Source organism: Lissotriton helveticus (assembly GCF_964261635.1).
Source record: "Lissotriton helveticus chromosome 1_1 unlocalized genomic scaffold, aLisHel1.1 SUPER_1_unloc_47, whole genome shotgun sequence".
NCBI classification, from domain to species: domain Eukaryota; kingdom Metazoa; phylum Chordata; class Amphibia; order Caudata; family Salamandridae; genus Lissotriton; species Lissotriton helveticus.
The window spans coordinates 1,529,269-1,601,357 of NW_027611689.1; the positions used below are offsets into that span (position 1 = coordinate 1,529,269).

At 45.2% G+C, this 72,089-nt stretch overlaps 1 protein-coding gene across 1 annotated transcript; it reads left to right on the forward strand.

The window, feature by feature from the left end:
* Positions 1-5,998: 5,998 nt before the first annotated feature.
* LOC144806124 (uncharacterized) lies at positions 5,999-52,423 on the forward strand. Its single transcript, XM_078672555.1, has 2 exons — positions 5,999-6,113; positions 50,165-52,423. Exon 2 carries the CDS (start codon positions 50,404-50,406, stop codon positions 51,370-51,372), a length of 969 nt encoding a protein of 322 aa, XP_078528681.1. The 5' UTR covers positions 5,999-6,113; positions 50,165-50,403; the 3' UTR covers positions 51,373-52,423.
* The last annotated feature ends 19,666 nt before the right edge of the window (positions 52,424-72,089 follow it).

Genomic DNA, 72,089 nt, shown 5'->3' on the forward strand with positions numbered 1-72,089 from the left:
AGTAATCATGATAAAAGCTATAACGAAGACGATTTGCTTCAGAAAATAGCAGACATTATTGATTCCAAAATTCAAACCATCATTAAGCCTTTAATCGCCAAGATTGATAAATTGAATGCGGAGGTAAAAAAGATGAGTACTCTTCAAGTCAAAACTGTGGAAGGGGTTGAGACGGTCAATACCTTAGTGACACAAATGGCGAAACCAATTGAATCTAAGGCAAAGAGCTCTATAGAAAAAGAGAGCAGTCCTACGCTCCCAGAAAGTACAGTCGGGAATGAAACTCATTCTATTATTCGTCCTCTGAACATCGCCAGGGAATCAGGACCCAAAGGTAATTTGCCAATAAACTGCCAGGAAATAGATCCCCTTCAATTTATTGAGGAAGCCTCTCCGGTTGTCCTGGTTCTAGCAAATGTCCCCTCGCCAGCAGATGCACAACCTGAAACACCAGCATCTTTGTTTAGCAAAGCCCTCCATTGGCTAACAAACAATACACAAATGGCACCAGGAGGAAAATATCAACTTGCATCTGAGATTAAATCCACTAAGAGGGTGGCTTGGATTGGTAATCGACCGAAAGTATTTAAGGGAGATTGTGTTATAGTGACTTTCTCCCATCCAGGTGTTCTGCCAAACCTCCTAAACCATATCAATCCCCCCCAAAGAAGAGCAGGATCTGTTGTTCCTCTCACGTTAAAATTCTTTTATGGAGAGCAAGAGAATGTGACTTTTCCAAGGACCCCCGGACCTATGTGGAACACTGTGAGAAACAACAGAGGCCAAGGGGTTCCCTTAAACGACTGGGGTATGGTTTTAGGCAATAGATATGAAGCCTTATCAGGGCTAAATGATTGTGATTGACTGGGTAGTAGACTTGAAAATTTTCTAATTTCTGTTGTCACCCATGAGGTCAGGGAAATGGGTACCCGGTTAAATACTGGATTAACTGATGCTTTGACCAATGTAAGTAGCACTCAGGTTGAGTCTGGTAATATGACTAATGCTGAACAGCGTATTGAACGTTCCAAACTTACTACTAATAATGATATACTTGAGTCATATGAGATTTTATCCCCTGAATTGCTTGTTTTAGATGGTAATGCATGTGAATATAATTTTACTCAGCAACAGTGTAAAGGTCAAACCAATAGTACAAAATCTACCAGTGACAATGTTAATATACAATGTACCTTGTTGTCCTGGAATGTTGCAGGGTTAAAAAACAAGATTTTATCACAGGATCTGCTAACTTTCCTGGACTCTAAGGATATAGTCCTTTTTCAGGAGACTTGGCAGTTAGAACCGGATCCAATTCAGGGATATCTACATTATTTTATTCCAGCCACCCCGAGCTCAAGGGGAAGGGCAAAAGGTGGCCTGGTAACATGGATTAAGCAGAATAATGACTACTCAGTGTTACAAATAGATACCAATAGTCCTGATATATTACTGGTCAAATTACAGCGACCGCCAAGTAGGGACATCTTTATTTTCAACATCTATTCAAGGGGCCTACCGGGTGGTAAACCCACTAAGGCGGTTGAACTATTGGATATTCTATTAAATCAACACTGTTTGAATGCTGATATTATTATTGGTGGTGATTTTAATTGTTGTTTTGAACCACTTGATAACCAGGATGTTGACCTCACTACTGAAGAGGACTTCATTTGGGAAATCCCACAGCTTTCCTTGATTCCTATCAAAAGATGGACTGAGGCTGCACTACAGTTAAAAGTATTGTGTGTTGAGTCTGGCCTGAGGGCCATTAACGGAAGAACATTATCAGACAAGCAGGGCGCCCCTACTTTCTCTAACGGAACTACTCAAAGTCGTATTGATTATATATTGACTAATAAAGAGAACTGGGGGAATGTTCTTGATATGAGGGTTGAGACAAGGGTAGAAAGTGACCACGACCCACTGATTTTAACCTTTAAATTGTTTGATCTGATGACAAATGAGGAAGAGAGGGAAACTGTCCAGATAAATCTTTCCAACGATCAAAGACACATTAGATGGGCAAATTGTGCAGCAAATGAGGAAAGCATGATAGCCATAAGGGACCTAACATCTCTGGCCATTCATGAAGTCCAGGACATATTTGATAAAAATACCCCGATAGCTGAAATTAGCAGGATCCACGACAAATTTTTTAACAATTTAAAATTATTTTTTGTAAAGAAAGCTAAGAAAAAGCCACGTAGACCGATTAGGAAGGAGGATCAGTGGTATGACAAGTCCTGCAGGACTGCCTATAGATTCTTGTCAGATGCGGTAAAAACTCGAGACAAAACTAAAATAAGGGAGGCCCGAGTTATGTACAAAAAAGTGCAATTTAGTGCAAAAAGGGAGTGGGAGGAAGGCTACTGGAGGGATCTACTCGATGCCAGTAGGGAAAGATCCATGACACCCTTCTGGAACATCGTTAAATGGGGAAGGGGGTCCAATAGAGGAGAACCCACAAACCATGTGCTACCAGAAGCCTGGGTATCCCATTTTTCAGCCCATTTTGCTGCTGAGGATGAAGGCGAAGAGGAATGTCTAGCTTCAGCAGATATTCTCGCGAGCCCCTTAGTCTTCTCAAAAGATGATATCCTAAAAACTCTGAGCTGTATACCTAAAGCCAGAGCCCCGGGCCTAGACTTTATCCCTGCAGATTTGTTTATGCACGACAAGGACCTATGGGCCACCTATATTCAGCTGTTAGCCAATGCTATTGCTAAGGGCTCGCCTATTCCTGAGACCTGGAAAGGAGCCGAGATTATCCCCATCTTTAAAAAGGGGGCATGCTCGGATCCAGGCAATTACAGGCCTATTAGCCTGATTGCATGTATACAAAAAGTTGTGGCAAGGTTATTATTACAGCGAATTCATGGGTGGATAGATGATTATGATATATTATCTCCCCTGCAGGCTGGTTTCCGTAGTCATATCAGCACTATTGATCAAATTTTTAGATTTGTTTTATTATATTGGCGCACAGTTTTGCTAGAGGGCGGGATGCTTTTTGCAGCTTTTGTTGATTTAAAATCAGCTTTTGATTTAGTTCCCCGCCATAAACTGTGGAATATCCTACATGATCAGGGTATTCCAAAAGAAATACTGTCTTTATTGATCAGGATGCATGAAAACAGTTTTGCACAAGTACGATGGAATCAGCAGGGTAGTACTACTGAGAAGTTCCCCATTGCGAGGGGTGTACGCCAAGGATGCGTGCTCGCACCAACACTCTTCTCGCTATACATCAACAGGGTGATCGGTTATTTTGAACATCAGCCCACGGATGCCCCAAGGTTGGCAGGAAGGCCGATCCCCCTGTTGATGTTCGCGGACGATACCTTGCTGATATCAAAAACCCAGCAGGGACTTCAAAAGGCCATTAGGGTGTTTGAAGGATTTTGCATTGATCATGGTCTTGTAATCAACACCAGCAAAACTAAATTTATGGTTATGCATAAACGGAAACACATTAGAGGTAGAGTCATTATGGATGGGGTCCAGCTTGAGCAGACCCAGGTCTTTAAGTACCTTGGTATCAATCTGTCATATAATCTAGATTGGAAACATCATATAAATGAATTAGACACAAAACATGCTCAACTTGCAGGAGTACTCACAAAGGAGCTTTTTTCATCTCATACCAAACCAATTAGACCTGTCTTAAAAATCTACAATGCTAAGGTCGGAGCAGCTGTTCTTTACGGAGCAGAACTCTGGGGGTCCAGTAATCTTAACAAGTTGACGGTAGCACAGAACAAATTTCTCCGCAACATTACTGGGTTACCAATGTCAACCCCATTGATACCTTTAAAGTATGATTTGGGAATCTATAGCTTTAGGGACATAGCCAGGTATAGAATTGTCGCCTACTGGAGAAGGTTATGGATAACTCCTGAACTCTTCCAGTATGCCCAAGGCTTCCTGGAGGTGAGAACCCTAGATACTGCTAATAAGATAGTTTGGTTGAAAGAGGCTAAACTTCTATATAGGGCACTGGGTTTATCCCAAATGTGGGATGATCCCTTAAATAGTGTTTTTCCACCGAAAAAGACACTCCGTGAACTCTACTGGAGTATGGTGGAGATTAAGTGCTTTAGGAATCATATTGACCGTTCCTTTACATATGATTATCTGGAGCTCAAGAACTCACCGGCCCTCGAATCCTACTGGGACTGGATTACGGTCCCAGGGGACCGGAAGAGGTACCACCAGTTGAGGGTGGGGACACTTCCGTTAAATGCCCTAATAGTGAAATGGAACAAGGCACAAACTCCAAGGTGCCCCTTCTGTCCGGACCATAATGAAAACATCGGACATGTGTTATTTGCTTGCCCTGAATATAGAATACCTAGACAATCATGGCTTAAACCAATTTGCATCCAGTTAGGTTTAAAGACGTCAAATGAGGCTGTTAGGATTTTAAGAACAGATTCCTCCCAGCCTGTTGTTATAGCTATGGCAAAGTTCCTCCACTGGATGTGGATAATTCGGGCACGCAAAACCTCTTTGGAATAAGTTAGGATTGTTATTTCATGCCGTACAGTTTGTATTTATTTAAATTTCCTTTAAGTATATATTTTTATGTGCTAAACTATGTAAGTCACAACAAGTAGTTGTTACTTTTTATTCTTATTCGATTGGAATCTAATGAACTTAGCTGGATATTTTAAGATTATATAAAGATGTAAATAGGATATTGTAAGATTGTGTAAAGATGTAAGTAGGATATTTTTAGAATGTATAATAGTGTAAATAGTATGAGATAGGAAGACCTTTATTATTTTTTTGTTTATTTATTGTATTAACTTATGTGGATCCTGTATTTCTGTGGGTTGGGGGGGAGGGGTGGGACAAAGAACAACACTTTTTTTATTTTTATTTTGTAAAATGTCTTTGATGATTGAAATATATCGAATAAAGACTAATTAAAGTGAAGTGAATCGCAAATTTTGCGATTCCTTATTTTGCGAGTGAGTTTTTGTGTTCTATATTGCACACTGCCTAAATTGCGATCACAAATGGTGAAATTCTGTGAATTTCAGCATTTGAGATTGCAATTTGGTTTCCTACATATGGCCCCTGGCTCTTTCCAAAGAGGTCCAGTTCAACTCTAGTAACCACGACAGCGCTGGGATGCTCCTGGGTCGCCACGCACTATATAAAAAACCTTTTCATTTCAGTACATTTCATGTTACCCTCCCACTGGACTGGATTACAGGAGGTATGTTTTCTTTCCTGGGTATTATTGTTGGGATATTACCAACTCTACTTTTGATTAGGGGTTCCTCTGTGTTCTTGTATGGATTCTGTAACCTTTTGATGTGCACTCAGATACTATTGATTGCAGTTATTACTAGCTCTGATCAATAATTGCTTGTTTAGATAGCTCTTTCATGCATGATTACGAGTCTGGTATTTGTATATTGTTCCACTGAATAAATAAAGGGTTTGTTTATTCCTTGGCTCTGGTTCCAGGATGGAGGGATGCAGTGAGTCAAGGCCTGCAGGCACCAGGAGATACGCATGCATTGAGGACTGCGCTGCTATTGGTTGATGGTTGTCATGGACACTTCCCACGGACTCATGGGAGTTGTAGTTTGGCAGTGTCATTTAAACTTCTGTTTAACTTTGAAACTGCTGTTAATAAAAGTGAATAACGTTGTGCATAATCCTCGCCTCCGCGTTCATAACAGAAGTGCAAGTTTCCTTCTCTACAGCGAGGACATTTCTTATTTCCGTAGCAGCAAGAGAGCTGCGAGTCTAGGCAGAGCGGAAGGATGTGTCTCAAACGGCACGCGGACCTTTGCTTGCGGAGTTCCTCTTCCAGGAATGCCCCAATGGCAGGGCTCCTCTCGGTGGTCCGTGTCTGCAGCTCCGCCCATGCGCATTTCACAGCGACCATTTCTCGCGGAGTTCCTCTTCCGGGAATCGTCTAATGGCCGGGCTCTTCCTGGTGGTCAGTATCCGCGCTCCGCGCATGCGCACTGCGCCCCTCTCTGACATCCAGGCGTCTTCCCCGTGTCCGGTGTCAGCTGCAGCCGGAGCCGGAGCCCCGAGACCGCGGCTGGAGGCCGGGCCGGGCCGCCGGGCGAGGAGCGCCGCAGACGGTGAGGAGGGGGGGAGGTTTCCATGTGCGAGCCTCGCCGCCGGTGCGGACGGCTGCGGGCCCGGGGAGGGTGCTGGGACTGGAGGGGGCCGGGGAGAGCAGAGCCCGGAGCTTGGCTCGAGCCGGTGCCCGGTGCCTGGCTCGGCTCTGGCTCGAGCCAAAATAACCCTCTCTTTGTCTCTCCCGCCTTAAACTGCCTCTGTTCAATACAAGTTAATGAGGGAAAATACATTCTCCTAATCCATGTTATTATTATTATTCTTTTTATAGAATCTCCCTCTTGCCTCTTAAAATGTTTCCATGCATGCATTAGTGAACTAAGAGGCCAGACATTTCCCACGTCAGCCCTGCGTATGGACCCGGCTGTTATCGGGCAATATTCAGGTCCATGAAATCAAAGGCAGGTTGTTATCCAGTGGAATCCTGAACTCACGTCTTTGAAGACACTTTAATCCATAATTATGCAGTAAAGGGAGTTTTGGTGACGTTAAATATGTGCCTAAGATCACACAATTTTAGCTGGGAAGCTGCGATTTATCCAGTATTTCTGGGTTCTCTGTGTAAAAATCAGCCACTAAGTGGGTATTTATATGTTTTTCCTTTTTAATCAATCAATCAATCAATCAGGACATTTATAGAGCGCACTACTCACCCGTAGGGTCTCAAGGCGCTGGGTGGGGGGGGGGGGGGGGTGCCGTTACTGCTCGAACAGCCAGGTCTTGAGCTTCTTCCTGAAGGAGAGGTGATCTTGGGTCAGGCGCAGGTCGGTCGGGAGTGAGTTCCAGGTCTTGGCGGCCAGGTAGGAGAAGGACCTTCCTCCTGTTGTCGCTCTTCGGATGCGGGGGACGGCGGCGAGGGCGTGGTTGGTTGATCTGAGGAGGCGCTTGGGAGTGTAGAAGTTGATCCGGTTGTTGAGGTAGCTCGGGCCTTGGTCGTGTAGGGCTTTGTGCGCGTGGGTGAGGAGACGGAAGGTGATTCTCTTGTTGTGTTTAGTGTTAATGATTTGATTTTACCATTTTCTACAGTTCTTATGTTACATGCTCAACCCAAAGATATTTACATGACCACTAGCTACATTACACAAGGTCACATTAATTTATTTAAGATTAAGATATTTGCCCGGAATTGCCGGATGTCGAGCTGCCGCCAAGAGTCGCACCTGGTTCCAAGTTTAAAAATCCCATTCAGAGTAGAGCAAGGATGGCAACAGAAGCCACATGAAAGCTCGGCTAGTTGTGGGCCTGAGGTTCCAGCAGAACCTCGAGCCGAGCCGGGCTCGGGCTCACAGTGGACGCCCAGCTCAGTCTTTAACTTGAAACAGTGACAGGTGCTGAAGAGTACAGCAGAACCCCGACTCGCTGTGGGCCTGAGGTTCCAACAGAACCTCGAGCCGAGCCAGAGCCGGGCTCGGGCTCACAGTGGACGCCCACCTCTGTCTTTAACTTGAAACAGCGACAGGTGCTGAAGCTTACAGCAGATGTATAGCACGTACTTGTGAATCTAAACCTCTGCTAAATCCTTATTTTATGTGTGGGTCAAGTGGCGTTTGCATGTTCAAGACGACTATAACTTATTTGTGTGAACTGTTAAGTTTCTGACAAAACCTCTAGAATTTGTTTAAAAATGATAACGCTTGCGACAGGTAGAGCAGTATCCATTTCAGTTTTTCTCCTGGAACATTAATTTATATGTACTTTCAGTACATCTCCGTCACGATCATAAAGTGCTTATTCTATTGTTTTTGCCAAAATAATGCAGTACGGGAAGAACATCAAGCCAAGATGTGTAATTCTAGGCAAAATCCACACTCTCTCTGATTCTCAGCGGGTGCCTAGAAATGACAGAGTTCATTTGAGCAGAGAGCATGTGCAAGAAGGAAACTCCATTAGGACACTTTAGAAAACTGTTAGTATTTGTCTTACACGTTAATTTACCCAACTGAATTATTTCCTATTTTGTGAGAGAGATAGACACTGCTTTCTGCACACTAGTCCTATATAACCCTTTTTGGCATTGTTTCGGCGTGTCAAATGCCAGTACAGAGTTTTAAGTGGTTCATATCTGAGGGTGGGAAATAATTTGACATGTGTTAATTCTATATTGAAATTAAATATATTATTTTATCATAGCTCCTTTAACGTTATTATAGATCTATTATCCCGTCAACAATGCTCCTTGTACTTTTCTAAATTTGCAAAGAAGCAATTATTCCCCATGAGTCTCATGGGTTACTGACAGATATTAGATATGGGGAATAACTGCCCAGTAGTAATACACTTCAGCGATCTTTACCATCCAGATGTTAATTTCAGGCCACATGCTGCCAGTGAAGTGCAGATTAGCTACATAGAGATCTGGGGTTCAGATGTCAGATGATGAATTCTCCCAAAATCTTCCACATGTTTCCACAATTCAACCATTTTGTGACCGATGTCAGTTGGGGACACAGCAGTGCAGTGGCGGCTGGTGGAATTTGAAAGTGGTGAGGCATAAAACCAGTGAATGTCTTGTAGTGCAAGTGAAGCTGATGTTTATGAGGGTATGTTTTGGGGGGCCGCAGGCTCTGCACACCAATAGTCCACGACGCTGCCTTTCAAAGAGGCCCAGCTGTAGCTCTTTCTCTACATTAATGCTGTAAACAGAATACATGAGGCTCAGAAGGATGTGCGGTGTATTCTGTTTAGAGCACAAGGACCATCTTGCAAATGCTGCAACCCCATCCTTTCCAAGTCGTCACAGTGTGATGACTTGGAAAGGGAGGAATGGTAGAAGGCAGCTGATATTGGACAAGCAGCTTCGGGAGTACAGGGTTGATGCTGTAGACACTCAGAGCTGCATTGGAATGTGACTCATTTGTAACTTGTGGGCAGGCCCAGAGCAGGGGTTTAGAAAGGAATAGAATACTTGTCAGGCCCAGAGCAGGGGTTTAGAAAGGAATAGAATACTTGTCAGGCGCAGAGCAGGGGTATAGAAAGTAATAGAATGCTTGTCCATGGGACAAGTTGCCTTATAAATCCACTTGTCATGTAACAAAGTCCACTTTATATAATCTATCCCTCCGCGCTATAGGAATTCCACATCCCTGTCAGAGGACCCCAATTTTGCAGAATCAGCTGCCAGCAGCTCAGCCCATACTGCTTAACTTTCAGTTCCATCAATGCTGCCAGCAGGCTCTTGGGCATGTGTCTACTTAAGAAGTCTGAAGTCTGTTTTGGAGAGCAGAGCAGGCTGGCCATGACAGTCTGTACTTTTCACCAACACAATAATCATTTAGGTACAGTTGACCATTAATACATCCACCCAAACACCTCACGCAGTTTTTACGATAAAAATTCGAAGGAGTTGGTTGGGAGTTTTCAAACAAAAAGCTTTGACCACTTAAGGGTGATGTGGCATGTCTGAGGCAAGAAGTTGGCCGGGAAGGTATTAAACCAAAGGAGAAGTTGATGGAGTCAATTAACACTGCCCCTCTGCCCAAAAGTAAAGAAGATACAGGGGCGCTTTTATACCTCGTGGAATTTTACACAAAGTTTGTGAATATCTTTCTAGAAAATGCTTACACTGTCACGCAATTGCTAAATAATACGTATACATTTGAATTGCCAGTAGTGTTGGGAAGGGTTTAGTGAACTAAATAAAGACTTTTGTAGTGCACCGCCTGAATGTGGTTTCAGTCTTGAAAGGTTAGTAACTATTGCTGCAATTGATAATGGGTTAGGAACAGTACTGACCCAAGTGGTAAGAAAGGATGTGAAATAGTTATAACCTTTGTGTTTGACCTGCAGAAACAAAATATTCCTTGCCAGAGAGAGGGCTTCAAACCTTTTTACCAGTTTCAATCAATCAACAGGTTGGTGAAGGGTAACTACTCAACTGAAAGGGTCTCAAGGTGCTGGGGGTGCTCCTGGAAGTTCTCGGTGATTCGTCGAAGAGCCAGGTCTTGCGGTCCTTCTTGAACGTGTAGAGTGTTTGTGTCTGCCAGAGGTGGAGAGGGAGGGTGTTCCATTCCTTGGCTGCGAGGAAGGGGAAGGAGCGACCTGCTGTTCTGGTCTTCTTAATGCAAGGGAGAGCTGGGCTGAGCGGAAGGATCTTTGGGGTGCGTGGAACGAGAGGCGGTGGTTCAGGTAGGCGGGTTCGGTGTTGAGGAGGGCTTTGTGGGCGTTGGTGAGAAGCTTGAAGGTGATTCTCTTCTCCACAGGGAGCCAGAGAAGTGTCCGCAGGTGTTGGGTGATGTGGCAATGACATGGTAGGTTGAGGACTTGTCTGGTGGAGGCGATATGGAGTTTGCTGGTAAGGTTCTTGTTGATCCCGATGTTGGGTGCATTACTGTAGTCCAGTCTGCTGCTAACGTAGGCGTGGGTGACGGTCTTTCTGTGCTCTAGAGGAATCCAGTTGAAGGTCTTTCGTAGGAGGCAGAAGGTATGGAAACAGGAGGAGACAGCATTGATTTGACGGTCCATTTTGAGTTCGGAGTCCAGGATGATTCAGAGATTGCATGCTTGGGTGGTGTGGGAGGGTGGATTCCCAAGGACGGGGGTGCCACCAGGTGTCTGTCGTACCAGGCATCAGGTATGGGTCCTTCATGAGTATTTCGGTTTTGTCCGTGTTCAGTTGTAACCAGCTGTTCTTCATTCACCTGGCGACAGATTCCATCCCTTCTTGAAAGTTTTGTATGGAGATGTTTGGTTCGTTGGATAGGGAGAGGATGAGTTGGGTGTCGTCTGTGTAGGATACAATGTTGAGACCATAGGATCTGACGATGGGTGCGAGCAGAGCCATGTAGTCGCGGTGTGGGGCTGATGGAGGATCCTTGGGGAACTCTGTAGCTGTTCAGTGTGGGATCTGAGTGGAAGGGCGGGAGTCTGACCCGCTGTGTCCTGCTGGACAGGAATGAGCGGATCCAGCTGAGGGCCATGCCCTATATTCCTGCGTCATGTAGTCTGTGGGCTATGTTGCTTTGAGAGACTGTTGAAGGCTGCGTATACGTCCAGGAGGCTAAGTGCCACAGTCTCTATTCTGTCAGGGATGGAGCGGATGTCTGTGGCGGCGAGTAGGGTGGTTTCGGTGCTGTGGGTTTTCCAAAAGCCAGATTGGGACGAGTCATGGATGTTTTCTTCTATGAAGGATGCGAGCTAGCTGTTGATGACTTTTTCGATGACCTTCGCTGGGTACGGGAGTTATGAGATCCGTCTGTAGTTTTTGAGGTCGGTGGGATCCGCCGTGGGTTTTTTCAGGAGAGGGTTGATCTCTGCATGTTTCCAGTCGTCGGGGAAGGAGGCTGTCTCAAAAGAGCTGTTGATGATTTGACGAAGCTCGGACGAGGATGTCAGCTGGTCTGTGGTAGATCTGGTGGGGGCCCCGGAGTGGGTTGACTTCATAGTCTTCAGGGTGCCTTCAATGGTGACAGCTGTCCAGCTGTCTAGCATAAGCTGCGTTGTGTATGGGGGTGGTGGGTGTAGGTTCCTTGTGTAGGTTGTTGTTGTTGAAGTTGTCATAGATGGTCCTGATTATGTGGTGGAAGAAGGTGCAGAGTCTGTCGCAGAGGTCCGGGCAGGATGTCGGTTGTCTCACTGTTGGCTGGGCGAACTCTTTGATGCCAAAGAGTTTCTTGCTGTTGTGTGTGTGGGTGGAGATTCTGTCCTGGAATGCTTTCTTCTAGTGTATCTGATGAGGTTGTGGTGGGCGGCGGTGGCTGCATTGGCTCACATGGCCATTAAGTTTTTCGTCTGAATTACACTGTACAATATGTGCCAAGTGTGGAAAAAAGTTTCTGATTTATGTCTGAAGCCATTACCTATCAACAAAGTACCAAAGAATGATGGGGATTTTTTTTAATGCATGATTGTAAAAGGAAAAAGATCCATGGCCTCAGCCATGAGAAAATGGGGGAAAAAACTTATGGAAGACAAAATATTGATAGGCATGAATGAATATATTAGATGTTATTGGCTTATGAATGATGGACTGAATGGGAGGTAAGTAAGAATTGGCTGAAGAGGATGAATTATTGTTGCAGGCGGACTTGTGATTTCTCTGGAAAGTTTGAGAGAGAACTCTTGACACTTATCACAGGGGGCATTTAGATATATGAAAAACAAAGGGCTAACTAAAGAATATTGTATTGGGGGACTAGGATAGACAAGGAAGATGAAGGATTCTGTGGAAGCATGAATTCTGATAAAATCACGGCTCACGTTCAGTCCAACTTTATTCCCAGTAAACAAACCCCCTATGTCGTGGTAAAGAGTTAGTGTTGAGGTGATGGGACCCATATGGGAGAATGGTCGGTAAATCAAATGCATATTAGGGATCTATGGACATTTCTGAAAATGGCCTGAAGTAGAAGTTGTGATGTTTGTGGGCTCTTGGCTCCTGCATACGGGTTTTCCCAGGGAATATGTGCCGAAGTATCTCATGAGTGGTAATGGCTAACAGTTCTGATCGGAAAAATTCCAAAGCTTTTTGAGCAGGAATGTTGCTATGCACAGGACCACATCTATTTATCAACCAGAAGGAAATGGAAGTGTTGAGCACTTCAGTAATGTGATTCAGGGTATAAAGCTGGCACAGAGTAATAGAAAGTGGGGGGTATGGCCGGTGCATACCACGTCACACCATGTGAGGTCTTGGGCTACAGTCCTTTTGTCTTGATGAATGGGGGGGCTGCCAGTCACCGTGGACAACTGTGGGTGGAGGCCAAAGGCTAGATAGGTGGAATAGTCACCAGAAGAGGAGTCATTTCCATATAAATTATGGTATGATGCAAAGCACGGAGGTAAAGCCGGTGAAATTCAGTGCTGGATTTTGGATCAGGGATGGAACTGGATGAGGCAGTGAGAGTAAGTGGTCTGTAACACAGTGGTCTAGGGTAGAGCTGTCTTCATCCAGGGCTGAAGGTATCCACTGGGGAAGATTTGGTAGTCCGACCAACAAGCCTAAGAAATTGTAAGATTATGTGTGTTAACTTCTGGCTTCATGTGATACCTGTATATAGGGTGTACCTTTTTGTTTCTTTTGTTTCTTTTTTTCAATTTCTTTTGTTGTTTTCTGAAAGAAAGGAGATGTGTGGAATCTCTGTGTAGTTGAGTGGTATCTCCTTTGATCCACCATAGTTCTTTTTGGCGCATATTAAAAGCTCTTCCTCCAGATCTAACTCTTCTAAACCTGGATACTCTCACCAGTTTAGCTGAGGAGGGGCGAAGGTTACGTGGGGGGACATACCATTCAAACCTGCTCTGTAATGGCTTGGGCCCAATGCCATACAGAGCCTTAGAGACTATGCACATTGACTTAAACTGTACCCTCTGCATAATTGAGAGCCACTGGAGCTCGGCCAAGGCCTGAGATGATGAAGACTGGTGTGGTCTCTTTAGTGCGAACTTGGCGGCCATCAACTGTATTCTCTGGAGTCTCCCTATCAGATATTTAGGAGACTCCAACAACAATGTTCTGAGATTGACACTGGATTCTCTAAATGAGTTGGAGGAAATAGTCTGGATCTTGGATGGTGGGAGAGAAGGTTTATTATGGGCGGTATTGTAATGAAGTAGAAACGAGTGAATGTCAGCATCAGACATAGGGTCAGTGATCCTATGTGGCATGGCGTGATGGTTAACGACTTTTATCAAGAACACAGGTCCTAAGCTTAACAAATAATTATCTTAAATGGCAAATATAGACTTAAATAAGAACTATGGCTTGTTTTTCTCCAATGTCCAGCCGGACAGGGAATTATTTATTTTCAAAAGTTTTCAGGGATTTACAGAATACGTGAGACACGACATGAATCAAAAAACTGGGTACAAGCCTGTACCAAGTGAGGGGAAAAAAACAATAAAGGGAAAAGGATAAGGAAAGTCAAACAGGCAAAAGAGTTGGAGCAAATGGCGGCTTACAATACAATGCAATCTTGTGTAAGCACGCACAAACAGTTACTGCAAAAAAATGTACAATTATAACATGCAGTTCTGTTAAAGCAGTCGACGTGACGTTTTGATCCCTAGCTCCAAATATGAACTGGGATCATCTTCAGGACTAGTGTTAATGCTATTGCCTGAAATGTTAAAAGCCTGATAGCGATTAACGCAGGAGGGGCATGAGGCCTCTGGATGTGAAGCCTTTGCGGTGAGTAGAGTCACCTGAGCGTGTCCATGCGAAGCCTATTGAGGCTTCTGTGCATAGTTGGGCGGGACGGCAGCAAATCTCGTCAGTGGTCCTCTTCCTGATATGGAACCTGTAATTTAGGTCTGTAGCCAATTGAATTTCAGAGCCTTGATGATGTATAACGGGCGGCTGCACGAATATGCAATCTGCTTTCCGCTGATCCGCAATGGGATGGCGTGTTCCGCTTGGTCCCGTCCGTCCTGCTCGATGGCAGCTGACTACAGACACGGCGCGAGTGGGAGAGAAGGTTTATTATGGACGGTATTGTAATGAAGTAGAAAGGAGTGAATGTCAGCATCAGACATAGGGTCAGTGATCCTATGTGGCCTGGCGTGATGGTTAACAAGGCCTAGATTTCCAGGTAGAATTTGTCTCGTTTTCCAAGATGAGTCTTGACTTAGGCAGAGTTTAGCTGTGGTGGCCGTAGGAAACGGTAGGCAGTAGTTTGGCACGCACAAATCAAATTATTGCCTTGGCCGATGGACTGTGCAGAGATCAAATATGACTGCAGACGCTCTTCTCTTAAGATACTGTAGTTGTGTGCTTGCTCTGCTCGCATTTATTAGGGAACCATACTCCCAGATAGTTATAATTTGATGAATTATTAATCTTCAATTCTAACCTCCAGTGCTTATTGGACATATGTTTTTAGTTGCCGAACATCTCGACCATAGTGTTTTCAGCTTTAGCAGTAAGCATATTATAAAAGTTAAATGAATTCAGCTGGTCCAGTGCTCCGTGCGTTTATTTCTAGTGTGGTCGAGGAAGATTAGGTTTTCAGCATATTGAAGTACAGGGAGTCTGTAAGACCCGATCCTTGGTGGTATTGTTTTATCTTTTGACATGACTTGGCACAGGTCTGCTGTATATAAATTAAACATAATCTGTGCTAACACACACTCCTGTTTTAGGCCTCGATTTATCTGTATTTTAAATGTTACTCTGTTTTACGTTGTTGAGCTTAATGTGGACCCGTGTTAGAATAGAGATAAATAATAACCTTCTGTAGGGAAGAATGCCTAAAATCAATTTGGAATTACAGAATTATATTCTCCTCTACAGACCCTCAAATTCTTGCAGTAAAATTTTTGCCTACGATTTTGCTTCTAGATCTCACAGTGCAATTAATCGATAGTTCGATGGATGAATGGTGGATCCCTTTTTAGGTCTCGCCTACGCAACGCGCATGCGCTGCATAGAAGGACCTTTAGCCATCGCTCTGCTGTTTTTGGAAGATTATACTTGTGGCAGCATCCCCCTTGCGGGAGTGAGCAGCGGCGCGCATGCTAATTGGCTGTTGCTCGCTCCTGCAAGGCGGATGGTGCCACAAGCATGAGTGTGCTTGAAAACAGCTGCTGCTTCTTAGCGCGATCACTTTCACTTTCGCGGCCGTGCCGCTTTCACAGCTGCGCGGCCAATGCTTGTTTATATTTTTATTTAGTCATTTGAAAAGTGTCCACGCGATATGCATTCTTAGTTTCTTGAAGAGTATCAACATTCTAGTAGGCAAAGAATCGCAGGATACAAGATTAAAAGCGAAAACATAAGTATGATTTTTAGGCCAGGAGCTGTGACTGTGTTATCTTGCTGACGGGACTGTCAAACATGCAGTCTCTTGCGTCACTACTTAGCCTCCATATGTCCAGATCTTCTCGAGGCATCTCGTCCTTCAGCCACACCAACTCCGTAACATGCTAAACATTAGGTTCGACAGTCCCACTTGTGAACTAGTGCTTCGAAAACAGTCAGAGGCGCTGCGCATCCCCACCAGTGCAAAACCTGGTAGCCTGCGCAGATCCACCCCAGTGAACACACTAAAGCCAGTCAGGGCTCCGAGAGGCCGTACCCTCTACAAATTACCATGAAAGCCAAGCTGTTGCAAACGAATGCATACAGAAGCAGTATTTTCTTTCCGCCGCTCACCAGTCAGACTTCAGGAGTACAGACCAGCCCCTCCAACAAAGGCCCACCCAAGAGGTACACAACCGCCTTGGGTGGCATGGAGATGCGGAGGTGCTCCTGAGCAAACCTAGCACTGTCAACGGACACCAAATATTGGTTGAGATCAGTTATACAGAACAACGCATTCCGAGAATTTGAGACCCATGCGCTGGAAGGTGAAAAGGCACTATGCGCTCTACAGTCAGCTGAAATCCCCTACTGGCTGAAGGGCAAATGAAAATATTCGCTGATCAAACATCATCTTGTTCGGAAGTTTAACTTTGTTATGAATTCCGGGATTCTCCCCGTGAACACCTTAGAGTCCAGTTTTCCTGCTGCAAACCTCTGCAATCTAGCAATTTAGTCCAATTGAGGTTAACAAAACTACAACCCACAGAATGCATTTGGTTGTTTAAGCAAAAAAATCCGGGACTGGATATGACTTTCCTGAAAACAATAACCCCATCTATTAATTTTGATTTAAACGCTTTTCTCCCATCATACAAAACCAAAGTAACACATGTCTTCAGCAACTAGATGCTTAAAATGCACAAGTATATTATACGCAAGTAAACTTCTGGGTTCCTCTCAAGGAGAATGGGTGCATACTGTTCTATCGATCAGTCAGTCGTCCCTCTTTTACAGAGCTTCGCTGTAGCACGTGCAGAAAACACGCGCTCACTTTCTGCACCGGCCTTATATACGCACACTAAGGCAGAGCTCGGCGGGTGTCCAGATAATGCGTTTTTCCGCGGCGGCAGAAGATAGATATCTGTACTTTGAAACACTGGTTGCATAATATGTAAACAGCCACAAGTGCCGGACCCGCCCACCGCCTCGTGAGACTGGAGAAGTGAAGAGAGACACCGCGCATGACAAAAGGCACATACCCCCCTGCAAACCGGTGACGGATTGTAGGCCAGAATCGCACAGAGTCGTAGTTGTGAACGTGCATGTTCTCACTGAATAGGCAGACTTTTGACCTAAGAGAACAACAATCACAAATACTCAGAATATTTTGCTCTCATGGCAGCGTCTGCATTTGACGTCTCAACCAAAAATTAACCTCTCTTTAGTGTTTATTTAATCTGTGCTGGCGGCTGCAGGTAGCAGAAACTGGCACACTTTATTAGGTCATAGCCTACCAGACAGCACAGCTGTCTTGTTTGTTAACGACATCTAGGGAACATGCTGAAAGGTTCCCTGTGAATGCATTCCGTCCATTGCTTACTATTTGCTTTGTGGTTTAAAACTCGCATGTGCCTGCTTTTTTATTATTTGTTGACTGTGTGTTTTTGGCTGTTCAGCACAAATTCATCCCTTCCCTTGCCCAAGCCTTACTTGTTGAATTAGTCCCCCACGCCACTTCCCTAACTCTGCACCACCACTCCACATGATGCCACTCACACCATACTGCATTGTACTTTGTACCACTTCACACCAGTGCACTCTGCCTATCCACCCTGCTCCACTTTAATCTATTCCGCGCCACTCTACGCCACTGTACTCTGCCGTGCACCACTCCACTCTAAAATACTCCACTCCACGCCACCTCACTCTGTACCACTGCACTCCGTGCCACTATACTCTACTCAGCAACACTTTATGCCACTGCACTATATGCCATTGTACTCTAAGCCACTCTATTCTACTCTGCGTCGCTGTACTCTATGCCACTCTAGTCTGTACCACTCTACGCCACTCTACTACACACCACTGGACTCTACAACAGTCTACTCTGCAACACAGCACTCTGCCACTCTACACCACTGCACTCTGTGGACCACTCTAGGCCCCTACAGTCTATGCTACTGCACTCTACCCTGCGTCACTTCTCACTATGTCACTCAGTCTACGCCACTCTCCTCTGCAACACTGCGCTCTCCGCCACTGCACTCCACTTTTCACCATTCTACAGCGATGCACTGTACGCCAAACATCACTTAAGTACTCTAGACAACTGCTCTCTACAACACTGCACTGTACTCTGAAACAATCTATTCTACGCCACTGCACTCTGTGCCATTTTATTCCACTCAACGCCTCTGAATCAACCTTGTGCCACTCCATTATAATCTATGTCGCCGCATTCTATGCGACTGCACTCCCTGCCAATTTGGTCTACACCACTTTACTCAAAGCCAATACACTCTATGCCAGTCATTCTTAACCTTTTGACTTGTGTGGATCCTCATCTAATCATTACTGGAATCTGGGGACCCCCACCAAGTCATTATTGAAAGCAGGTGACTGACTGAAGCATTTTCGATAATATGAACTACAAAACAATACACAAATACAGAAACAAGCACATAAGTTATGAAATATTTTATTTATTTCACCAACAAATCTTAACATTTTAATGGGAAGGCTGCAGCCTTTCTAAATTCAATTGAGGCCACAGCCATACATACTCCATCCTGTTGATGCACGTGCACTGCTCTAACAAATTAATCTGGAGGACACTAACTTAATTTTTAGCCTTAAATTTGAAATCCCTTCACATTTGTAGAACGTTTTCTAATGTTAAATTTTGCCTCTTTATTTGTATGCTCTTTATTAATCTATTTATATTATTTCACTATCTGTGCAGTCACAGACTGCCTAAGTAGGCTTTGCGGACTCCAAGGCTCCTTCTTAGCCAATAGGTCTCGCCTTTGGGACCTTATAAGTGTTTAGCTATGCAACAGTTGATGTTGTTGCACCAAGGATATTGTGCTGGATAACTAAACACTTACAAAGTCCCAAAGGCGAGACCTATTGGCTATGCCAATGCTTTTTGTTGATTGGGTGTAATATGGATCCTCTCCATGAGTGTGGAATTTGAGCTGACATAGAGTAGTAATAATATTGGTGACTGAGGTAGTTGGTCTCCTTGTCAGTATCGGTTTTAAACACGGACCCAGACAGTCCAATCGGGCCGGGTGCCCCATAACTTCAGAATGTTTTTGAGACTTTACTAACAACTTTCTCCTTAAACATGATTGCTTGTCTATCTTTACCAATGTTTTCTGTGATCTTCATCCCTTCTGCCACATTTAAAGACTTAAAAGGAAATTTGATTGGTTTACAGTACGGCTGGTGGACAGAATTTTATGGAGTGTGGGGGTGCTGGTTTTTGTTCATTATATAAGACTTCAGCGGTTTTAACGCACGATTCCATGGCAACCCCGTTTCCCCTTAGGCAGGGTTTACTATCTAATTTGTAAATGTATACATTTACTATGGTCGCTGGTAGCAGCTGCCTACCTGGTATATCATTCATAGTCCAGTTCTGGGTCAAGGCATTGATCTGTGTCATTTGTGGTGGCCTCTGTATATCTGTTCTTATCTGTGACTTTGCTGTGGGGTTGTGTTGCGAGTTCATTCCAGAGGTGCGCTGTAGAGTGCTTATAGAGCCCTCAGCGTTCTTCGGTTGGGAGGGCCGTGCCCTGCGCTCTTTCCCTTCTATGAACTTCCTCCAGTGGCAGTGGGGATGCCCCTCAAGTGATCTCCAGCACATCGCTATTGCTTGGCGGGCCGTGATCTAACCTAAATCCACAAATCTAGACTGCACTTTCTGGGTCTGCAAGTCGGGATACAGGCCCAGTAGACATGTCTCCATGGTTAACACTTGTGCTTTCTCCCGGTTGCCCACTCCCCAAGTCTGCTGTGACCTCTCGCCAATGGATGGGCAAGCCCATATCACATGTATAAAGTCTGCATCTGTTCTGTGGAAACTGGGGCATTTTTTGTCTGTTGTCAACAAAATAATGTTCAGTCTTTGGGTATAAGTACATGGTGTGCAGATAATTAAATCGCGTGTAGTGGAATCTAGTGTGTCTAAAGACCTCACATGGATTTGTCCCTATATGACCCCACTCGTTGTCTTAGTTGTTGTCCTATTGCTTCCTCCCAGTATGGCCTTAGTTTCGTCAGTGGGGTTGCGGTCAATGCCAACAGGTTAGGATAGCCGAGAAATGAGCTTGCTCCCACTACCAAAGGTAAGTACAACCTGTAAGACGTCATGTTTGGGATTCAATGTGGCTGCCCTTCCATAGTGTCTGTAGGGAGTGTATTAGTGTACCATAGGTCAAAAATTGTGATTCTGGGAGTGTGCCCTCATCATTTGCGGAGGATAACTCTTATAGTTGTCCCTCTGGGTAGAGGTCTCCACAGTGGCAACCATCAGAAAGAGCTGTGCTGGACCCAGAGCCAAGGCACCAGTTTTCTGGGCCCGCTCACCCTGACTGGGCCACATTAAAAGGTTGCCAACACTAACATTGACTTTACACATGCTGCACTGAGATCAAAGCACAACTCTGCCAAGTGCCACAAGCAATCAAGAAGAGCTAAATATGCATAACATTTGCATTTTAGTGGGGTGATGAGGGGCATGCACTTACATGTATTTTATTAACTCTAGATGCGTGGCACTTCGCAGTGCTGAAGAGACCTTTGCAAAGCTCAATGGCACTATCTGCTACTGAGGATGGCTTTTCTCACGGGGAGTGGAAGTTGCCAGATCCAAGTCTGCGCTTCAGTTTTACCCCAATCTTATTGAATGCATCTAGCGCATTCCCACTCAGCACGGAGGCAGCTTACATTAAAAGAACATCTTAAGAGGAAATATGTGCTAGTGTCTCAGCTGACAATTGTGGAACCTGGGGATCTGGGTGCTGGTTCCAGCTTCAGCGCTTTCCTGAAAATCTTAAGATCTCTTAATCTTCCTTTGCCAAAATGGTAATTCAAGAAATGTAAAACAGCTGTGGATTTCAAATATGTAAATCCTCATTTGATGGGCACAATATGTTATGTTAAGGTATTTGTAGAGCGCAAGGCTGCCCCAGGAACAGGGCATCCCAGCGCTAAGATGAGCACCAAGAGAGACTACAGAACATAAGAAAGATTAGATTTGGGTGAATAGCCAGGTCTTCATGAGTGTTCTGTCTGGAAACACTTGCATTAATAACAAATACTTTTATTTGGTCTGTTAAAATCGTAAAAAGAGTGGAACATACCACCATGATGAAAACGTCATAATTCAGATACAGAATAAAAATTGCATTAAAACATTTTGAGTTGCCGTAACCCCCATGTGATATGGAACAGCGGATTATTATAACAGCAATGTAAACATATCCATGCTTTCTGTTGTAATTAAAGTGCGAATGCCAACGGAAAATGGGAGGGAGCAAAGTTCAGAACTGCTATGCATAATTTTCTATCCAGTTTCTTAAGTCACTATAGTTTCCTATCCCGGAACATTTACTGGTATGATCGTGTTTGTGCCTAGGGCTTGTCATAGAAAGGAGCATTGATAGAAAGGGAGTACAGAAAAAGGTCTGAAAAAGATTTAGGCCGGCTACTTTATACCATTCTGCCAAATTCTTATTTTGTTGTTTCATTCTTTCCAAGGTTTTGTGCTGTTTCTTTCTTTTCTAGTTCTTGTGCTACTAGTGACAAAAATTTGACAGTGTTGCTTAACAATTGAACTGAAGAACCGTTGAGGCATTTTATGACGGCCGCTCTGCAAGTTCGGATTTGAGTTTCTCTTAGGATTGGCCTTAAAAGTGACGTCCTTCGGTTATGTAATGCCGGGCAGATGCATAATAGATGTAATAGTGACTCTGCTCCGTTACCACAGAGGCGGCAGTCCAGGGATGGCCAGGTCTGTAGCCATTTTGGAGTGAGATATTTGAAAAAAAAACAATCTCAGTAAGGTCAATTTCCACTTGTAATGGTCTCTGAAGCCGCCTTGCAGATAGGGTTGTGGTTTCATATGCTTATAGAATGGCATCACCGACCATGCAAGAAACACTTGCATTAATTTATAGTGCTCTTTCTCTTTAGCTAGGATAGCAACATAAAAATACCAGTACCCACACCTACACACAGCAAGGTGGACATCTCAACATGCAAAGTGAGGAATATACACTCCTCCGAAACCTTTTTGTGTTTCTTGACTGCTGTCATTTCTTCCTAAATTGTAACATTCACCCCCACCCCCCCCCCCCCAATTGACCGCTTCTGGTCAACGTCTGGTTAAAGGTCACTCATCTATGTTCAGCTCGCCTTATGGATGCAAGCCTTCTTCTCCCTTCATCTGTCCATGTTTGCTGACACTGCTCTGAAGCTCGGCACTTTACACATTTTTACAATTCATCATAATAATGTGGGATCTGCAGCATTACACCCCCTGCCTGCAAGTCTTTATTCTTGTGGTAAATAGTAATAATATCTTTAGCACAAGAAGTGTCTTCAGATCTTGTGCAGGAAGCCTTTGGAATGAGCTGAAGGAGCAGGGTACATACATGAAATGGCAGTGAGGCTGTCACAACATCCTTGTTAGTAGAATGTTTTCTGGGTAGGAGACATTCCTAGCACCGTAAGCTTCCCTGGGTCTCCAGTGTTTGCCGTTGCATGGCAAGGGGACGGGCAGATGGATGGGAAATTAATTTGTTTTGCGTTTGCTTTGATCCAAATACAGTCATAAACTTTCCTTCAGAAAGTGGCGACTCACAAAACGTAGCCATTTAATATTATAAACTTCAAGATCAAGTTTGTAAAAGAAAGAAGCATCTTAATGCTATGAATAAAGACCATTTGAAATAATGTTATAATTCTGAAATTCTAAACTGTCTTCCTTTTCTTCCGTGATTATACTGTCACATCTTTCTTAAACTCTTAGGGCCAGGTGTAGGTAATTCCTATTTACCGATTCATAAATACCGAATTTTACCGATTCTGTATTTATGAATCGGTAAATAGGAAGGTGGTTAAATTTGAATTACCGAATTGGTAACATTCGGTATTTACCGATTCGGTAAATACCGAATCGGTATTGCCCATTGATTCCTATGGGCCTTGAAGCCCATAGGAATCAATGGGCAATACCGATTCGGTATTTACCGAATCGGTAAATACCGAATCCTGCAAGGGTGCAGGGGGTGTCACTTTGACACCCTCTAGCACCCCAAATACAGGCATGTGTGCCATGTGGCACACATACATGCCCTAAGGGCATGTCTGTGTGTCACATGGCACAGGTGTGCATGCACAGATGTGCATGCACACCTGAATTCGGTATTTTACCACCCAATAGGATTGGGTGGTAAAATACCGACTCTTAAGGGCCTGTGGCACTCTCAGGAGTGTCACCTACATGTGGAATTACCGAATCGGTAAAATTACCGATTCGGTATTTTACAGAATCGGTAAATTTACCGAATCGGTAAATTTACCGATTCTGTAAAATGCTGGCCCCTACATGCCGAATCCTAAATACCGGTCGGTAACAGCCGCAATCGGCCGTTACCAACCGGTATTTCCTCTCCTACATCTGGCCCTAACTGTGGTAATTTTGTTGCATCAACTTACTCTCTGCTTTATAGCTAAATGAGACTCGCATATCCGCATAAAAGGGCTTATTACAAGGAGATGTGACCCACTGATTTCCATTAAGCTGCAAGTTTGAACTTCGGTAATGCTACATACACAGTGAAGAAGGCAGTGGAGAAATCGTCAGATGGAAAAGGGGTATTGTTTTCTTCTGCGCTGCCTTTATTGCAGTCCTTGATTGATTTACACTGTTCATAGTGGGACATTTCATCTTTTAATTTTATTCATTATAATGTCCACCCAAAGGCCTCTTGGTGCTAAAGGACCAGGGAAACAATAAAATGCATGTAGTGATCAGCAAATAAAAGGCCCACTTGTTCTAAGAATCAAAGCGACCCACCCCTTCCAAGGCTGCAGCACTCTAGTGCAAATGGGATACACCTGCCCCCTCAAAGCATCTCAAGAAGCTAGTGTATTTTCCTTCCAGACCTGTTACTTTTAGAATGAAGTCATTTATCTGTCTTAAGATGGAAGGTCCCATTACTTGCCTCTATTGAAAATGAGTGTTTATAAACAAATAAGGAAATGCTACGTGTTCTCATCAGACAGTGCTCTGGCTCCTGAGATATTTGTTTTAATAAAACAGGCACTCATTCAACCTGGTATGGCATGTCCTGAAGGAGAAAAATAACCAACAGCTTAAAATAATGGTAAGGTGTTAAAAAAATTGGTCTTTTTATTTAGAAAAGTTAATAAAAAATCCTCAAGTCTGTCGAGTTTGTCAGAGACTTACAAGTTATAGGAGGCAAAGCAACCTGCTGGAAACTATTCAGCCGGACCCTATTTTGCACAAACACATGAGGTCTTCTTCCTTTGGGCTCCATTTCTTCCTAAATCCCCCAGCACAGTTATAGATGCTGCCCCGTTCAACCCCAACACTTCTGTGGACTTGTAAAGCTCAAGCCCTTTCTACTGTAATCCAGTGGAAAGCAGAGACCTTGTTGGGGGTGATCAGTCCCATTCTATTCTAGCCTTCTGTTTGGACGGCAGTCCTCATGACGTGTGCCCGAGTCGGTTCAGTGCTCCAGTAGTTACATTTACATTTGGTTTCTGTGTAATGAACTATCTAGATGCATCAAATCTAATCACTTTGCTGTTCGGTAACTGGAGTGTTTGTTTTTTAATGTTCATTTAAAGTACTAGAATGGTGATCAAATGCACTGTTAAAGAGTTACAATGGAAGCTAGACTGTTGCGCAAGTAGGGCATCAATATATGAGAAAACTGCGAGTAGTTCAAATGGCTAGTGGCAACATGGTAAACAAGCATTGCAAAGCTTAAGATTTTACTACCACTTATCCGTCATTATGTGTAAGAAATTGGATTGTTATTTGGGGTGGAAGGGTGACTACCCACTACAGGGAATAATCACAACCCTTTCCAGGGTTAACCCTCAGCGTCACTGAGCTCGTCCCCATGGTCCCTTTGGCACAAAGCAGACAGGCTCACCTAAGGGGAATACGTAAGGTATTTATGCAGCACTGAAACAGAGATTTTACCTACTGATTTGGCCCTTTAATTCCCAACCCACCATAGAAGTAAAAAGCTAAAGCCCCTCAGGGGTGGCACCTAGACACTCTCAGGGTGTTGGGCAGAGGAAACCTGAGCAGTTGGAGCAAAGGCTTCTTGTAGCTTATTGTATACCTGTAGCTTGAACATGTGGTCATCCAACTGACCCTTGGAATCCACTTCTTTTTCCTGGATTTAAAAGAAAGCCGGTCCAGTGCCTCTGGGTTCCTCCCAGGTTGTCAAACAGCAGGTTCAGTCATTTTCTGATCTTCATCAGGTCAGGAGTGTTCTGTAGTATGTGCCTGCAGGTGTCGCATTTATGCCTGTTGCATGCTAGCGGTTGGGAATGACAGCTGGGCAGCCCCTAACCAGTGAGGTTAACGTTTCTGGGGCCAACCGTCCCTAGTTTTGGCACTTCCTCATTCGCCCTATATTATTTTTTTTTATCTCATCTTTGGAACTTCGATGGATCGGGTGCTGGCACCTTCAATCTTCTCTCTGCCGCCGATTTGACCCGCCATGAGTTCTATACAGATTTTGTTCTGCAACTTCAATGGTCTGCGAGTAAGACTGAGAAGGGACACGATTTTGCAATACCTTGGGGACTCCCCTGCGCAGGTCATTGTGATTTTCAGGATGATAATGTGCAAAGATTGAGAGGAATATAATATGAGAGTAAAAAATATACTTCCTTCGTTCTTTAAGAACATGGTGTTACATTAACAAAGGAGAAATGTAAATTCAGTAGGAATGAAAGTGTAGTTGGGATGCATTATTTCGGTGGTGGAGAAGAGGGCTGAGGGGCGGAGGAGAAGAGGGCTGGGGAGCGGAGGAGAAGAGGTCTGAGGAGCGGAGGAGAAGAGGGCTGGGGAGCAGAGGAGATGAGGGCTGGGGAGCGGAGGAGGAGAGGGCTGGGGAGCGGAGGAGAAGAGGTCTGGGGAGCTGAGGAGAAGAGGGCTGGGGAGCGGAGGAAAAGAGGGCTGGGGAGCGGAGGAGGAGAGGGCTGGGGAGCGGAGGAGAAGAGGTCTGGGGAGCGGAGGAGAAGAGGGCTGGGGAGCGGAGGAGAAGAGGGCTGGGGAGCGGAGGAGAAGAGGGCTGGGGAGCGGAGGAGAAGAGGTCTGGGGAGCGGAGGAGAAGAGGTCTGGGGAGCGGAGGAGGAGAGGGCTGGGGAGCGGAGGAGAAGAGGTCTGGGGAGCGGAGGAGAAGAGGGCTGGGGAGCAGAGCAGAAGAGGTCTGGGGAGCGGAGGAGGAGAGGGCTGGGGAGCGGAGGAGAAGAGGGCTGGGGAGCGGAGGAGAATAGGTCTGTGGAGCGGAGGAGAAGAGGGCTGGGGAGCGGAGGAGGAGAGGGAAGAGGAGGAGAAGGGAGCGGAGGAGGAGAGGGAAGCGGAGCGGATGAGGAGAGGGAAGCGGAGCGGAGGAGGAGAGGGCTGGGGAGCGGAGGAGGAGAGGGCTGGGGAGGGAAGCGGAGTGGGAGAGGCGAGGGAAGCGGAGTGGGGGAGGCGAGGGAAGCAGGGTGGGGGAGGCGAGGGAAGCGGAGTGGGGGAGGCATGGGAAGCGGAGTAGGGGAGGCGAGGAAAGTGGAGGAGGGGAGGCAAGGAAAGTGGAGGAGGGGAGGCGAGGGAAGTGGAGGAGGGGAGGCGAGGGAAGCTGAGGAGGGGAGGCGAGAGAAGCGGAGAATGGGAGTTGAGGGAAGCGGAGGAGGGGAGAGGAGGGGGCAGGGAGAGAAGGGGAGGGGAGAGGAGGGGGTAGGGAGCATAGGGGAGGGGGGAGGAAGCGTAGGGGAGGAGGGAGGAGGGGGCAGGAAGCGTAGGGGGGACTAGGAGAAGAGGGGATGAGGGGGGACTAGGAGAAGAGGGGATGGGGAGGGGACTGTAGGAGAAGAGGGGAGGGGGAGGGGACTGTAGGAGAAGAGGGGAGGCGGAGGGGACTGTAGGAGAAGAGGGAAAGGGACCGTAGGAGAAGAGGGGAGGGGACCGAAGGGGAGGAGAAGCTGTAGATCCTCCCCCACCACTGAAGAGGCCAGGAGAGTTCAGCCTCTGTAGAGTCACTGACCAGAGGAGGGAACAGTCATGGGATTGAGAGGAGTTCTGCCAAGTGAGGAGGGAGATCGCCTAAGCAAACCTTATGAGGGCGACTGTATTACACTGATCTCACCGTTTCCAATTGTTGAGTTACACACTTCAAGGGAACATCTGGATGAGAGGAGGCCACTGGACTGCCCATAACAAGTGGGATGCTCCGCTACCCGCTCTAAGCCACTTTCTTATTCATGGACCTCTTTCCCCTCACCCTGGGCTTTTCCTGTCTGCATTCACCCGTACTTTTCTGTGTCTCATCCTCCTCTAATCTGAAGTCTTTCTCTCTGAAATCTGTGGCTCTCCTGTATTCAAACTTGCACAGGCAGAATCCACCTGATTGAAAGCAGTGGGTCTGGATAACCCTAGATTTTCAACACTGTAGGACAGACACTTATTTTAACTTCCCTTTGGGTATATGCACACCCTTATGGTGGATTCACTGACTCTGTGTTTGCATGCAACTATGTATAATTTGATTACATATATGAATTTAGATACTTCTTTGTAGAAAAATATATACCAATCCAAATGACTTTATTTCGGCCACTAGGGCCATTAAAGTACAGTTCACAGTAAAACAGATATAATACATTTTGTAGTTACAAAAAATTATACATTTCTCAAATACATATATTAAACCAGTCATCCAGTGGACATACACAGGTTAAAAAATCTCAAAAAAAGTAAAAAAGCTAATGATTACCGTCATCAGCCAATTAAAAAGATACAAGATAGATGCAGCCGCCTAGGGGAAAGCAGCACTCAAGGATTAGTACACAGCTAAAAATGTGGGACTGCGGGGCTAAACCCAGAACATCCATATAATTAATGAACCTTACCAACATTCAGTGCATTTTCTACTGCACCATGGTTCTGCTTAAGAATAGCTTGTCGAATGTGACACATGCTATTTATAAATCGGGATACAGCCAAGACTCATGGATGAGTATCATACTTTACAACTCTGTAGGCCTCTGTACAGTGCGCAAAGCCCAGGTTCTTGCAGAGTTGTATTAACCAGCGCTTGCGCGGCAACCGATAGGCTGGGCAGAGGAACAGAACGTGTATTTCGGACTCCACCGTATAATTACATGCAGGGCAATCCCCATTTTGTTCTTTGACCCACTTGCTGGTAATTGCTAGTAAGGGGAGGGTCCCTAGTCTAAATTACACGTAATGATTCCTAGCAAATGGGGGTTGAATGAAGTCCAGAAACTGTTCCTTACTGTATGTATTTTTAACTAGCAAAAATTCTGCTGAGACACTTTCTTCTAGGGACATTAGTTTGTTTTGTCTATAACATTTAACTAGTTCAAGCCTCGATGTTGTGGCACATGATGCTTTCTTTGGGAGTTCTCCAGAGGCACGGTTTACCCAGCTTGGTAGCTAGGTCCCTTATGTGACGGAGCCACGGGAGCTTTTTAATAGTACTTAAGGTCAGAAGCTCCTTTAGCTTGGCCCTGTAGACAGACAGCTCTGGGGTCACTCAAAGCCTCCTCCAAAATGTCTCTTGCTCATGGGGCCTAATAGCCATGTCCATGCGGAGGGAACTGAGAGGAGTACTACGGGTTAGGCCCACGAGCTTCACAAAGTTGTTTCCAACCTTTGCCAAATTAGAGGTGGAGCAGGGCCCCCACAGCTCCACCCCATATAACGTGGCGTCCCTTGCTTGAGCTTTATACATTTCCACCACAGGGGCTACTGGTTTACAAACTGAACCGCTACATCTTCATTATACCACCCACTGTTGGACTTGGCCCTTCTGGCAGGTTCACCCCTGAACTTTTTGCCTGGTATTATTAAATAAATATAGTGATTTCTGGTCTTTGCGCACTTTGACACTGTGGCGCAATGTAAAGTGCGTGCGCTCCCTGAGTGCGTGTGTGAGAATGGCCTGCCCTCCCATAGGAATGCATGGGGAATATGTGTGTCCCTGGTAGTTCCTGATGCGTGGGGAGTGCAGATGCGAGTTTGGTATGTGCGGACTCGTATGATTAAATGCTGCGCAATGATGTATGCGGTATAATTGTGTCTAGTGTGGAAGTGCCACTTCTAGAAGTTGGCATGTTTGTGTAATTTGTGTCTGGCTTATGATTGGCTGGAGCTGGCTGGTGAGCCTGGCTCCATGAGTCATGATGGGTCTGCCCCGGTGTTGAGTGTTGAGATTAGCATGAGTAATGTAAGGGAGGAGTACACCTGGGACCTGAATAGGGCTGGGCTTTCCCCACACAATGCTGGCTCCGTCCCCTGTGGTGCGTCTAAAACCCTAGCCTGGCCAGTGAATAGTGAGAGGGGCTGAGCCCTTCAAGAGTGCTCCCAAACCAGCTGCGCCTGGTATTGCCCCCACCCTGCACCTTTAGACAAAGGGATTTTTGTGTATAAAAAGAGGCTGTGACCTCTTGTAAAATGTTCTTGTTTCTGACTGGAATCTATCAGGGGCGTGCTGCTGTTTGGGCCCAGGGGAAGGCTTGCCTCCCTGGGCCCTGCTCAGCCCCTGGATGCCTTGAATTGCTGGAAGAATTCCTGTGACCCCTCTGCCTTTCCTGGGATGATTGGAGACTTTGCTTTACCCTGGAAACCTTGTCCTGTGTTGACTGGGACCCTTCTTGCGATAGGGGTCATCTCTGGGTGCCTGTTGGTGCTATCTATGCCCCCAGCACCTTGGGAGCGCTTTATCTTTCTTGATAGGCAGAGTGCTGTCGTTTTCCCTAAGAGGGAAGCGCTCCTGCCCCCTTTTGTGCCCCTGAGCGCGCAGGTGCCCACCCTGCGTCTTTAAATTGCTAATCTTGCGGCGCGGGAGCCCACCCCGCTAATTTGCCTCTTTTGGCCCGTAGAATGCAGTTCCCGCATTGCCCCTGTCATTGTGCGCTTCTCGAGGGAGCCTACCCCTCATATTGCCGAAGCGCCACCGGTGATTGCAAGGAAAGGGCCGCCGCGCTACCCGCGGCGACCCGGAAGTGTTGCCTGCCCAAACCGCAAGTCCCGCCCTGCAGCAGCAGAGCGAGAAGGGTCCTGCCGCGTCGTACCGCCAGAGAGCCCTGGCCCGCCTGCCTGGGAGGCCAAAGTACGAGGGAGCCTGGGAGGCTCCACAGCGAGACAGCCTCCATCCCCGCAGCCAGCCGTCAGCGGAAAGAGACAGGGACCGAGGAGAGTCCCGAGGAGCGGGAGCTCTCCAGCCAGCCGCCGCGAGACCGGTGAGTGCACCCGAGAAGGAGAGGGGGGCGTCGGGGCACATTGCCGGTGCCCACCCCTCCCCTCCAGAGCAAGGGCCGTTGTGCCGGAAGGCCCGTGGGGCCTTACTTAAGTCAGAGTCCCCCAGGGAGGGACTCCCACGTCCGGGGGGCATCACTCCTGAAGAGCCCAGAGAGGCTCAGGCGGCATCACGTAGTTACTGAGCCCAGAGAGGCTCAGGCAGCCTATTTGATTTACGAGCCTGAGAGGCTCGTGGGGGCATATGTGTCGACGAGCCCTGAGAGGCTCCCAAGTGCCCCATTTGTTCTCGAGTCCCCCGAGAGGGACTCCAACGTAGAAGGGGGCATTGATCAGGTGTGGTAGAGTGGCCCCGGAAAGCAGCGGGCCGCTCCCACTTGCCCCCCCCAGTTATTCGCGAGCCCCGAGGCTCCTAATGGTGGCATTTCTGTTTTAGAGCCCACGAGAGGCTCAGGGGCACAGTTGTTTTGGTTGTGAGAGCCTGCGAGGCTCCCACCCTGCCCTACCTTTTGCTCAGAGCCCAGGAGGCTCACGGGGACACAAGTGTTTGGCCAGAGCCTGCGAGGCTCCACCGTGTTGGCCACCCCATCATCTCCAGCTGCCCAGCACTTACTGGGCAGCTGCTCCGTTTAGGCCCCACATGACATTTGGGACTGCCACAGGTTGTGGCTTACGTAATTGCTGTGTATTAGTTTGTGCTGCACCTCTGAATGTGTTTTGATGCGTCATGTGCCTTGTTCTTACACCTCTGAATGTGTTGTTTATGCATCATGTGTTCTCCTGTGCTGCACCTCTGAATGTGTTTTGATGCGTCATGTGCCTTGTTCTTACACCGCTGAATGTATGTTTATGCATCATGTGTTTTCCTTCCCTACACCTCTGAATGTTGTGAAGCATCATGTGTAATATGTTCATGCTTATACCCCTAAATGTATTGGGATACTTAGGTGGTTGTTCTTCCTAGTACAGGTGTTGCTAGTGAGGTCCTGGTTCCCTGCGTAATATTCTCCTAAGGTGGTTAGGGTTGCGTAGGTGGTCCTTACCTGTTACCAGTAGTTACTGGTTGTGTGCTCTATGTTTCATTTTTGATCTACAGTGATTATTATTCTAAACCTAAAAGTGCATATTCCTGACAGTGGTCCATGTGGCCCTGTCCGGTACATAATCCCCTGTAAATTCTGCCCGTGCCTGTTGGCACATTGTAAAGTGTGTGTTTCTATCTAATGTGTTTTGTAATACAAAGGCTATTTTTACATATACCTTGCATGGAGTTCCTTTTGTGGGGGGCCTTGGATGTTGGTGCTGGTGGGTGCGTGCGCAAATGCTTTACACATCGCCTCTGAGATAGGCCTGACTGCTCGTGCCAAGCTACCAAGAGGGTGAGCAGGGGTTGTCTTGCTGGGTGACTTCCTTGCCCTGACGTGGGAATGGTGGTTTCTGCCTGGCTTTGGCGCAAGCCCCAGCCAACCAGAAATCCCATTTCTAACACCCACTGTCTGGCTTAACTTGCTTAACTTGCTTTGGCCAACTCGGGCCCCCATTCAAAGTACTCTGACAGGGTGACTCCCAAATAGTGAAATATCTTTACTCTTTCTAAAAGAGTACCACTTAGCGAAGGGTTTGGCCTGGATGTACTAGGAGGGTTGAAGACCATATATTTGGTTTTATTTAGATTGATCTCCATCCCTCGCAGCTTACAAAAATCAGGAAAGCCATCGAGCTTGCGCTGGATGCCCATTGATGTTTTTGAAAGTAACAGGGTGTAATCGGCAAACATCAGCGCAGGCACCCTCCCTGATGCTAGCTTGGGAGCATCGATGTCCTTGATGTTTGTGTGATAATTGAGCAGGTCATTAATAAAAAGACAAAATAAGGTTGGGGCCAGAACGCATCCCTGTTGTACCCCTTTTTGGACAGGGAAGCGAGAAGTAAGTTCCCTATATTGTCCACTGCGTACTTGCGCAAAGGTTCCCAGGTGGAGCCTCTCTATTACCTTGAGAAGATAGGGAGGAATCCCAAGATCACTCAGCACCTTCTACAGCTTCTCCCGAGGAACCATATCGAAGGCAGACTTCAGATCAACGAATATAAAGTAGAGGCTGCCAACCTCTATAGTCACTGTTTTCCAGTACATATATACTACTTATGGTTTAAAAAACATATAGATATTCTTTAGGTCTGCTTAACAAATTATATACATCATTTATGATTTTTCATTTATATGTATGTGTGTGTATATATATATATGTATGTATGTGTGTGTGTGTGTGTATATATATGTTTATTTTATTTGAAAGGTTTTATATAGCGCGAACATGACCCATCAGGGTATCCGACCGCTGTACATGAAAGCAAGCAATTTAACCAGGAGAAGAATGAAGAATTGCCCAGGTCATGGGAGGTACACAGCAGTATAAAGTGCATTGTAGGACAATACAAAACAGTGCAGTAAACAGGAAGTACAGGTTGTTTGGGTGATTTCAGGACTATTATTGCAAGTAGCTATTCAGGAACAACCCTTTGCCTTCTTTCTTGAATGTGGCGATCAAGGGATTAGTTCTGATTTCGGGAGGAAGACCGTTCCATATTCTTGGAGCAAGACCAGAGAAGGGTCGGTTGTAAGTTCTTTTTGTTGAATTTTTGAGGTCTGAGTAGTAGATTATTCGACCTTCTTAGGGCTCGGTTCAAACCGTGTGTCAGGCAGGGTATCTTGAGATGAATCCTTGCTTCGAGAGGGAGCCACTTGAGTAAGTATTGAGTTGATGATTGGCTCCTCGTTGTTGCCCTGATGTGGTCTTTCATGCTCCGGTGTTTGTCCAGCGTTGTGCCTAAAGATCTGGTGGAATCCACAACATGTGGAATGCAATTGAGGGCCGTTGAGTGTTTGAGCTAGTCTTGAATGGGGAGTAGTATGCTTGTGGGGGGCAATAATTAGGAATTCTGTCTTGAGGGTATTCAGCATAAGGTGATTGTGAGTTAGCCAATGTTGAGTTTTCACAAGGACAGAGTTAAGAGCTTTGATATTGTCAGGTGAAGAGACTTTTAGGTATATTTGAGTGTCATCTGCGTACATTTGATAATATATGTTCGAGCGGTTCAGAATTTCCATGTACAGGTTGAAGAGCGTGGGTGATAATGCAGATCCTTGAGGGACCCCTGTTGAGATCGGGGTGTTGTTAGAAAGGGAATGATTAACTTTGATTCTCTGTGATCTATTGTGTAATTAATGAGGCAAACCAATTTAAAACTATGTCTGATAAGCCCATCCTTTTTTCGAGAAGATCAATCAAGTTATCGTGTTTGACGGTGTCGAACGCGGAGGAGAGATCCAGGAGAAAAATGTAGGCAGCTTTCATTTCGGTCAAGAAATCTGAGTGTCATCAGTAATGTGTGTCAGGGCAGATTCGGTACTGTGACCCGCTTGGAAACCTGATTGCAATTGATCAAGGAGTTGAAACTGATAGATGTGATTACGCAGTTGTGTGTAATCAAGTAGTTTGGCTAGGGTCATGATATTGGAAAAGGGCCTAAAGTTGTTGGGATCATTTAAGTCTGCATTTGGCTTTTTAGGTACGGAGGTGACTTGGCTAGTCTTGAGGCAATCGGGAACCCTGCCTTGAAGGAGAGATTCATGGACAATCTTGGACCAGAGTGGGATTATGGAAGGTATAAGATCTTTGAAAAGCTTGGCGGGCAGAGGATCCTTGAAAGGTTTTAATGAGTTTATAGTTTTGAGTTACTTACTGGTAGAATAAAGGAGTTCCATAATACCTGATTTTTTGGGTGAGTGAACCATGGAGCCACAGGGAGAAGAACTCAATAATGGGAATGGCGGGGCAATGGACTGGGTCAGGCGCAGTGTGTTTGGTGAGTTGCGCTTTAAATCTTGTTCGATCATTCTTATCTTTTCGATGAAGTGTGCAAAAAAATCTTCACTGCTAGGTGTTAAGTCATTGAGTGTAGAGTGTTGATTAGTTGAGTGGTTGGCTTGTTTATAAAATGCAAACAGTTTTTTCGGCCTGTTTTTGGCCTGTTTTTGGCATAGTCGAGCAGAGACCTGAAGTGAGCAGTTTTGGCACTATGGATATGTTTGTATAGGTGCTTCTTATCGTCCTCAGCTGCTTAAGGTTTTTTATAGAGGGAGAGTTGCTCCATGACCTTTCCGCCAGCCTCCGTTTATGTCTTTCCTCATTAAGGGAGCAGCTGAAACAGGGTTTGGAGGGTTTTCTCTGCATTCTTTTGAGTTGCTTTGGAGCAACTGAATAAAGTATATCATTCATGAAGTGAATGTAATGTTCTGTAAGGACATCTAGATTTGTCAGTTAAGAGGACGGGCGAAGTAAGTTATTACTAATGTTAGTTAGCTCAATTATAATTGATCTTTCTTAAGTCACCTGACCATTGTTTGGCCTTGCGAGGTTGACCTTATCTGGTCAACACCCTTTCCAGGATGAGAAATGAGACTAAGTAATGATCCGACCAGTCAAAGGGAGTTATGGCATCCATTTAAATAACTGTGTCTTTGGCAATGATTGAGTTGAGCATGGATCCCTTGATGTGGGTAGGTTCATTGCAGGACTGTGTGTGGTTTGAGGAAAGCTTGAAAGGTGCACAGTAAGGGATCATTAGCGTGGTTCCAGTGAAGTTTTTTTTTTACCCTAGCAAATCAGTAAGCGGAGAGCGCTCCCTCCTGCACTCCCAACATTTCATCCAACACATCAAAGACGCAATTCCAATAATTCGCCACATCCTCTCATTCCCAAGCGAGGTGCATGAAGGAGGCCGCAGGCACAGCGCAAGCATCTCGTATCCCTGCTCCACCCCGTTCTACACATCCATACATGGGTCCTATAGAGCCTATGAAGGAATTTGAAATGGATAAACCTCAATCTATAATTGGGTGACACATGTCTTGACTGTGCAGCAGTACGCCCATACTTTCTCCTCAAATGGGGTTCCCAGGCTTTCCTCCCATTCGCGTTGGGCGGGGGGGGGAGGGGTACGCTGATATATCACACATTTATTCCGGCATGCAGTTAGAATCTAAGTTTGCGGGGCGAGGGGTTAGTTAAAAAAGCATCCAGAACGTGGCAAGTTAGGGGCGCAACCGGGAACGAGGTATATAGCACTCGAAGCGCTGCCCGCAATTGGAAGTCAGTCAGTCTATCAAGTAGGCCAGTATGTTCATCCCCCAGTGCGGTGTCCAAAGCAATAAAGACACCATCCTGGAAAGCATGTCCCAACGTAAGCAACAGAAGCTTGCGCTGTCGCTGACAGGCGCCTGCCTCGTTTGTGAAAGGCAATGCTGGGTGTCTAGTGAGCGGCACCAACGGTGCAAATAAGGTGTCTAGGTGTGCCCTGCGGCTGAGTTGCTGCCAGGCCCAGACCATGCAGCCAACAGCGCCAATCCCAGACCCCAGGTGATTTTGCGGGCAAAACAGAGCCATATGTAGCGGAACTGGGTCCGCGTGGTCACTTTTGGCTGCAGTGTGTGTCATAAAGAGGGTCTGGTACACCCAATGGAACCCGAATTGGGCCTGTGTGCAGCTGTGATACAGTTCCATATTTGGTGCTTCCAGACCTCCCTGCTTGTACAGGAGCGTAAGACTCCCAGGCCATCGGAGGTTGCCCTCCTGCCCATGCAAGAGATAGCAGATCTGAGGGAAGTCTCCTCTTGAACTCTGAGGTAAGGGGGAGCGTGAGATTCACAAAAACATATAGAAATTTAGGTAGTGTCACCATTTTTGCAATGGCCATCCGGCCGGCCAGAGAGAGGGAAACGCTCTTCAGTGGGGTAAACGGCTCTTTAGTCCTGTAGGTCTAGTACCTTGAAAAATGTCCTCAACCTAATTGCAACCTACTTGACCTCTGTCTCTGAAAGTGGAGCAAATGTGACAAGATAAGAAGATTTAAAGGCATCTGTATTGCTCATTCCCTTTGTCAGCAATAAAAATGCCTTTAAATCTTGTCACATTTGCTCCGTTTTCAGAGACAGAGGACAAAAGTTAGTTTGTCTTCCTACTCGCCAGAAAGGGCGAGTATGACCTAAAAACAGCTTGTCCTCAATAATTCTACCCCGCAAATACGAGCGTGCGACTGGATTTGTCGAGCCCTGAGCCTGCTGTAGTTATACCTCCACAGCTCCTCGTGATACCTACTAATCCAAATACCAAGGTACTTCACAGGGGAGCCTGCCCATTATGCAGGAATTCTTCTGACTGAAACATGACCATAGCGGCAGTGAGAGGAAAAATCGCAGATGTCCTCCAGTTAACATTAACACCTGAAAGGCCGCCCAACCTAGTGATTTCACGTCTAAGGAGGTCAAGATTGGTTGCCAGATTATTGATTTACAGATTCACATCATCCGCGTACATAGACTAAAGGATTACCTTGGACGTGAAATCGAGCCCCCTTCGGGCATGATTCCGCTATCTGGCCGCCAGTGCCTCCATGGCTATGGCAAAGAGGAGGGGCGAAAGCGAACACCCCTGCCTCGTGCCACGGCAACTTGAGGGGAGATGACCCTGTTGACCCGCAGCTTGGCTGTTGGGGAGGTATATAGACTCATACCAATGTGGGCAAGTAGCGAGAACAAATACGGCCACTCCAGTGTATCAAATGCTTTGGTCACGTCCAGAAAAACAGCAGCAGCTGGTAAGGAGTGGTCCACCTCCTGCATCACCGCAAAGAGGGTACGGAATTTGTGGGCAGTTCTCCTATCAGGAACAAAGCCACATTGGTTGTGCCGGAGTATCGTAGGAAGCACAGGAAGCAGCCGCATAGCCAACAATTTAGCAAAGATTTTATTATCTAGGTTGGTCATTGATAGCAGCCTATAAGAATCACAGAGTAACAGAGCCTTATCCGGCTTAAGGAAGGTCACGATAAGTGCTTCATGGAGGGAGGGAGGAAGGAAGAACGCCCCTCAAGTGAGTCCTCAAACATATTGAGGAGGTGAGGTGCGAGAAGCGGCGCGAACTCCTTGTAAAAGGTGTGTATCAGGCTGTCCAACCCCAGTGCATTATCCCCAAGCATGGTCCAAATTACCCTAATCACCTCCTCCTCCTCCTCCTCATATGGTTCGTCCAGGTACTTTCGGTATGCATCACTGAGCCACACGAGTTCAATGGAGTCGAAGAAAGGGAGCCTGTCAGGAAGTGCCTCCAATTGTCGAGCAGCATACAGTGAAGAGTAATATTGAGTCATTTTGGCCTGGACAGCATCCTGCTCGATCACCAACAAATCCTCGTCATTGCGCAACTCACAGATATAGCCACTTGCCCAAGGTTTTTTAAGAAGACGCTCAAGGGTTTTGCCGACCTGGTCACCCACCCGTATTGGTGAGCGCTCGCCTCCTGACCCAGGAAATGCGTTTCTCTGTGTGCAGCATCCTCAAATTCCGCTGTCTTCGCCTTGATCTCCCCAAGGGTAGTGAGCTGATTGGACGTGAAATATTTTGATTCAAATGAGTGAATCTTTCTCTAGCCACCTCAGATCATTCCTCAATGAGTGTAAAACACCAATTTGTTTAGCAATACACTTGGCCCTGATGACATCCTTAGACGCCTCCCATAGTGTGGACGGGTAGTCCACAGAGCCTAATTTGGTATCAAAGTATTCCATTATGGCCGATCCAATCTCCTCTCGCAACACCTGGTCCCAGAGGGCACCAGCTGGAAGTCTCCAGCTGAAGGCTCTATTCGGCGCGTCTGTTAAAATAAATTCTAATGGTACTGGAGCGTTATCCGATAGGGTTCAGGCAAGATTTGCACAGTGTCTAACCCAAGTGTCCTCGTCACGGGATATGAGTCAGTCAATTCTAGACCTTGAGGGGCCCGCAGAAGAAATGCAACTCCCGTCTCGGCTGGATTGGTGTTGGCAGCACCAGACATATATCAGATCCTGGTCTTCCATAAGGGCCTGCAGTTGCCCCACAGCTCGGGCGTGAGGCGGACGAGAACCATTTGACCTGTCCTAATTGGAGTTGAGAACCACATTAAAATCACCTCCCCATAGCACTGCCCCGGGGCTTAGGGAGTCCGCCATCCGTCGCACCTCCCTAAAAAACTGGGGGGCGTCGGTGTTGGGGCCGTATATTGATATGAGTCTCACTGGGCAATCTACAAGAACCCTCTCCACTATCACATACCGACCCTGGGGATCGCATGTTGCAGTGCACGTATGCCAAGGGAGGCCCTTTCTGAGAACAATGGCTGTGCCTATGGCGTAGTTGAAGTATCCCACTACGAACTTTTCACCCATCCATCCCGCTTGCAGGCGTGAACATGAGGCTCCCATCAGATGCAGCTCTTGTGAAAAACAGATGTCTGCTCTATATCAATTAAGAAGCGCTGCCACTAACCGCATCTTTCTACCGCAGTTCAGGCCCCTCACATTCCAGGCTACAGCTTTTAGCGTGCATGTCTTGTCAGCAGTTGCAGTCATCTCTGCATTTTCATGCATCCACGCGCGCCAAGAGGGAGAGCAGAAGCCAGCAGCTGCGGACTCGGGACCTGAGAGAGGAAGGCAAAAGAAGAAGGGAGAGAAAACGCAAATAGAGACAAGCAAACCGTGAAAGTTGAGCGAGAGATGCAAGCTATGCCACCCCCAACTTTGTGATGTCTGTCCAATCTGATTAGGTTATATTCAGGGGGAACTAGAATGTCCAAAACTGGTGAGGAGGAATCATTAAGCCAAGTTTGTGGTCTGATCAGGAGGTCCAGATCTTGCGAGAGTATGAGGTCGGCTTTATTCGCAGCATTCCTAACCGCTGACCTGCAATTCAAAAGCATTGACTTGAGGTGGGATTTGATAACCACAGCTTCTTGAGGAGATGTGGAGACTGATAGTAAATTATCAAGGTTTAAAGTATTGTATTCCGCATTTATAGAGCGCACTGTGACCCTACGGGAATCCTGGCGCTTGAACACACGAGATCAATTAACCTTGAGTGTAATAGCGAGTACAGGGTTAAAAAGGATAAGAAAGTCACGTCCACATACTTACGCCCTAGGAAAGAGTCAGGTCTTTAACTTCTTTCTGAACTGCAGTAGATTACCTATCTGTCTAAGTTCGGCTGGGAGTTTGTTCCAGGCCGAAGCTGCTGCAATACTAAATTCTCTTCCTCCTGATCGAACTCTTCTAAACCTGGATACTCTCACTAGTTTAGCTGAGGAGGAGCAAAGGTTATGTGGGGGACATACCATTCCAATCTGCTCTGTAATGGCTTGGGCCCAATGCCATACAGAGCCTTAAAGACTATGCACATTGACTTGAACTGTGATATACTACTGAAGGGAATTTTAGGGTTCAGATAATCTGGGCGCACTACCTCAGGTTAAACGTTCAAGTGTGGAAGAACATAGATGGTGAGTGGGTGGTGCGTTAAGAGCAGACGGAAAATTACCCCTAACCGTCTAAGGAGTCAAGAGACCATACACATATGAACAGCTAAGCTCTCGCAACCACAAATAAAGTTTCACAATTCAATTGATTGATGATATACAACACAAAAAGTAACATAGAAGCAGATCCTTTGGTGTGAATCCTGTCCCAGCAGGATTGAGTTTTAATGGGTCCAGACTTGAGAAATAACAGTCAGCCGACACGTGTTTCGTCGTGTGCCGTTGAGTCAACACGACTCTTCAGGGCTGAAGGTATAAAACACAAAGTATGTACATTTACTGGTACGTCAATTTACAAGTTTGTACTGCATATGGTGACATAAAGTGCATCATACATGCAGTAGTGATATGTGTACCCACTCGCACAAGGAGTGGATGTGATGAGTGAATACTTTCAAAACACTGCGAGTGTCACACTCTACGGAAGTGAGTTGGTTGCCGAGAGTGATTGTGCCTTTCGGTATAAAGTGACTGGTATTTCAGTAAAAAATAGTGGCAAGTGTTCTCGTGCACACGGTGATCCTGTCCTTCTAGGGTTGCAGTGTGGTGAGAATAGGTTCGTGAAAGCAAGCAAAAGTGCAGTGAACGTTTCTTTTTTGACAAGTTCTTGGTATCAAGTGGGAATAATCATGTGTGGTTACACACTACGTGATATCTTTGAGCCAAAATTCAGAGCGATAAGTTAGAAGCATGCTCTCCATATTGCGAGTAGTATATTACCTTAGAGTCAACCCTTACGATGGGGTTGAGCGAGGTCTGGGCCTTATAGCGGTGTACCCTTTAGGTAAATTGGCGAGATGCTGTCTAACCAAACGAAAAGGCAGAACAAAAAAGGGGGTGGGGAGAAAAAAGAGTAAAACATAATCAGGAAGGCATAAAAGAGCGGAGTGTGATACAGTCCGTCCCTGGAGGGTTAGACTGAAAATAAAAAAATAAAAAGAATAACCAGGATATTGGAAAGGAAGTGTCCTTACCACTAGGAGTAGTAGAATTTTAAGAAATTTAGTTGCAAACGGATGGATTATCCTGTGGTTCCGAAAATAAAGTCACGTGCTAATCGACTAGTGACGTCTGTTTCTTAGTGGTATCAGAGATTTCCTGGTGCAGGGCCTCTAGTAGAGAAATATGATTACAAAACACCAAGGTTAGTAAACCATGGGTGAAGAATTGTACAGTTCACATGACTAGTTCAGGAAACATAATGTGTAAGGATGTAGCGTTAGAAAAGTACCTGAATTAAGTCATGTAAACTACGAAAACCGGGAGGGGATCCATAAAGAAGAAAACCATGGAAGACGGGTGTGCTTCCTGGTTAGTGGTGAGCTGAAACAAGAAAGGTTTGCACCAATTAGAAATTGCCCAGCGCCGCTGTAGCGTGTTGTTCCCGAAGTCAGGAAGCTTTCGTTAGAGGGGGTTTGTTTGGTTCCTAGCGCGTGGGCAGCCACTCACCTATTAATCGGTATCCCTCCTCTGTGTGTTCCCGGTGGCCGTCTGTCATGAACGGACCCTGGGCCGGAGGAGGAAATGACGTTATATGGGCAGAAAATTAAAAACCGACGATGTCCGGAAGTTCGAGGAGAAACGGTATGCGAGCGGCCGCCATCTTGGAATGGTAAAATAGTGCACGGCGAGTGTATCAAGGTCTCCTTTCTGGGAATCGTAAAGCGTTAGGTTTAAGTAGGATTACAACATTCCGGTATTGGCATGGAGGGTCCTATTATGGAAACGATAAGTTTTTGAAACGCATATGTTTCACGGGGACACAGGGTGTAGCCCTATTTCTGGGTAGAATCTAGAGATCTCGTCCTACCTGTGAAGTGAAAACGTAAACTTGTCCCATCCCACATTAGGGGTGCAAGCATGCCAATGTGACAAAGTGATAAATTCAACTACACACCCCAATTGCAATTGGGTGCAGAGAAGTAAAACTGTTAAAAATTCGTATATCTTGTCCCTTCATGTACGGTATAACATATGCCTCACTATTCATGGTGACACATCAGACAAGTACAAATTGTGTAAAGATAATCTTAGAAGGGTGACATCACAGAAATAATCATTAGGATTATACAACACACATAAACTGCACATTCCAGTCTGTAATCGGAAGTATTGTTGATAAATCCTACAATGGTGGCCCTCTCACTTACCCACGTTAAAGTGTGGGCTGTTATCACAAAGGTAAATACGGTTACGAATTATCAGTGTAACAGCATATATTCCAAGCTCTGTCTGCCACAAAAGTCTATTCTAAATTAGTCCCAGGTGACATGGACTCATTAGAATTGAGACACTTCAGGTAGTGTGTGTCTATTCGGGGTAGAAGGCATTGGTTTTCATAGGTTAGGAGCCCCCTTAGGCTACTGTTTAGTCGCCTAGAAAGTACTGCATCTCAGGGTCGTAGTTAAGCCCATGTTCCACGCTCTGAAGGCGCAGTATCCATGTGGCCTCTCTGCGTCTGAGTGTCAGTTCCCTATTACCCCCTCGGATATTGAGGGGAATCACATCAATGCCAAAAACACGTACTTTAAAATCTTCCTCCGGGGGTTGGCACTCTGCTACATGTAGGGCTACTGGGTACCGTGGGTCCCTTTTCTGTATTGCTCTCATGTGTTCCCCAACTCTATCCTTGAGTGCCCTGATGGTGCTGCCGACATATACTTTGCCACACTTACATTCAATCAAGTAGACCACAAATTTCGTCAGACAAGTAATGTTGTGTTTGATTTTGTACAAGGATCCATCCGGACCCTTGAAAGTGGTGGTTCCATGTTTCCCCCAAATGCACATGGAACATGAACCACATTTGTAGAAGCCCAGACCCTTAGTAGAAAGCCAATCTCGCATCCCAGTGTTAGGAGGCACCGTAGGGCTCAGTTTATTTTTAAGGGTGAAGCCCCTCTTGTATGTGATGGCTGGTCTGTCAGGAAGAAATGTCTTGAGCACTGGATCATCTTTCAGTAGTTTCCAGTGTCTATTAAAACTCTTTTTAGTCGTGTAGTTAAGAGCATTGTACTCAGTTATTAGTCTTATTTGTTGTCCAGAGGAATTTGTCTCTGTACGTGTTTTTAGACAGTCTGGTCTAGAGATGGTTCTGGTCTTTCGTTCAGCAATTTTGAGGGATGCCTTTGGGTACCCCCGTTTAAGAAATCTGTCCTTCATGCCTGTGATGCATTGTTCAAACTCGTTAGTTTCACTGCAGTTACGTCTGGCCCTTAAAAATTCTCCATAGGGGATGGAGCGTAACTGATGTTCAGGGTGAAAACTAGACGCATGGAGTACAGCGTTGCAAGCGGTCGGTTTACGGTAAAGCTTGGAGTGTATCTTATTGTCCTTAATGTAGAAGTCCAAATCTAAGAACTCCATGCTCGTGAGACTGTGTTTCATGGTGAAGCTCATCTCCCATGTGTTACTGTTTAGGTATTCAAAAAAGGAATGGAGAAGTTCCTCAGAACCTGACCATAGTAAGAAACAATCGTCAATGTACCGACCCCAGAATACAATGGAATCGATATATTGCATGCCCTTGGTTCCCCAGATCAAATCAGACTCCAATGCCCCCATAAAGAGATTGGCAAAGGAGGGTGAAAATTTTGAGCCCATTGCAACTCCCTTCTTCTGTCGGTACCATTTGCGGTCAAAGATGAAAAAGTTGTTTTCCAGAATGATCTTGGTCATGTGTAGTAGCATGTTAGTGTGTGCCCAAAGGGAAGCTGGTCGGTTAGATAGGATTTTGCTAATGGCTTCCAAACCAAGTGCAGGATTGATGCTCGTATAAAGAGACACCACGTCTAGTGTTACCAGCATGGTGCCTTGTTGCCACTCCATGTCTGCCATGATGCTCAGGATGTGTTTTGAGTCCTGTATGTACGATGGGAGATTTCTTACCAATGGCCCCAGAAAAAGATCCACATACTCCGCGAGTCTCTCAGTGGGGCCTCCGATTCCTGAGACAATAGGTCTCCCTGGAGGGAAAGGAAGTTTTTTGTGGATCTTAGGTAGCGTATAAAACCATGGATATGTAGGTCTAAAGATTTTGAGATACAAATATTCCTTATCGTCTAGAAGACCAGACTGTTTCCAAGTAAGTAAAAGTCCGTTCACCAAGAGTGTCAGTGGACCAATGGGGTTGTGGTTCAACAACTCATAGCAAGAGTTGTCGTTCAGTTGGCCCTGGATCTCATTGTTGTAGTCAATCAGATTCATGACCACCACGCAGAGAGGCCACATGGATACTGCGCCTTCAGAGCGTGGAACATGGGCTTAACTACGACCCTGAGATGCAGTACTTTCTAGGCGACTAAACAGTAGCCTAAGGGGGCTCCTAACCTATGAAAACCAATGCCTTCTACCCCGAATAGACACACACTACCTGAAGTGTCTCAATTCTAATGAGTCCATGTCACCTGGGACTAATTTAGAATAGACTTTTGTGGCAGACAGAGCTTGGAATATATGCTGTTACACTGATAATTCGTAACCGTATTTACCTTTGTGATAACAGCCCACACTTTAACGTGGGTAAGTGAGAGGGCCACCATTGTAGGATTTATCAACAATACTTCCGATTACAGACTGGAATGTGCAGTTTATGTGTGTTGTATAATCCTAATGATTATTTCTGTGATGTCACCCTTCTAAGATTATCTTTACACAATTTGTACTTGTCTGATGTGTCACCATGAATAGTGAGGCATATGTTATACCGTACATGAAGGGACAAGATATACGAATTTTTAACAGTTTTACTTCTCTGCACCCAATTGCAATTGGGGTGTGTAGTTGAATTTATCACTTTGTCACATTGGCATGCTTGCACCCCTAATGTGGGATGGGACAAGTTTACGTTTTCACTTCACAGGTAGGACGAGATCTCTAGATTCTACCCAGAAATAGGGCTACACCCTGTGTCCCCGTGAAACATATGCGTTTCAAAAACTTATCGTTTCCATAATAGGACCCTCCATGCCAATACCGGAATGTTGTAATCCTACTTAAACCTAACGCTTTACGATTCCCAGAAAGGAGACCTTGATACACTCGCCGTGCACTATTTTACCATTCCAAGATGGCGGCCGCTCGCATACCGTTTCTCCTCGAACTTCCGGACATCGTCGGTTTTTAATTTTCTGCCCATATAACGTCATTTCCTCCTCCGGCCCAGGGTCCGTTCATGACAGACGGCCACCGGGAACACACAGAGGAGGGATACCGATTAATAGGTGAGTGGCTGCCCACGCGCTAGGAACCAAACAAACCCCCTCTAACGAAAGCTTCCTGACTTCGGGAACAACACGCTACAGCGGCGCTGGGCAATTTCTAATTGGTGCAAACCTTTCTTGTTTCAGCTCACCACTAACCAGGAAGCACACCCGTCTTCCATGGTTTTCTTCTTTATGGATCCCCTCCCGGTTTTCGTAGTTTACATGACTTAATTCAGGTACTTTTCTAACGCTACATCCTTACACATTATGTTTCCTGAACTAGTCATGTGAACTGTACAATTCTTCACCCATGGTTTACTAACCTTGGTGTTTTGTAATCATATTTCTCTACTAGAGGCCCTGCACCAGGAAATCTCTGATACCACTAAGAAACAGACGTCACTAGTCGATTAGCACGTGACTTTATTTTCGGAACCACAGGATAATCCATCCGTTTGCAACTAAATTTCTTAAAATTCTACTACTCCTAGTGGTAAGGACACTTCCTTTCCAATATCCTGGTTATTCTTTTTATTTTTTTATTTTCAGTCTAACCCTCCAGGGACGGACTGTATCACACTCCGCTCTTTTATGCCTTCCTGATTATGTTTTACTCTTTTTTCTCCCCACCCCCTTTTTTGTTCTGCCTTTTCGTTTGGTTAGACAGCATCTCGCCAATTTACCTAAAGGGTACACCGCTATAAGGCCCAGACCTCGCTCAACCCCATCGTAAGGGTTGACTCTAAGGTAATATACTACTCGCAATATGGAGAGCATGCTTCTAACTTATCGCTCTGAATTTTGGCTCAAAGATATCACGTAGTGTGTAACCACACATGATTATTCCCACTTGATACCAAGAACTTGTCAAAAAAGAAACGTTCACTGCACTTTTGCTTGCTTTCACGAACCTATTCTCACCACACTGCAACCCTAGAAGGACAGGATCACCGTGTGCACGAGAACACTTGCCACTATTTTTTACTGAAATACCAGTCACTTTATACCGAAAGGCACAATCACTCTCGGCAACCAACTCACTTCCGTAGAGTGTGACACTCGCAGTGTTTTGAAAGTCTTCACTCATCACATCCACTCCTTGTGCGAGTGGGTACACATATCACTACTGCATGTATGATGCACTTTATGTCACCATATGCAGTACAAACTTGTAAATTGACGTACCAGTAAATGTACATACTTTGTGTTTTATACCTTCAGCCCTGAAGAGTCGTGTTGACTCAACGGCACACGACGAAACACGTGTCGGCTGACTGTTATTTCTCAAGTCTGGACCCATTAAAACTCAATCCTGCTGGGACAGGATTCACACCAAAGGATCTGCTTCTATGTTACTTTTTGTGTTGTATATCATCAATCAATTGAATTGTGAAACTTTATTTGTGGTTGCGAGAGCTTAGCTGTTCATATTGACTTGAACTGTACCCTCTGCATAACTGAGAGCCAGTGGAGCTCGGCCAAGGCCTGAGACGCTGAAGACTGGCGTGGTCTCATTAGTGCGAACTTGGCGGCCATCGACTGTATTCTCTTCAGTCTCCCTATCAGATATTTTGGAGACTCCAACAACAATGTTCTGATGTACTGAAAATGAAGTAGAAAGGAGTGAATGTCTGCATCAGACATAGGGTCAGTGATCCTATGTGGCCTGGCGTGATGGTTAACTAGGCCTAGATTTCCAGGTCAAATTTGTCTAGTTTTCCATGATGAGTCTTGACTTTGGCAGAGTTTAGCCGTAGTGGGGAGGCATGATTGATCATTCTTGAAGGACATGTAGAGGTTCCAGCGCACCTCCATCATTGAAGAGAAGTGTAGTAGGTTCAGAAGACCCTCTTTAACTAGTTGGAGGTCCTGCCTCAAAGGGGGGTGCAGGGGTATAAGGAGTGGTTAGTTGGTCTGGGGATAGGAAGGGAGTGATGTCGCCTTGCAAAAGGAAGAGTGGTAGGTAATATAGGTTCCACATAGTCCCGGATGAAAGTATAAGTGGAGGTTGGGGTCTTGTGGTTGGTGACATGGAGGGGGTATGAAGAGTAGAGGGAAGTGGTGTTCTACAGTTTTTCTCCATCTGTCTTTTGTGCTATAGGGCATTTGACTGCCAGGTGTTGGGCAGCACAGTGGGTGAGTGGGGTGCTCCTTGAGGTAGGAGTGATGAGAGGAGGGGAGTTTAGTAGGCTTACAGTTATCTAGAGTGCTGTATTTATTATTATGGGGGTGAGCATAGGGTGATGATATGTGATTAGAAGCCTCCCTCTCATCCACTACCTCTCACGTCTCAAAGGTTAGTAGCTGGAAGATCCCTTCTCAGCAACCTCTTATCAGTTGGAAGGTCAAGGTTACCGGGACACAGTCCCCACTATATGATCACATCAATGGGGAGGGAGGAGGGGTTGCACAGGAGGCACCTGTATGTCAACTTGTATGCACCTCACAGGCCCGGCCCTCTGTGCCTTCTCAGGCAGGCCTTCTGCAACTGTGTACGCTCTCTGCATCAGCAGTCCGCAACGCAGGAAGGGCAGGGGCAGTTACCGCCTAAGGAATGCTCTTACCTCATCTCCATTATCTAGCCGCTGTCATTGTGGCAACCATCCTCCAGGCTTCTAGGCTCCAACCAGCGTTGCGTGCCCCAGCGGTCAGTTTATTTCTAGACAGCCATTCAGCCCCACTGTGCCTGGCTCTGCCAGTACATCTCAGCTATGCCTCTGCAAGCGTCTATGCCCTTCTCATCATGGTTTCGTGGGGCTGGGGAAGTGGAGTCTGCGGCCCCCTTGGTCAGCCGAGCTCAATTTACAATTGACGGGCTGCCACTGTATGGCTCTCAGCGTGGCATCCGTGCGATCGATCATGGTAGAAAGTCAGTCGCAGCCTCCTCTACCAACTGGAGGGCTCTATGCATGGGACCGCCTCAAGGGGCACACAGTCTGACCTCTAACTCCTTGGGAGAGTACTGGATTCCGTAGGATTAGGCAGGGTGCCCGGCAGAGAAATCGTTCAAGGTTTCCATTCAGCCATTTTCCTGTGTCTGCCTTTTTACAAGATTATGCAAGTTTAGTTTATTCAGTTTGATATTATTTAACATGGCAAAACAATTTGTTTTTAATTCTTTTACGGTCTATACAAAATGTAAATAGATTTATCATTATTTGATATGTTACTGATATGAGTGAGTGCACACTTACTGTTAACATATCAATCTGCTTTATTTTATGTTGGTCTCATTTATCCGTGCCTCAAAACCCTACAGTCTCTATCTTTATAGGCAAAGGCAGTCTTTACCTTGCGTTTATTGATCTAAAGACTGCCTTTGACCTGGTGCCTCGGGAATGGTTATGGGGAGTGTTGTCCGATATGGGGATTCCTTCCAATATTTTGTCAATCCTAGTGAGGCTCCATGAATGCAATTTTGCCCAAGTGAGGTGGGGCACTCAGGGGCAGAAGACAAATAGAATCCCAGTGGAGAGAGATATCCGCCAGGGATGCGTTCTTGCTCCCACTCTCTTTTCACTATATATGAATGGTGTGGTCGAGCACTTGCTGGAAAATCCATCTGATGCACCATCCCTGGCGGGTGAGCGAATTCCAACCCTCTTACTCGCTGACGATACGCTTTTAATATCCAAGTCCCCTATGGGCCTCCAGAGTCTCTTAGATAATTTTCAGTCCTTTTGTACTCAAAGAGGGCTTATAATAAATACAGACAAGACAAAATATTTTGTGTTGAACCCCCCGGAAAAACTCGGGCGACCCCCAGTCCTAAACCATGTATCCTTGGAAAGGGTCACTGTATTCAATTACTTAGGTATACGTATTTCTGACACCATGCAGTGGAACCCTCATCTATACAAAATGCTATTAAGCCACAAAAGGGTTGTGTGGGCGCTCCTTAAGGAACAGCGCTCCTCTTCAACCAGACCCATCGCCCCGGTCATCGATATCTATAAGGCGAGGGGAGTCAGTTCGGCCCTCTATGGGGCGGAACTGTGGGGTTCTTGCAATATGGAACAGCTGTTAAGATCAGAAAATAAATTCCTAAAGGATTTATTGGCACTCCCGCAGAGCACCCCATCGGTACCTTTGCTACTTGATTTAGGATGCCACTCGATTAAAGATCTGGCAAAAGTCCTACTGTTTTGGGCCTGGCTGTGGCGAGTGCCAGAACTAGCAAAATATGCAGAGGGGCTGGCAGAAGTAATGTCGATGACGGGATGTCACATAATTAAATGGCTTAAAGATGTAAAATTTCTACTTGGTGAATTGGGCCTCAATGAAGCCTGGGTAAATAGGTCTACCACCCCTGAGGCAACATTAAAGAATCTTTATTGGAGATGGGTCGTAACAAGAATTAGCACTGATCCAAAGCTTGGTAGACTAACAGTAGACTTCTTAAGGTTTAAGGATGTGCCATTCCGAGAACCCTACCGTGATATTATTCAGAAACCCGCTGATAGGGCTTTGTATTTTAGATTTAGGGTCGGAGTCCTCCCAGTGCACAAATTAACTGCCCGCTGGAATGCCCCATTCCAAACAACACCCTTTTGCCCTATCTGTAAATCCAGAACAGAATCTATTGCACATATTCTGTTCGCATGTCCGGCTTATGCGTCACCGAGGAAGTGCTGGCTTAAACCACTATGTAGATTATTGGGTACTAGACATCACAATGAGGCGTTGCGTATCCTGATGTCTGACACTCAGTCGCTGTACGTATGTGGTCTGTCAACATTTTTATCATGGGCTTGGGCCATTAGATCTAAAAGGCTTAAAGAAAATGTATAATCTGTGAATTTAAAGAAAATGTATAATTTGTGATTCTAATCTGTAAATTGTGATTTTACCTCTTTATTCCTGTTTTTTTTCCTTCTTTTTACCACTGATTTTAGCTTTGATGTTATTTGTGTATCAAATTCTTTTTTCTTTTTTTTCTAAGGTACGCATGTAATGTATTTTTTAATGCGATGCTTTTAAGATAGGTTTTTTATCGAAATAAATCCTTATACTACTACTACTACTACTACAAACTCTATCCTATCGGAAAAGTACATGCATTACTTCCAGAATGCTGCCATTCTCTGTTAAATAATTTCATTAAAATTAGTTTTACACCTTGAAAGATATTTCATTTTAATTTTTTTTTTTTATACTGCAGGTGGCTTCAAGTGTGGACAGGAACAAAGCTTAAGGACTCTGTAATTTGCAGCAAATAGACTACAAAGAGAGAGCTATTCCTGGAATTTTAGAAGAAACCAATGTCTAAAACCTGGATTTGGCCAGGAAGTAACGACAATACAGAGCAGAATCGCTGACTGATTGTAAAAGCAGTTTCTGGAGTCTTTCTAATTTCTTATACGTCAATGAACCCTTAAGTTGGGGGCAGCAAGGACACACATGATCGAGGAGATGGAGGGCTTTGTGACTGTAGAGCAAGAGCCAGAACAACAGCACAATTTGAATAAAAAAACAGTGTACATTATTTATAAGACTGTGCAGATTGCAGAAGTAGTGTACCCATGCACTTCACAAGAGACAAACCTAGCTTGTAATTTGAACAGGACAGTACAGAAAAATAGGTGTACAGGAGAGATACCTTATCAATGTTCCGAATGTGAGAAAACCTTTACTCAACAATCCTACTTGACACGACATATGAAATCGCACTCTGAACAAAAGCCTTATCAGTGCTCTGATTGTGAGAAAAGATTTAGTCAAAAACACTATCTGACACGACATGAAAGAACACATTTGGGACAAAAAATATATCAGTGCACTGAATGTCCAAAAATTTTCAGCAAAAAAGCAAGTTTAATTCAGCATGAAGGTGCACATGCAGGAGAAAAACGGTATCTGTGTTCTGAATGTGGTAAAACCTACCGTCATAAAATCAGCCTCACGTTACATGAAAGATCACACTTGGGACATAAACCTTATCAGTGCACTGAATGCCAGAAGAGCTTCAACGATAAAAGTACTCTTGCTAAGCATGAAAAAATTCACACCGGAGAAAAGCCATATCAGTGCAATGAATGTCAAAAATGTTTTACTAAGAGATGTAGTCTAACTCAGCATGAAAAGACACACACCGGAGAAAAACCCTATAAGTGCACAGAATGTGAAAAAAGCTTCAGTCAGAAAATCCATCTCGTACATCATGAGAGAACCCACACAGGAGAAAAGCCCTATCAGTGTGAAGAATGTCAAAAAAGCTTCAGTCAGAAAATTCATCTGACCCAGCATGAGAGAACTCACACAGGGGAAAAACCCTACTGGTGCAGTGAATGTCAGAAAGGATTCAACCACAAAATTAGCCTGACTCACCATGAGCGTACGCACGCTAGGCACGCCTCCGCTCAGGAATGATGTTCATTCACATAGTTCCATGTAAACTAAAAGAAAGTACAACATATGGACATTAACCTGAACTGAACCCCTACAAGTGCAGTGAATATTACGCAAGCTCTAATTCTGAAATCCGTCTTACAGATGAGATAGCATGGAATTGCCCAAAAAAAGTTAGCAGTGCGCTGCAAAACCAAGCGGCTAGTGTTTGAATGTATGAATAACTCAGTCTGCCTAGGCGTATGAGGGAGAAAATATCCGGTTTGCATGAGAAATAATATCTTTGAAAAGCTAAAGTTAGAATGGTAATCTGACTTAATGGGTGAGCGCAAATCTAGCTTAGTTGCAAACCTTTTTAAGGTGGAACTTGTAAGGGCTTTTTTGTAAATGACAAAATCCCCCAACACCCCCGCATTCCCCCCAACGCCCCCGCATTCCCCCCAACACCCCCGCCTCCCCCCAATTTGCCCCAGCCTCCCCCAACGCACTCCAGTCCCAATGCACTCTCACCACACACCCCATTCACCCCTAATCACACCCCCCACCCACACACATCCCACCCCCAACACACTCACACTGTTTTATAAACATTCCCATGCCAAACGTTCAGCAGATTGACATAAAATAAGTTGCAGTAGTAAGAGAGCTGCTCCCTCCTGTGACTTTGCTCATGGGAAAGATCAATGCGATTACATACATAAAAAAGAAAATTGTGAGGAGCAAAAAAGTGGAAGCAGTTAACTGAAATGCTCTTCTCTAAATTCCTACAACAAGCTAATGAATGAAAGCCAACAGGGTAATTTAAATGTGCTGCTATTCAAAAAGCCAAAGAGACTCTAGCCTTGGGACGTTGTCATACTAGTAAAACAAATTGAAACCAGTGAAATGATTTAAGCTGATAGTTATTGAAACGTCCTGACTCTGGTGAACAGTATATTAATGTGGCAAGTTGTGTATGGACTCTAGTGTGGGAATTGTATAATATGTACCAGAGAACAATGCATGGAGATTTTTTGAAGAGTGTCAAATGTTGGAATATGCCTTTAGGGACAAAAAATGAAAAATCACAAACCATTGTGACCAAGCGTAATCGATTGCGACCAATTGTCGCCCAGTATGGCCTATTAAAACCACTTCAAAGATATTGCCTGTGAAAGTGAAAACACAATCAATTCTATGAAAGTATCTATTTTTGCACGGATGATATTGATGCTATTGTATTCTTCCTCATGGAATCTTTTGTTATGACTCCTGCTGTGTGTAAAATGAAAGCCTATTCAGAGACCTGAATCAGAAGAAAACATAAATAGTCTATCTATAAAGATGAAATCACTCAAGCATCCGAAATATGGTAATACTGCCCCTGGGCACAAATTAAGAAGTGCAGGTGTTTGAAAAAGCTACTGCAAAACTGTTCCTAATGTTTAATAGTGCAGAATAAAAATGGTCCGTCATTTTTCACGATAGATGCAACTTTGCCTCGGGGGTGGGGCTGGAGGTGGGCGGGTCATCCAGCACCAACAACCCAAACTGACATCTGTTACCAAAACCCAGAACTGACATTAGACACCAACAACCAGTACTCACAATAAGTTAACATTTTCCAACAACCAGAGCTGACATCAGTCAACAACATCCAGCACTGACATCAATTATCAGCATTCATCAACTGATCCGTGAGTGAGACTGAGGCCCGGCTGACTGACAGTTGTTGAAGCTTAACTCACTGGAAGCTAAGGTAGAAACCATTTTTGCAGTCTGGCCGTTTCTGGCCCCAAAACATACTTTTACATATGTACAAAACATACTTTTACACATGTACAAAACATACTTTTACACATGTACAAAACACAAGTTGTGATTCGGTAGCAGTATTTGAAAGCGGCGTGTTTAGGACGTCCCTCCCAAATACTGAATCTGAATGGGATGTATGAATGTTTTGCGACCAAAATACAGTTGCATAATTTTAAAGTTTTACTGACTCCTTTAAGGAGGTGTTAACCCATTCACAATGGGACCCCTTCCCCTTTGAGAATAAAAAAAGAATATATTTTAACAGCATGGAGTGGTCCTATGGGGACCACTGCCTAATCTAAAAAAAAAACAATTAAACTTCAAGGTTTTTTTTTGTGAAAATGCATCCTGTGTTCCTTTAAAGAAAATGCATTAATAAGCAATCACAGACATGGTGTTCTATAATGGCTGCTATTCCCACTGGGTCTCAAACTGCGACTTACCTCATGAATATTCATGAGATAGGGAGATTTGCAACAACCTAAGAATCGCTGAATAAAACTGAAAGAATTTCATACATTTGGGATAGCGATTTCCTAATTGTGATTCACAGAGAACCGCAATTAGGAAATCGCTATCCCTAAAATCTGTACATATGGCCCTAAGCTGCTTCTTATATCACCTGAACCTGCTGAAAATACCTGAAATACATCAATTTATGTTGTTCTTGAATCCTCGGGTGATTAAGTCCACACATCCGTAAATGTTCGCTTTCATTGGTTCAGGCAAAGTGATCTACTAAATCATGGCGGACAACTTATTGGTGGTCTGCGTTTGCCTGCCCCCAGTCCCTTCTCAAAGCAGTGTTAGCGCTGCAGCCTGCTGAGTATAAGGGGTTAATTACCAGGGCCTGTTCACCCTCAGTTTCAGAACTCTGTAATGTGCCGAAATAAAATTAAAATTTGTCTCTGAGGCAAAGTCTTGTCACTCATGTTCAGTTAAAAATAAAATAAAAAACTCAGGAAACACACGAGCTGAGACATTCACCGGAAGTCTGTAAAACTCTACATTTGGCAACCAGACAGTATTCCGAACATCTTGGCTTCTGTGGTGTGGCTTCGAGTGACCGTCCTATAAATCTGACTCCTCCCACATACTCTGAAAAATGTTACTGATTTTGTATATCACAGACCCTGAACATGGGGATTGTTTCCACTGTAAAAAAAAAACACTCATCTCCCTTTACCCTGGTTTTTCTGCATAATGCCAGAAGCTGAGCAGTATACATTATCCAGTCTAACACAATGAAGGTCGTTCAACTAGGGTTTCTGCCCCCCATTCTGTGTTATGTAATATGCTCTTCCCTGTGTTCCTCCTTTGTTTTGTAAGTCTTTCTGTTGTAAAACATAATGTTTTCATTATAGTCCTTTGAAACAAATAAAGCCTAGAAATTGTACTTTGTCATGTCGTGTATAAAATACAACCACCCCTTGCAGGCATCAACATGGAGGGAAACCATTTCCATTGCCCTATATGGATCGGAGAATTATTTCTATTGTGACACTCATTCTGTCTGCACACAAGAAGATCCCTCATTTGTGGCACCTCTTCAAGATCTTGTATGATCACATGTATTGGTAGACTGCTTCCTTCAATGCTGGAGATGTTCTGCTACTGCTCCCTTAAAGCATTCGCTGCGTTTGTCGGCCAACAGCCGTTGCGAGCAGTACCTCGGTAGTGCCGCCCACTCAGCTAAACTGCCGCACTGTGTCGGAATTGCCGCCGCAGTTAAGCAGTTAAGAAATACATTTACCGGACCTCTTTCCGCTGTTTCTTTTGAGGAGAGCTCTGTATACTTTTGTCTTCTCAGTGCATCTTCACTGCTGCGGGCATGCCATGATGTGGCAGGGGCACTAATTTGCCCTAGGATCTGTTAAATGACCATTGTTTGTCCCTTTTAGCTAGCTTGTAGATGCATAGCCCGGGCATCCTTTTGCTCTACATACCAGGCCCCTTCTAAAAACAAATGCTAACATTTTGATGCCATTAACCAAAGAGTTGCATCTCTGAAAAGCTTGGACGTGTTAGAACTCTTTACAGCTTGACTTAGAGTTACTCACCGGTGTACTCTAGTTTTCCTTTTACAAGCTCCTGCTTGGTCCGCTGGCATTTTATGACTGGTTTGGACCCAGAAGAGGGAAGAGTCCCTGCTAGAGTCAAAAAGAGGTTGTTGCATCGAGAGGAACATTGAAAAGGGTCTCTCTCCATGTGCCTTGAATCTTTGCCTTCAGGGCTTGATTCTGATTCACAGGATTATTTGACCAGATTATTTTTATTCATTAATTTTTTTCTCCTGCTAAATTTTTATTTGGCCTGGAATATTACATTGTGCCCTTTGACTAAGCACTCTTTTTCCCCTTGTTGGGGAAAGATCCACTATTTATACTCTGGAGTCTCAGCGAACCCGCTGAGTGAGTCCACTGCGCCAAGGGAGCCACTCACACTTGAGGTATGGTATGGTTCCCCTTGCCAAAGCACTCCCTCTCCCCTTTTTGGGGAAGGATCCAGTATGTAGGCCTTGGAGTCTCAGAGACCCTCTGAGAGAGTCCACTGCGTAATGGGAGCCTCTCGCAACAGAGATAGGGAAGTGATAACACTTCCCCTGGGATCACAGCTTACTGCACTTTGGACGTTGCCTTGACTTGTCTACCCGTTTGTGTCCCCGTCAACCTTCCCCTCCTCTCCCCATGCTGTGTCTCTCACCCTCCCCTCCTCTTTCCCGTCGTCATTATCTGTCTACTTCCCCTGCTCCAACCCCCTCCCCTTAATCTCTCACCCTGCCTTCTTTTCCCCTTACGTATTTGTGCTTATTGTTTATCTCGACCCTACAAGTAACTATGTTGCCATGCTCTAAGAACTGTGTAACCTTTATAACAATGTAACCTGTAACTATGATCTGATGCTCATGTAAAGCGCTCTGATACCTCCGGGTCTAGCCAGCGCTATATAAAACATTTAAAATAAATAAATAATTAAATAAATTATTTCAAGACTGTATTGTTTGTGTTGGAGATGACACCTCCCACTACAAACACCCACCACTCGCGGAGGAAAGAAGAATCATAAGGTTTTTATTGTCATAAATCTCACCATGTGGCCAGTTCTGTTCATTCTGATTTGACACTAGATAGTCACCAGATCAATCCTATTGAGACATTCCTCTCGTTGAGCTGCCTGCAACCCAAGAATCCTCAGGAACGCACAACACGGAATATTTCCCACAAGTCGCTAGTTCCGTCCTCACAGCCCTAACAATGCCACTCAAAAGGAATACTATTCTCGGAATCCACCTCTCGAGTTCTTGCAAATTATAAGTGTGATTATTTGTCAGATGGTAAGTGGATATTACTGGTCAGGTCGTCTAACTCTAGTTTAAATCACTGCAAAGCTCCACATTTCACATCTATCTGTGTGAACCTCACTGTAATCTGCAAGAGCTCGTCTTGTACAAGCCTAAAGTCAACAACCAGACTGAGGACTACCAGAGACGGGCCAGGTACCACAGCTTTCATCCTAATTTGAATGATATTGGGCCCGATGTATCAAGATTGCATATTGCGATTCTATAATTGCGAATTTTACTGATTCGCTATTATCGAATTGCAAAATGCAATGTATGTAGGTTTTGGCAAAAATGTTGTAAATTCTACATATTCCTTAATTGTGACTCACAATTTGCGAGTCGCAAATAAGGAATGGCTTCCCATTCATTTCTATGGGCCTAGATGCCCATAGGAATGAATTGGAATTGCATGCACAATTTGTGAGTACCCAATAGGTACTCGCAAATTGCGCATGCAATTTCAAGGGTGCCAAAAGGACACCCTGTTGCACCACTGAAATATGCGTGTATGCACATCTGGTGCACATACATGCCCTAAGAAAAATGCAAAATTGTGCATTTTTCTAAGGATTTGCAATTTATCACCAACTTGAAGTTGCTGGTAAATTGTGATTCCTTAAAGCAGGGGCGCAATTTAAAAAGCGCTTCCTACATTGCATTTAGAGAATCGCAAATTGCGATTCTCTAAATGCATGCGCAAAATTAATAATCTCAAATATTGTGATTCCCTTTTTTGCACGTAACTTTTGGGATGATACATCCCAAAAGGCTTTTTCCCGTTTGCAAAACGGGTTAATTCTGTGAATCGGTCCATTTGCGAATGGGAAAATGCTTGATACATCTGGCCCATCGTCTCTCCAGCACCTTATGCAAGCCCATGTGATATCTGCGCCATTAAACAAATAATGTATAACTTAGTCATGTGGATCAATTGACGATAATTAGCCCTGTTGGTTCATTGATTATTACAAAATGTGTATTGTTACAACTGCTACACCTATTGTTATATACACTGTTTTACGCTTCACATTCGATTTATAATTACAGTAAGCGTGTGAATAATATCCTTCCTGATCCCCAACTAACATACCAAATACTACATTTATTCTTGTTACTGTCGCTATTCATAAAATTGGTAAACTTTCAGTTGTGGGCTAAGGCAGATTCTGTTGCATCTATTAAATATCAGATGCAACAACTCACACTGACAGTTTGAACACCAATAATCTTATTGTGGCTCTTTTTAATCAGTGAAGTAAAAATCGAACTAGTTACTCCCGCGCTGATGGCAAACACAATTCAGACGTCTCACCCATACTTTCACGGCTCTACATAAGACTGGACCAGAATACCTCAACAATCCCATCAGCTTTCACAAACCTTCCAGACACCTCTACTCATCCAGACTCCAACTTGTACAAATCTCAGGCATAGTGAAAACCAGATTCAGTGGTCGAAATGTCTCGTACATAGATCCTAAAACTTGGATTAAACTGCTGCTACACAGAAAGACCTCCTCCTCAGTTCTTGAGTTCTGCAAGAAGCTGAAGAACTGGCTCTTCGAGTAGTCCCACTAGGCCCAAGGGATGCCTCGACTCACAACTACTCCGCGTCGGGCTACCCTGCTGGGTGATAGTGTGCTCTACAAATCTGCATACCATGACAACCTTGCGCTCCTCTTACTCATAAAATGAAGTAATTGAACGCATCAGGACAATCAACAAGAACATTTTATGATAGCTTTTATCTATTATTCTAAATGTCATGAATATTTGTTCTAGGAAAATATATTCACCATAGCTTTATTTGATCACTAAAAATATTATAAAATCATGAAAGCAATAAAAACATGCAAGATATTAAATACATAAAATGCATAAAAACATCCAAGGAGAAATGATAGCTTTTATCTATTATTCTAAATGTCATGAATATTTGTTCTAGGAAAATATATTCACCATAGCTTTATTTGATCACTAAAAATATTATAAAATCATGAAAGCAATAAAAACATGCAAGATATTAAATACATAAAATGCATAAAAACATCCAAGGAGAAATGTGGCCATTCGGCCATATTAGCATAAGCAAAATAATGATTATAAAGGTTGAAACATATTTCCCCCCACCGTGATATATATGTTGTTTCAGGTCCTTCTTTCATAAAAGAACACTTGAATTCTCTCGGGGCAGTTCCTTTTCCAAGCCAAAGTGAACTGAACAATTCAATCAGTTAAACCACAAAGATGTCCCTGCTTAGTGATGAGTCAGACAGAGTGCCAACAGCTCCTGAAGATGCTTTTCACCCGTTAGTATTAGTACAAGTGCTGAGTATTGATTTAATACAGTAACTGAACAACTGACTCATTGATCTATCATTGCCTGCGATGACGTTCAAGGACATATGTTGTTCTTAAAACCTTAGGTTGTTCCCAGAACATTCATGATTCCCATTTACACCACCTGTCAGGTCCACCTTCTTAATACCATTGCCTGCATGTTATTTTTAATGTATATTTTAATATTATTATCATTAGTAGTATGTTCTATTCTAGTAGCAATTCAATAAGTTTTACTTCGACAATTCATGTCATTAAATCATTTTACATAGTTACATTCGGCATATGAAGTATTAGATTAGAGTAGGGCTAAAATATGTTTAGTTATAAAGAATTGTATTCACCTGAGTCCCATTTGTTGGTCAAACATTTCAAAGGCCTGCGCTGCGTGTTCTATTGAGCGGGCGGGGCCATGACGGAACCGCTCCGTCATCAGCACAGCGCCACCGCGGTTGATGACGGAGCGGTGTGGTCATCAGCGTCGAAGAGGCCAATAAAGTCAAACTACACCCGCTAGTATACTGGAGAATGGTTTGGTCACACCTGAACTTGCTCACTAAGCTTTGGCTCAGCGGGATGTTATAGATGCCAAAAGGCTTCCCAAAATCAAGTGGCTACAGCAAATTAAAAGCCTTCTACTAGATATGGGTATGAGGGAACTTTGGGGAAACCCATCCTGCAAACCTATCCCCCATCCGGCCCACTGCCCCCTTAGCGCTGCGGCGGAATAGCCACCGCAGCGAAGGTGTTAACTAACCCTTTTCTGCCCAGATCAAGTATCAGAGGTGGGGGAAGGTGAGTTGCACTTTTTCAGAAACTCTTTCTCTGAGAGGGTGTAGCGACAGGGTAATTTTATCCTATTTTTAGACTGGTGGTGACTATAATCCACTACCATCTCAGTCCTAGTTGCATTTGCGTTCAATTGTAGGGCTTACCTATGTGCTTTGACAGGGTTTAGTGCCTTTTATCGTTTGCGTGGGCCTAGAGGCCCGTAAGCTAGAGAGAAGCCATTTTGTGATTCTGCCTCGACTGTCCGAGGCGCTTGCAGGGTAAAGGTAATGTTTAGAGTTTAGCCTGTTATTCGCTAGTAAGAAACCGGTCAAGACTGGCCCTTATCAAAGGAATGTGTTTGTCTCCCCGGCTCTAGAAGCAGTGAGATGAGAGAAAGTAACGTGTGGAGTAGACAGAAGAAGTTGGTCCGAAGGCTGGTGCGGAGACTGATACCATCAGCTAATTGAAATCCTGAAACAAGGAAGGAAGGTGATCAAGGGTCCTGTAGTGACAACATACAGGAGTGGCAGAGACTGAGTCCAGAAGAGGGTTCGAGTATTTCGGAACCATGGCAGCGTAGACGAGGCGTAGCGGTGCAGACGTGTATTCGCGAGCCAAAGAGGGAGAGCAGAGTCCCGAGCATATTGAAGACAAAGAGAAAGAGAGAGGGATCAGCTCCGCTGCTGAGATGGAAAGACACACGTCTAAGGTGAGGCGTTCTGAGTTAGTGTAGAATACATCTAAGCATTTATTTTCCCCCCTTTTAGGTTATAGGTAGCGACTAAGCTAAATCATGTTTCTTTGGCTCATTCTGTCATGCTTAATTTTAGAATTAAGACTCAATGATAAATATCTTTGAATGTTGTTTTTATGAATGAGATTAACCTTTCCTTTTAACCAGGTGCTGACATACAGAAGGATGGGATATGCCCTTCTGAAAAGGTAACTGATGATGGGGGGAGAGTGTGAATTTCATTTGGGAAATAACTTATAAAGGTGAACCCCCATTAGTGTAGATCGTCGGGTGACGTTAAAGATAAAAGTCGTGAGACTGTAAAGAATCATCGGGTGACGTTAAAGATAAAAGTCGTGAGACTATAAAGAATCGTCGGGTGACGTTAAAGATAAAAGTCGTGAGACTATAAAGAATCGTCGGGTGATGTTAAAGATAAAAGTTGTGAGACTATAAAGAATCGTCGGGTGACGTTAAAGATAAAAGTCGGGAGACTATAAAGAATATAAGATGAGGTAATTATAGGATAAGATATGGAATCCATTAGATGTTAGTGGAATCTTTGATTGTACAGGCTTGTAAATAGCTTCTTTTCACCTTCTCAGGTGAGTCTTCTAGATATCATGTAAATAGCGGCCTGAGAAGAGTGTGGTTACGTGCCGACTGGGTTAGCTACGGTTGGTAGTCTGCTTGGTCTGAGAATCCGGTCGTTACAGAGGGTTGGTGAGGAAATGTTGGGGAACTCCCCAAGTTCTGAAGCATATGGAACCGACCCCAACACTTTAGCATCATAGATTTTTAAAGTTAGACCGATTGATTTAGAACAAAGAGCGACTGTGTTCCTTCACTATAACTCAGATAATCTGTCTGTGCTTAGGAACCGTGGCATCCACTTGTGCTTGCAGGACATGGTCGAACACAAGGAGACACCAAGATAATTACATACACCTGCCCTCTCAAGTGGCTTGTCCCCCAACATTATTCTTCCCTTGTAAGATCTATGTTGTTTGAAAGACATATATTTTGTCTTGATGGCATTTGTCTCAAGACCTCGCACTCTGCAGAACTCCTCGAAATGGTGCAGGTCACGTTGCAGACATCCTGGTGTTTCCGAGATCAGCAAAATATCCCCTGCAAACAACAATATGGGGTTTTTTGTATTGGCTAGAGCAGTGGTTCCCAAACTTTTTTGACTCGTGGCTCCCTTGACCTAATTGACAGTTTGCCATGGCTCCCCACCATTTTTTTACAGGTGGCAAAAAACTGTTTATGGGGTGTAAAAACACCTGCTGCCCCGTTCCTGCCTCTAGCAGGCGAGATCAGAGTTTTGTCTAATAGAAGTTTTGATTCGAGGAAGTTGTTATTCTTGGTTAGGTAGTGCAGAGGGTTGATATGCCTGCTGCACAGAAGATGTACCGTGCAGATCACAAAGTGAATGTAACATAAACAGGTCCGTGGGTTACTGCGTTTGTCCTTTGTCTTATGTAACATGTCCTATATGCTGATTTGCACACCTATGATTGATAGTCTCTGTGTAATGAGTGCGTTATGTACCGTGCTCTAACACCCTTCACTCAGGGTACAGGGTGCTGACTTCACACAGGGGCTTAAATACAACAATAATACTGATTCTTACATTATACAGACTGTCGATGTGACAGCTATGTTTGCTGCAATGTTAAAAAGCATTTCTTTTGTTTGAAGCACTGGAAACAATCTTACATTGATTATAAAAGTGTGTTTGTTTAGCATATACAACAACAGCAAAGATTATTTGCTCAACATTGATTGAAAAGGCGCTGCCTGGCCCTGCCTGCCTGCCTCAACTGTCCCTTGGCTCTCTGGCCCGGCCTCGCCCTTTTGAGCCCAGCCGCTGCTGCACTAAATCTGAGACCCACATCTGCTTCTCTATTTTACCCTTCTTTTTAATTTCTGTCTCTTGCTATTTGCCTTTCTTTCACTGCTTTTCAGTTTTGCCTTTCTATGCTTTTGGCCTTTTGATTTTTCCTCTCGCCACTTTAACCTTTTTGCCCCTTTTGCCACCTTTAAGCCGCCATGGTTCCCAAACTGTGATCGGCATTTCACCAGCATTATTTTTACTGTAACAACGGAGCACGTTAGAAATCAGACATTAAATATAAGCCAAACCAAGGCGTTCTTCTCTCTGAGAGGAGGCCTTGGCTTGGCTTATATTTTATATGTGATTTCTAACGTGCTCCGTTTTTACAGTAAAAATAATGCTGGTGATACGGGTGTAAAATGAAGGTTGGGCAGAATGCCGATCTTCTGCCCAACCTTTGATTTACACTTGTATCACCAGCATTATTTTTACTGTAAAAACGGAGCAGGTTAGAAATCACACATAAAATATAGTCCAAGCCAAGGCCTTCTCTCTGGCTTCTTGGCTGCTTCACTTTTCCACATTGTGGTCGCGGCGCCCCTGGCTCCTAATTACGGCGCACCGGGGTGCCACGGCGCACAGGTTGGGAACCACGGGGCTAGAGTAAGGGTGTTGGTAGGAAAGTAAGAGAGAAAATGAACAGTGCCATTTAGGAACATGGAGAACAGAGTAGGGGTCAAAACACAGCTTTGGCAAACACGTTTGTCCATAGGTAGCTGATAGGTAAGTTTACCCAGCCCACCCCAACAAACCTGGGCAAAATTACCTTGATGCATATAAGTTACCAGAGAAAGCAGATCTAACGTCATGCCCAATTCAAGGAGGAATTGTAGGAGAGTAGGGTCTGCTTCCTATGGTCACCCCCACTTTTTGCTTTTGCTTTACTGGTTTTCGACTTGGATGTGGCTGTGGGCCTGCTAATCAGACCCACAGCCCAGATGCACTCTCTAAATTCAATCCATGTACTCTAGGTACATACACAATTGGGAATTGGTTCACCTTATCAGCCCCTGTAGAAGTGTACCTTAGGTACCCAGGGTATAGGTGCAACCAAGGCCTACCAGGGGCTGCAGCATGTATTATGCCACCCCTGGCTGGCCACTCAAACTGACACAACTGGCTGATCATCCAGCTGGGGCAAGGTCATGTAATCACCACTTGCTTAGGTATAGTATGCCTATACCTACTTACATATAGACACACAGTAACCTATAAGTCACTCCTATGGCAGGCCTTAACTATCCTGGAGGCAGAGTGCTTGGTTATGTGTGAGATGGTGCTCTAGCATGAGCTGAGCCTGTCTGCAGCTTTCCGAACCATGTTCTTATAGCTGTTCTATGATATCGCCATACCATATACTCTTAAGTGCATTATAATCCTCGCGGTTGAATGCTAACTCTGGTTTGGCTTTATCTAAACATGTCGTGTAAGGTGTCATGCGCTTTCGAATACTACCCCCTCACCAATTCTGGCGACGGGGGTAGCATTCCACCCTTCTAGAGGGAGAAGACATGTTGTTGCTGACTATCCAGGTTAAAGTTAACCAGAGCCTCAGCGTCACAAAATGGACGCTGCTGCCACAGACACAAGTCTGACCTCCTGCTGCTTGGAGTCCTTCCAGTCACGGAGGTTTGGGCAATAGGTTTCCTGCCTGGAGAGGTGCAAGCGCCACCCCAGACAGGACTTTGTGTATTGGGACAGGGAGGGCTGAATGAAATGAGAGACTGCCTGGGGCACACTAGGTGCTCCATGCATAGCCCAGTTCAAACTGGTTGCTGGGGCACTCCAGCCCCAGCTCTTGCGCAAAACTGGACAAAGGAAAGGGGGTGTAACCACCCCCCTTCCTGGTCCCACCCATAGGAGGGACCTAGAAACCAAACCAGCTCCTTTTAGTTGTATAAAGGTAGGAGCTGGACCCCAGGACTCTAGATTAATCCTGGGATTGACTTGAAACGAAACTCTGGACCCTCCGACATTCACCTGAAGCTGAAGACTGAAGAATCTCCCTTGTGGCCAAGGAGTGACCACCCTGGGCAACCAGGCACCATCCAGTAACTCGACGGCTTGCTTTGTCCCCGTTCCCGCCGGAACCCGAGCACAGAGCCCGACAAGATCCAGACTCCCAGACTTCCTTGACCGCGCTGCACGACTCCAGCACAGCTGAGCACCGTGGAAGGCAACGAGACACGTGGGACCGGACATCTTTGAAAGCCTGCAAATTGCTAATAGTGCAGCTCCTGAGGCATCCTTGAAGCTCCACCTGCACCAAAGACCAGCTCTCCACACTCCACGAGATCTGCGTGAGGCCCTTCTGCTTGTGTTCTGCTCGACGCGTTGTCCAGTTGCTGGCCAGTTGGCTAGTAGCCCTGTGGTGACGATCCTTTTGAATATCCATCGCTGGTCTGGTTGCTCCAGACCGGCCCTTGCTTCCCTGCAAGGGTGAAGTACCTCAGACCCTCCTGGTCTGCACCAGAAGCCTTTTGTGTATCCTGCGTGGGTTGCCTTTGTTTAGGCTTGTTGGCACTGATCTTGAAGTCGACCCCTCCATCTGCGAGAACCTTCATGGGACAGCTCCTCTCCAGCACCTGGTCGTCCTCGACGCCTCCTGGTCCACGTGGCTGCAACGACAAGCTTCACGACAGCACCTGATTGCTCCTCAACGACGTCTGGTTCCTTCCTGGTTCCACCCGGTCACTGGCTAGTGACCTAGACTCTGTCCCCTCTGCTTTCAGGTCTTCTTCATCTTCGATCCACCCTTGGATCCACCCGGACATCTTCCTCTGGTCGCCTGCAGCACAGTCTCCATAGACGTCAACGGCGAAACCCGACACATCTTCACACCTATGCACCCGCTTCCTGTGGGTGAGGTAACGCGAGTACTTAGGTGCTCTCAAGGGTATTGACTATCCAAGTGTCTAGGTTTTTAGTTGTTTCCTTCTAGCTAGACCAGAAGTGTCCTAAATCTCCATTACCTTACCTTCTAAGTTCCCAATGACTTTCTATTGACTCTCGTGTGAGTGTACTGACACTGCACGCGCTGCCTGTTGGCCTCCTACTCCTAACCTAATGGTCAGATAGTGTAGCCCCAGCGATTCCCTAGGTCCTAGGCCTTTCCTTTTCACAAGTCGTGGTTCTTATACCACTTACTTAGTATATCGTTTTACGCGCCCCTAGGGCCTAACTGTAAATTGTGCTATTTAAAGTTTCTAAGAGTAACTTGTTATGTGCTCTTGCCTCTGACCTCATAAAGAGTTCAGAGGAGTGTTAGTGAATAAAAATATATATATATATTATATATATCCTGTGTGGTGTCCTTTTATTTGGTATTCAAGGGGTTACATTTGGTAAAACAGCTGGCTTTACACACCCTCAAGAGTCTTTTAGCCTAAGACTGTTTTGTCCACGCTACCACTAGGATAGCTGGTCTATAAGGTTGACTTACAACCATCACCATAAGGGTTGTTTGGACTGGTGCAAGGTGGTCACTAGAATAGTGAACATCATATACCAGGCCAACTTCTCACATTGGTGTGCAGCGGTTGGGATTAGAGCTTTGTGTTGTTTTACCACTTGTAATCTTGAGATATCATTTGAAAGATCACATAGGTACCTGTAGGTACATATAAAAACAAGTCTTAGTATACTTAAGTTCTACTGAACTTAGCTGTTGTAGAGCCTGGGCCTAGCACACCCTGACTACAACTCCTAGAGTGGTTCTGTAGGAAAACAAATAGTGTAGGTAGGTGCAACACCCCACCACACTAGAAACCATGTCTCATTCAGAGAACCCAAGTGGTTCTTTGCCTGAAGAAGTAGATCCCTTGAGGACTGCTTCGAGATATGAAGCCTTAGCCTTCCAAGAATTGAGACAATTGTGTACTTCTAGATGGCTAAAACAGGGTTCAAACCCTACCCTCAAGTTCCTGGTTGAGCTCTTAGAAGAAAATGATGCTCGACATCCACCTCGGACAGGTGATACCGGCAGAGCAGATGAAGTCCTCCCCTCCTCAGATGACAATGCTGATACTCCAGTACTAGAAGAGGAAGAAGAAGAGGGGGTAGAAGAAGATGAGTCTGATCCTGAGGGAAACAGCCAGGTCCTAGTGAGAAGGCTTAGCCAGGCTAACTTAAGCACACATGGGAGTCAGTATGGGCAGCCCTCATAAAGACCACTGAGCAGTGTTCCCTGTAACCTGCGCGGCCGCCCAGCCCTATGACCCTGAGCGCGCAGTGTCCTGAAATTGGCACGCACACATCCCGGGGAAGCATTCACGCCGCTTTTAAAACGGGCAGCGCGAAAAACGGTAATTTTCTAATTGCGGGGTCGGAGCTCTAAAGCAAGAGTCTCCTGCACTTGCTTCATTTGTTTTTTAATTAGGCCACGGTTGAGGGCTGATTGTGGGCTATTGTGAAAATATTCCTGTTAATTGCAGCGCAGGAGGGTGCTGCAATTAACAGGAATACTTTCACAAGTGCCCACAATCAGCCCTCAGCCACGCTCTATTAAGAAAAGACATGCATCAAGTTGAAAAGCACGACGTGTAAAGTATACGTCGTGCTTTTGGGCTTCCTGCATTTCTTCTTAATGGAGCGAGGCTGAGGGCTGATGCGCACCTTCCTTCACGTGTTTGTGCTGGCATACACTTGTGCATATATTTTAGTATGGGTACCCCCTCTGGAGATTGTGACTTGGGTTCTTCATACTGTGTATATCTTTCTGGCCATACATATGTGTGTATTCTTGCATGTATTTGGTTTGTGTGATGGTCTTGCTCATGCTTGCATGGGAACGTGCGTGAACCAGCATGTGTGTGCACTCAAGTGTGTACATTCTTCCATATGATCCCACGTTATGCATATGGTTCTGTTTGAATGTTTTAGGACCTAAGAAATGGAATGTTTGTTCGGAGAGGGGTATGTTGTATTTTTTCCTTAGTGGGTTCGTTGTGACGCTTTTATTTGTTGATTATTGTCCAGATTTTTCTTGTTTCATAAGATTTACAATTCTTTCCAAATGTTTGATTTTATCAGGAACTTCTACCAATTTTGAGTAGTTTGCATTTCCGCTGTGTTTCTTTGTGTGATGTTTTGTGTGTGTGTGTTTGCGAAGGTGACTTGTGCTCCCTTTGCACATGACACTTGTGCTCTTCAAGTTACTAGAACATGTCACTGTTGCTCAACTCAGCTTGTTCAGAGCTGAGTGTAGAAGGATGAAAGGGTGTGCGCAACTGCCGGGAGTCATACCTGTCTTTCAGGTTACAGACCGATGTGTGCAGCCTGCACATGAACCGACTGAGCTATCTGACCTGTAATCCCTGCGAGTCTGTGTATTACCTTGGTAACGCGCTCTCTCTCCCTATCACCCTTTCCCTTGCACTCTCTCTCTCTCTCTCCCCTTCTCACCCCCTTCCTACCTCTGGTTATTGCAGGTGGGGCCCACCCATACTTAGTTGTTCTTTAACTCAGTACAAGAGATAATCAAGCATTGGAAATGCCAGTAGGTCTAGCTTTAAAGGCATATTGGACAGTAATGGGGAGAGAATGTGGCCTAACGGCTAGGGCGGTCGACCTCGGAGCTGAGGAACCGGGTTTGAGTCTCGGCAGGGACGCTCAACATTCTGTGATTCTGTGCAAATCACTTAATCTCCCCGTGCCTAACAAAAATGAATGTGTCTGTATGTAATGTAACTGGTGCTCATGTAAAGTGCTTTGATACCTCTGCTATATAAAACTCCTCACAAAAAAAAGTGAATCATTTCAAGTAAATAGCACTAGAATGGATATGTATTTTGTGGACGCAAAGAAATGTAAAATAATATTGGCGTAAGTTAAAAGTTCCGGTGTCATTTGCACTATCAAGCCAGACCTAAGAATTCATGTAGGTGAAAGACTGTCCTACTCCAATCTGTGCTGCTGCCAGAGAAAAGCACCATGAATTATCTAGTTCTCTAAGACTTTTTTAAAGAATTATAAAGTGGGTGTCCCTGAAAGGTCAAGCAAGCTCAGCAGCTGGATAAATAAACAAAATGATCACAGCTGTGGAGAGGGATACACTTTTTTGTGTGGAAACACGTCTGCCCTACCAAAACATATAACTCTGGATACCAACATGTGGGCAGAGCCAAAACCCCTCTATAGCAATTCTCACATAATTGCCTGGTGACAGCTGTCCAGCTAGCAGGCGCAGACGGCACAGGTAAGAGAGGTGAGGCGGGGTGGGAGGTGTAAGTCGACAGATGATGGGATAGGTAAGATGAAATAAAAATAAAAATAAAACCACATATCGGCAAGCGCAAGGTAAGTGGTTTTATTTATTTTTTATTTAATTTTACCTGTCCCGTCTTCTGTCAATTTATTTCCCCCTCATCCCTGCCGCTCTTACCTGTGCCAGCCACCCCTGCAAGCTAGACCATCAAAACCACCATAAGGGGAAAGAAAGAAGAGAAAGATGGACAAACGGTGACCTGAATGAAAGCACGACTGAAAAGGAGTAAAATAACCTGAAAGAGTGAAATACATTCACAGGGAGTGTCTGGTGGTTATCAACGCCCTTGTTGAGTATTGTGTAAAGTTGTCTGATAGACAACTGTGCATTGCCTCGAAAACGGCCCAAGTAGGGAACAGTAAATTTCAGGTTTATTAGCACATTAATCCTTGGGGCCTTTTCTGCACAGATATATATATATATATTGGACTGACCTGAACCAAATAAGGGCTACAGACCAAGAACAGCAAAGGTTAAAATATTTTCACAAAACAATCAGTTCACAGGAAAATTTACTAAATGAAAAGTGACTGAGCAATTTTCCACAAGATATTGGTGTAGAATTTTCACCGTAGCACGAATATTTGAGGGGGGAGAACTTTCAGTTGGCTGGGAGAAGTTAAGGTATTTCTGCTTGAATAGTGTGATGCCCGGCTGGTACTTTGCTACATCTTTCTGTCTCTGCATCCAGATATATATTACAACAAGTAAGATTACACCTATAGCAGTAAAATCTAATGATGGTACCATTACTGGCGTCTTGTGCTTTTCTAAACCCAAAGTGTACTTGCCTGTGCAACCAATTCATATCATGGCGTGTGTATCCAAATTGCAAATCTGCCTAAAGACCATTAACGTGGTGCTGAATGTGTGAAAATGCACTGTCTTTCTACTATTTTAACCCCTTCGACGCTCATGACGAGCTCAGCTCGTCATGAGGTACGCCTGTCGTACGCTCATGACGAGCTGAGCTCGTCATGAACCGCGGGTTTTTTAAAAACTCAGCGCACGGCGGGAAAATGCGCCGCACGCATGAGGTTAAGCAAAAGTTTGGATTGACATTTGGAGCTGCACCGACAAGCGCGGTCTGTTTACTGGCGCACCTAGCCATGGCTGCAGCGCACAGAGACCCTACACTGCCGCACACAGAGGAAAATAATTCGAGGGAACATTGCCCCTGAGTGGGCTTAACCAGAGGCAGAGAAGGGGAAGGTCCCACTCCAGGGACTCTCTCCACTCTCAGGCTTCAAATGGCTCCTAGGGCCCTGCTCAGAGAGGGATGACCTCCCGTCAGAGAAGGGAACATGAGGCCCAAATGAGAGAGGCTGCTCTGAGGATTGAGAGGCAAGAATTAGAAGTTGCCTTGGCCAAGGAGAAGCTTGCTCGTGCTAGAGAGCATAGAGAGAGTGGGTTAGAACCCACTGGTGGCATAAATATCCCTAAGGATAAAGATAGGTCCAATGAGAATAGACACCTAAGCAAGATTGTGCCCCCCTACAAAGAAGGGGATGACATCCTCAAATGGATTACTGCTTTGGAGAGGGCCTGCAAAGTGCAGCAGGTACCCCAAAGTCAGTGGGCAGCAATCTTATGGCTCTCCTTTTCAGAAAAAGGAAGAGACAAGCTCCCCACAGTTAGTGATGGGGATGCTAACAACTACTCTGTCCTGAAGAGTGCTCTGATTGATGGGTTTGGCCTGACCACTGAACAGTACAGGTTGATGTTCAGAGATACCCAGAAGACACAGACTCCGGACTGGACTGATTTTGTTGATTGTGCCACTAAGGCTCTGGAAGGCTGGTTATTGGGAAGTCAAGTTAGGGACTATACAGGATTGTATAATTTGATCATGAGAGAGCAAATCCTTAGCAACTGTCAAAACCAGCTATTGCATCACTACCTGATTGACTCTGATCCGACCTCTCCCCAAGAATTGGGAAAGAAGGCAGACAAATGGGTCAGAACCAGGATTAAGCAGAAAAACCAGAACCAAGGGGGTGATCAGAAAAAGGCAGACCAGAAGGGTAATGAGCAGAAACAAAAAGACAAGAAGTCTTCACCAGGCCCCCAAAAGGCACAGGTGGAGGGTGGCTCCAAAAAGAATAAACCAAAACAAGAAGATCCAAAGAAGCCCTGGTGTGGATACTGTAAGTCAGTCTCTCGCTGGTTTAGTGAGTGCAACAAGAAGGGCACAGCACCAACCACCATTGCCCCTAAGGCAACTGTTCCCCCTAGTCCAGCTGTTAGTGGTGGTTCCCAGCAAAAGAGTGTAGTCGGGTTAACCCTGGGAACTGAGGTGGACTCTGGCCTAGTCAGAGTACCAACTCAGGCTGTTCTTGTCTGTGATGGGGAAATAGCAATGTCCTCTACTGTAAGTCCCAGTAATCTGAGCAAGTACAGACAGACACCTTTTATAATTGACAAGATGGCTCAGGCCTACAGGGACACATGTGCCAGTGTCACCATGGTAACTTTGTGAACCCTGATCAGATCATACTAGGTGAAACCTACCTAGTGACCAACGCTAGCAATGCCACTACCTCCCATAGTATGGCAGTGGTTAACTTCTCCTGGGGAGGGGTAACTGGCCTCAAAAGAATTGTTGTGAGTTCAGAGCATCCAGTAGAGTGTCTGTTAGGTAATGATCTTGAAACCTCAGTTTGGTCTGAGGTGGAGTAAAGGACCCATGCAGAAATGCTGGGAATTTCAGCACATGTCCTTGCTGTGACCAGGTCACAGGCCAAAAAGTGCTTACCTGAACAAGTGCTGGATCTTGGAACAATAGACCAGACACTACCCAAGAGAAAGAGCAAGAGGGTTAAGGCTGTGCCTTCCCCCCTGCCTAAGGTTGAGGATCAGCCCTCCCAGGAGGATGATTCTGAGATCCAAGAGGGAACTGTCCTAGAAGAGCTTGAGTCTGATCAGGTTGAGTTTCTGGGTACAGGGGACCCTCAAGGGCAGATCTGAGGCAGGCACAATTAGATTGTTCCTCTCTTGAACCTCTCAGACAGCAGGCTGCTGCTAAGGCTGCTGGGAATGCTCAAGGTACCCATAAAGTGTATTGGGATGATGGGCTCCTTTATTCAGAGGCTAGAGACCCCAAGCCTGGTGCTTCCAGGTTGGTTATTCCTCTGCAATTTAGGGGCTTCCTTCTTACCTTGGCCCATGATATTCCCCTAGCAGGACACCTGGGCCAGAATTAGACTTGGGACAGGCTTGTCCCTCACTTTCACTGGCCCCATATGTCTGAAGATGCCAAGGAGTTTTGTCGCTCCAGTGTCACCTGCCAAGCCAGTGGCAAATAAGGTGGCACCACAAAGGCCCCCCTCATACCACTACCTGTTGACTACCAAGCGGCTTTTGACAATGTCAACAGAAGTAAACTCTGGCTGAAGTTGTCCAGACTTAACATTCCAGAGGCCCTCCTAAGAGCCATACAACTCCTACACCAGGACACATGGGTTAGAATTAAGATCGGGGACGGCTCAAGACTGTCTCCCCCGATTCCGACGGAAAAAGGCCTCAAACAGGGTTGTGTCTTGGCCCCGACACTTTTTAATCTATTCTTAGCTGACCTCCCTGAAGCTCTTAAT

Excerpts from the sequence above, each read along its gene's own strand:
- LOC144806124 (XM_078672555.1), top strand. The coding sequence starts at position 50,404 with ATGATCGAGGAGATGGAGGGCTTTGTGACTGTAGAGCAAGAGCCAGAA.